Source organism: Haliotis rufescens, unplaced genomic scaffold, assembly GCF_023055435.1.
Source record: "Haliotis rufescens isolate VD_foot unplaced genomic scaffold, xgHalRufe1.0.p SCAF_152, whole genome shotgun sequence".
Lineage (NCBI taxonomy): Eukaryota > Metazoa > Mollusca > Gastropoda > Lepetellida > Haliotidae > Haliotis > Haliotis rufescens.
The window spans coordinates 12,924-73,871 of NW_025963838.1; the positions used below are offsets into that span (position 1 = coordinate 12,924).

At 39.4% G+C, this 60,948-nt stretch overlaps 1 protein-coding gene across 11 annotated transcripts; it reads left to right on the forward strand.

Moving 5' to 3' along the window:
- The first annotated feature begins 14,956 nt into the window (after nucleotides 1-14,956).
- LOC124152120 (organic cation transporter protein-like) lies at nucleotides 14,957-59,194 on the forward strand. Of its 11 annotated transcripts, XR_007221093.1 has the most exons (11): nucleotides 18,953-19,249; nucleotides 46,971-47,109; nucleotides 49,948-50,252; nucleotides 50,864-51,285; nucleotides 52,415-52,654; nucleotides 55,505-55,639; nucleotides 57,139-57,221; nucleotides 57,801-57,921; nucleotides 58,095-58,167; nucleotides 58,404-58,543; nucleotides 58,969-59,097. XR_007221093.1 is itself a non-coding variant. In XM_048396565.1 (10 exons), the coding sequence occupies exons 3-10, from the start codon at nucleotides 49,974-49,976 to the stop codon at nucleotides 59,170-59,172; spliced, it is 1,557 nt and encodes a 518-aa protein (XP_048252522.1). In that variant the 5' UTR covers nucleotides 14,957-15,059; nucleotides 46,971-47,109; nucleotides 49,948-49,973; the 3' UTR covers nucleotides 59,173-59,194. The 11 variants fall into 11 exon arrangements, 10 of the variants coding, with proteins under 10 accessions (XP_048252522.1, XP_046380839.2, XP_048252519.1 ...); XM_048396565.1 differs by lacking the exons at nucleotides 18,953-19,249; nucleotides 58,404-58,543 and adding an exon at nucleotides 14,957-15,059 and having other exon boundaries at nucleotides 58,969-59,194; XM_048396562.1 differs by lacking the exons at nucleotides 18,953-19,249; nucleotides 58,404-58,543 and adding an exon at nucleotides 18,602-18,772 and having other exon boundaries at nucleotides 58,969-59,194.
- Nucleotides 59,195-60,948: the final 1,754 nt, after the last annotated feature.

Sequence of the window (60,948 nt, forward strand, 5' to 3'; positions counted from 1 at the left end):
TGCTACGGTCTGGCATGTAACTGATACACCCCGACGCCCTGCTGTTAACCTCCCGGAACCGCTGCACGCTCGCAACGGATGCGCAGACAATCACGACTGACCATTCTTTTAACCACGTAAACAATATTACATAAAATCCGTGGTAAGAGTTAATTCCCTTAGTAGAGATTTCTCCGACTACGACCAGCGACAATCCAATAAAAGGACGTCTCTTAGCGGATTATAAAGACATTTTTTTATCACATCTCTCTTTAGCACATATCAGTTGGCTGCAAGTTATTCGCTGAACATGTCTGTCTTCCGCGACATTTATTTCAATTTACATTCGCCACAGCCATGGACGACTTCATTTACTGGGACGATTTCGTCCTTGACCAAGAGATACCACTTGAATAATTCCCTCTCTACGACCAGGGATTGGTTTCGGTTGACTCTTGGTCTGAATAGAATGACAGCGACGTTATAATATGGTCTGTGGTTGTTGCATGTCTTCGTATCCGAACTGCGTTATTCGATGCTCATGATATCCATCGCTCGAGTGTCTGGTTCAGACTCGATTATTTACAGACCGCCTTCATTCAGCTGGAATATTGTGGCGTTAACAACACACACACACACACACACACACACACACACACACACACACACACACACACACACACACACACACACACACACACACACACACACACACACACACACACACACACACACACACACACAAACAAAATAAATACTAATTATTTTGTGATACCACGAAAATAAATCAAAGTTTCTTTTGAGCTTGCATGAACATCATAAAATAATTAGCAAGTCCACGCTCATAATTCCTTCCATTGTACCCACATAAAATGTTCTTTATTAAAGCTGTAAATAATGAAATAAACGCAATAATGAGTCACCACATTAATGCGAGTATCGATCCCTGGCCTTAAATGCGTCATGAAATGTATGCGAGCAGCATTGCAAGAAACACCCACACTGTAGACGCAGAATTTCCATTATGTAGTATAGGCTAGAAGACGTTCGCCCGAATAATATCATTTGCTATCTTCCCAAACTTAACTGTTCATCTAATTTTCATTACTGTATGTTAAATAGTTAACACGTTCATTGGCTTCTTCGCGGAATGCAGAGCGTTGATAACTACTTCAGTTAAAGATAAGTAACCTATTTAAAAATAATTATGATATTATTGTCATTTTTATTCCTTCAGATAACAAAAGTTATTATTGTTTCATATCAAACATAGAGAGAGGTATGGAGATTATGCAGATTATTGTAACATTGCCATTTTAAACATAAATATTAATTCTTATGGATATTATGTTTTTTGTGTTTGTTGTTTAATGCCGCATTCAGTAACTTAAGAGTATTACAACATGCACACATTTATTACAGTTTGTATTATTTTGCAGTTGTTACAGAGTTTTGAAAATGTATAGTCTCTATGCTTAAAATTAAGCATACACCAGATGTACGTCGAAGTCAACGATATTTGTGTTTGCTATAGCTCTACGATTGGTTGGACACGGATACGTCATGATAAAGTAATGAGAAATTGACAGATATTTGATGATATAAGGACAAATAACAAGGAAGCGTGGTTTATTTCACGATAAAACATTGTTCTATCATGGCAACATTTCTGGAGATTCGAACATGCGCTTGCAACTTGATGATGTCGTAAATTTGACAACGTTAATTTTGAAAGGGAAGTGTCTAGTGAGTTGTCTCCCTGTAGATGTAGCTGAGCAACGTAGATAAATGCAATGTTCCAAAGATCGCGTCCGAAAGTAACAGCGATTTGACATTTTTTTGACTAACGCCTTCAAAGAGGATGCACGTAATATTGATATCTCATATAATTTAAAGGAAAAAACCTCGTGGTCGTTGTTTATCCTACAATAAACCACTGCAGAGAGAATAAACCACTCTTGGCTGTTTATCAGTCAACAAAACAAAAGTCTTGGCAGAAACATAAGACGTACTTGCTAAAAGTTGAGCCAGGAGCATGTGTCCTGATTCACCATCAAACAAGGATGACATCGTCAGTGGCCCCTGACACAACACAAGCATATACAAGCCAATTGCTCACCCGAAAAGGCATGGGAACACACGTTACATTCCAAAATAGGGAATTGCACACATCATTTTGGTCATTGATACGTCAAACCTGCAAATGCCGTTTACACTTCCAACACAGACAGACAGACAGACAGACAGACAGACTGACAGATAATTTATTTAAGTCTCACCTCACAAGTACAGGGTAAAAATATGCTATACAAAATACAATAAAAAGTGAGCCACCCTTTAAGGGTTACGAGAGACTATGTATGAACTAAAAACACACAAAACATAAAACTATATACACATAAAAGGTTATCACTATAAAACTAAGAACATCGAAAATATACCATTGAAATATCATAAAATATACACAAAATAAAACCATTACCGATTACAGTATAAAACTTGTTTCCGCTTCTGTATTAAAGATGCAGGTTTTGGCGGAATAAAAAACATCATCCGGATGAGCTAAGATGAAACTAACTTTCTGTACATCTGTAAAATCATTAAAAGTACAACATTTATCCACACATATACTTAAGAGGGTAGAACGTATATCATTATAAAGGGGACAGTGTAATAAAACATGGATTTCATCCTCAACTTCATCCTTACAGTAAAAACACGTTAAAAACACAGGCCCCGAATCATTTAAACCCGACCAAACAACCCTCCGAGCACGACGTGTGCCGACATTCAAAGTTTTGATCATTATTTACCATTTCCCCGAAACTAAAGTAATCTATACGAGTTCTCGAGTAAATCGTATTTACCCGTATGACTCGTCTTATGACATTTATTGCCAGTTAAAGGAACCCCCGATACACAGAATGTGCACACTTTACGAAAGAAATTCTAATTTGAAATAATGACACAATTTCTGTGTGATGCCACACCTCTCGTTATAGTGCAAGTATTCGTGATAGAAAACGTATAATGTCCGGAAACTTAAGATCAGACAATAATAGTTTTGTGTTATGAATAATAATAAAGGTATGTTTGGTGCTGAAAGCTCTTATCCAAAACAGGACAATCCGCGAAGGTTTTTCGGAGTACTTTTAAATCTTTGATTATATTTTTACGCGTAGGATGATTTTTCCGAGGACCACTGTTTTTAAAAACGCGATTTTTTACATTATAACAATGTATACCGTACATCATCAGCCTTATCACCATCTCATTTGTAATCTAATATGATCTCTGTTTTTAAGTAGTAGTTAGCACCTCCTCTCCCCCAAAATCACATACAAACGTCGATCAAATGGATAGCGTGTATTTTTGTGCTTGGACATTGTTTAGCTTCATAAACTGTTCATAAGAAACATGTCAGACAGCTTTGACATCATTGATGACTTAGTCTTATGAGATGATGTAAACATAAGGGGAAATGAGCTCAAGCAAATACAGAAACAGAGGGTCTAAAATTGCCAGTGTTAGGCCCGAAAGTCTATTTAGAATTTAAATTGTGATTAAGGAAGTAGAGGTTAGAGAGAGAACAAGATAACAAATCTTAACAAAACCTACCTGCCAAACAAGTGCTAGTTCGTTCGTATCCGTAATCCGTCACAAGCTGTGATGAACGCATAGTGTGTTCGATGAAGGAAATACAGCCCGTCTGATCTTTGTATACTGAATACACCTTGACCTATGTTCAGTGATATAATTTATTAAGATATGGAAGCTACATGGCCGCCCACAGTTTCGAGGAAATGTCCTGGCTACACTTCATGGTTTCGTGCTCAACAAATATATATGAATGTATATGATGTCTCATTTTGATGTACTTTAATAATGCAATTCGACAAAGACGATGTACAGATGCCTCGACAGCATTTTTCACACATGAATGTGTTCAACCTTGGCAGTGAACTAGTACAGGTAAACATGGCTATTAATGCTCATGTGTGTCAGGTTGCCCTAACCTCGCCGTCACATCTGTACACAAAACAAGTGCATAGTCTTAACTAGGCTAGATGTGCATTCCTTCAGCAGTTTCAACAATGCAGTGCGCTGTCACAGCATGCTGCGTAGGTCTGTACATGTTTTTTTTTAGTAATCGGTCGATCATTCATAAATCATATTTTTGCCATTCATTTCACATACGCCTCTGTAGAATTGACGTAGGGGAAGGACTTCTGGCCAGTCAACAAGGTATTCAGATATCCAGAAACTCGTTTATCCGGAAAACATTTTAGAAAAAGCAATTGTCCGGATAAGCGAGGTTCGACTGTATAGCGCGTGATACATGACAAAACAGATGTGTTAGGACCTGATTCGGACTTGCTGAAGGGATACCAATGGACCCTGATCATAATACATTGGTTGCTTATTATTATTAGTAAACATATTGTATTGTCCAAAAAGACAAAGGGTTTGGGCACAAGTGCAGCACTTATTACTTATTCTCCCTATATACAGTTATACATAATATTGCATAATGAAAATGAACAATTTACAGTTGAAGCATCACATTGTGGAAACATAGTGCGCAATATAAATTTATATACAGTGCTCATATGAAGGATATGTACAATGTGCTGGAAAGTGAAGACAGTGTGCATCTCATACATATGCTAATATTATACATGTTAGTGTTGTATATAGATTTAACAATATTAATGATTAACAGTTTGGAAACAATAATATGCTAGCTACTGAATCTGTTAGTCGTTTCTATAAATTTGTCTACAGACAAGAATATTTTTTTATTCAGGACAAAATCTAAGTTTGGATCACCAAAAAGAATACTATGTAGAGTTTTTTGTCCTCCAAGATTATCGATAGCTGTCAGTAATGTCTCCCTAATATCACCATATAAGGTACATTCGAAGAAGAAATGGAATGAATTTTCACAAGGAGCTCCGCATTTACAGGAAATAGTATCAGATAAAATCAACACGAAACAGGCTGGAATTTAGTGTGTTATAATTGTGTCTCAATCTAGTGTGCAATATGTTTGTAGATCTCTCACCGCAATTATAGTGCATAGGTGGTGATGTAGGCTGCTCAGATGCCACAGCTTTAAATTAAGATATTGACGGACTATCCCTGATTCCTGATGATAGATTATTCCATTGGCCTAATGTATCTATAATATAAGACCTTTTAAACGTAGATGTCCGTGCAAATGGAACTACAAAATAATGGCGGTTTCTGAGATAAGATCAGTTACATATGAAGGACATTGCTTATTTATTATTTTATACATAGTTACAAGTTTGTTGACGTTTCTTCTATACGCTTATATATATATATATATATATATATAGGTATCCACGTCACACACACCTAGAACAAGTACACTTTTTTGAATATTACTAATGCTTAATCAGCAACATTAAGCCTTTCACGCATATTACAACTTTGTAAGTTAACTTTCCTTTCCAGAAATACCATAGAATGGTGACAAGAGATGTGTCATTGACTAAAATCTGCCTTGTTAATTTGATTTCAAGTGATAGCCTTCACCTGGTTGGAATTTATATTTGTTTTATTTCAATTTTTCTTTTCATAAATATCACTCTGAATTTTGGGTTTTGAAATAGCATGTCGCAGAAATAACTCCTGTTGGACCCTCAGACTTGCAAGAATACTCTAATCATTGGCCGGAACATGCCCCATTTGTGCTTCTTGCTTTGTCAGACCAAACCCATACTGTTGAATTTCTCAAAAGCTTTAAAAGGGTTAAAGCTATTTTTGGAAGTATAAATGGGTTGATTGGTGAGTACCACAGAAGTAGCAAATGGAGTTACGTCCGACGAAATTCTCTGTTTTGACTTGTGCCAAACGTTACCGTGTTTTTCGGGTTTAACAACTAACTTGCCTTTGCATGTGTTTGTTCCACCGGTGGTGCAGGATACGCTCACCTCTATGCAAACACCTGTTATCCTCACTGTTTGATAGTACTTTATACACGTAAGTATATATAAGTTGTATGTCATCTTAATATATCACTTGTGTAATCCCGCTTTTAGAGGTGTACTACAAACATAAATCAAAGTTTCTTTTGATCTATCAAGAATATCATAAAATACTTAGCAAGTCTACGCTTATCATTCCCTCTACTCCTACCAAAGGCTCTAATTGTGGCTAATTGTTACATATTCTTCACGAATACTGTAAATCATGAAACGTGTAACCAAATTAATGCGAGTTTAGACCGCTGGCTAGACTAACATCTAGTTTCTGAAATGAACATATTTTACAAAAATAAAAACATTTGTTTGATTATATTAATAGAATATATAACTGCAGTAATCTAGTCTTACCAAATATGATTGACTTGCATCGGCTGTATTGATATATTTGTTTCAGGAACTGTATGACAGGCCTAAAATGCGTCACGAAAGTAATGCGATTAACTTTGCTTTTGACCTGTAAAAGCTAACCAGCAAACGAAAACACCAAGACTGTCGACTTAGAATTCTATGATGTAGTTTTGGTGGCAGTTCGATCGAAAACTACCATTTGCTATGCTCAAAAACTTGACTTCAATTGTTGATCTAACTGCTATTAAATCATAGAATTATCATTAAACCTCCCGCACGTTATTAGAAATGAGCGGGCCACTGTAACTTGACAATGCCCTCATATTGCTTGACGACGGGCCATTATCAAGCCCGTTGTTAGGTGACGTCATAGGGTAGAGAAAATGACGTCACATATTATAGTGACGTCATCTAGTTTGTTCTATGACGTTTCCATATTTGTAAAATGTGGTCAGTGACATTCGTGTTGATTGCAGTAAATGTTTCAAAACCGATGTTGTTGTTTCTTTTGATTTGATAACAAATTCCATCCATTTTAGCTATAATAACTGTAACGCTCTTTTTCAGGGCATTATCATTTGCAGAAGCCCTCGGTCTTTTCAGTTAATGGAAAACCTCGGGCTTCTACAAATGATAATGCCCTGAAAAATAGCGTACCCTTATAGTCACCGTCTAGTGGAACCAGAATGTGTCTACAGACTTGAGGCAGAAGTGAACGTTCGCGTTTGGGGCCGTGATACTGTTCCTTCAATTTGAATAGACATTGTCAAACAAAAACTGTTTGAGCATATACACGATTATTAATACCAAGAATGTGCCAGCCTAATTGACATAAATGACGACATGAACATGACATAAAACACCTAACGAGTATCCATGACCATTGGGACATTTGAACACCTGTCTCTAATAACCTATTCAGTTTGTCCTATTTATTGATAATGACGAATTTCACATCAACAATATGTTGAATCGGTTTATAAATCCTTATTATATTATACTCAGATTAGACTATCCTTGCAGATATAAGTCAACCATTACCACAGGGTGGAATCCATCAATTAATCAATACAATCAGCGGGCATATGTACATATGTATGGTGAAATTGCTATTTCAACACATATAGATTGGCGTCTGCATGGGGTTAATCATGGTCTTGGTATCCCATACAGTGGCACACGCTCTGTTCAAGAAGTCAGTAATAGTTTATTGAATGGTGGTTGGCTTCGATAGGACATTGCTCTCTCGAGTAACGAGTGGAGAGATGATCATAGGAACTTTGAGGGTGGAGTATTCGCTGTTCAACAGGTTGAGCAACCACAAGATGCTGAATATGCTTGGAATTCATTTTAAATAAATCAGAAGTTATTACTCACCCCGGTATTGAAAGACTTAATGACTCAGTCAGAACTTATGCATGGGCTGTTGTTGGGGCTCAGTCGCAATCACGTACAAACATCATTGATGGATTCGCAGCATTTGTTGCACAAAAGCAGTTTGTTGAAACGTAGAGGATGCTATTTCGGCACCTGTTGATCCACCTTCGGCCAACAACCAATATCAAGATGGTCTACAGTATGCTGGAGGTAAAGTAGACTATGTTTTTGGGACAGGTCTGTATATGACACCGAGTAACATGGAACTTAAGTTTGTTCAAGTGGTAGGTTATAATAATAAAATTGTAATTACTACTGATAAACAAACACTAGGTATCAATTCAGATATTAACACTGTCTTAATAACTCATCCAAGCACTGGTGAGACAGGAATAGTCAAACCACAGCCATCTGCTGTTGTTCAGCCAAACACAGAAGTAACATCTCAACCACGTTCAGTAATTGAACAAACAACACATATTGTTACTCAAAATCAACAGCCTATCGATCAGAGAACAACACTTAGAGTAGGTGGAATTCGATAAATAGTTTTGACTAAGCTAAGTAGCAGTCTCAGCGAATAAAGTCAAGAGCCAGGATACAATACTTCTTAACATACCATGAAGTGCAGATGCAGCTTTCCCTGCAAGATTTCCTGGAGCTTCTCCTAATGACTTTAAATTCTATAATTATCCACTCTTTTACACCATCCTTATCATTATTAAAGAGTAGCAACAACAAATGAATAATAATTATATGTCCAGAGGGAAGGGAAAAGTGTAAAATCGAGAAATATAGAAATATATTTTCTCATGACATGAAAGAATAGTGTAAATATGTGGCCATGCTGCGTTCAAGACACAATTCTTCTATAAATAATAAACTATTATACCAGATGACAAACTTAGTTATCCTGTCACACTAATCCTTGTTTACAATGAACGCATGTCTAAACAAAAATCCTTTTTTATATACTTAAGTAGAAGTATCACGATGGACAGTGCATACAACTGTTTGGCAAACAATATCAAGCAATATTTTAGATTCAGAATCAACATACCATGACATAACAGAAACATATAGATTAAACTGCATATATTCATATTTGCCGCTATTCATGATAAAATTATTTTACCATCACTGTTTAAAACTGCTCTAAATACACGGTTATATAATATTATATATAAGTGTATAAGTGTAATCAAAAACATTTAAGTACGAATTAAGAGAACGAACTCATGTATACACATGGATATGTATTTGCGTAGTATGACTACGTTATTTAATCAGTATATTTGTGTTTTGCGAAAAAGGATATCGTAGGATCGGTGCTGACATGCTCATATGACCTATTCATCAGTGCTGAAAAACATATTTTAGAAAATTATATGAACTGATATGTTTAGTAAGCCTCAAGAATAACATAGACATGAATTTTATAAACAAAAACTTAATTGTCTTTTGATATATACTAGCCACATAAAGAAACTGTGCACGGAGAAAATATATTCTGGATTGAAATACAACACAGCAAGAACAAAATGATGCAGACGCTGTAGCAGCTGAATGATCGGACCATAAGAAAATGTCAACGGGACCTGAACAACAACTGTTACGATGACGTCAGAAGATCAAAATGGAGTAGGGGGTCAAACGACAAAGTCACAAAGTCAATAACGGGTATGACCACCCTGTGCATCGGCGACGCATGGAGTCCACCAAATGGGCATGGAAGGCCTGGGGAATGGCCTGCCATAACCTCCTCAAATCCTGTGCCAAGTCACGGACGTTATCTGGAGGATGTGGAAGACGACGCAGACGGCACTCCATTTCATCCCACACATGCTCTATTGGGGAGAGATCTGGAGAATTTGCAGGCCATGGCAGTAACATGACATTGTTATGGTGAAGGAAATCCATTGCGACCCTAGCCGTGTGAGGACGAGCGTTGTCCTGTTGAAATGTCAATACCGGGCCATGACGTTGCAGGAAAGGAATGACCACAGGTCTCAGAATCTGATCTCTGTAGCCAACACCGGTGAGATTGCCCTGAACAACCACCAAAGGGGTTCGGTGCCGTGCTGTTATCCCACCCCAAATCATCACAGATCCACCAAAACGATTCCTCTCCACAATACAGTTGCGCGCATAACGTTCTCCCAAACGCCGGTAGACACGTTGGCGCCCGTCACTGTGGGAAATGTTGAACCTCGACATATCTGTAAAGACAACATTTCTCCACCATATTCGAGGTTGGCGAACATGATTTCGACACCATCTTAGACGGTTGACACGATGACGGTGTGTCAGGATGGGACGTATGGCAGGGCGTCGTGGTCGAATTCCGTACTGACGTAAACGATTCCTGACAGTGTTGGGATGGATACGGCGCAGTCCAGGAATTGTCTGGGACGTCGTTACTGCCGTTTGGAACCTGTGTCGGAGATGTGTAACTCGAATCCATCTGTCCTGTCTTGGCGTCGTTACTCGGGGACGTCCTGAACGTGGGTGGTCGGCAACGTCATTTGTATTCTGATAACGCCTCACCAATGCCGATATCGTGTTACGATGGCATTGGAAATGTGTTGCCACCTGTTGTTGCCTCATTCCCGCTCGGATCATTCCAATGGCTTCATGACGCTGTGCAACTGTCAATCTTGGCATGATTTGCTTGTGATATGCTTGTGTCTGCGCCTGAAAAGTTTTGAATTTTTGAATGACCACAGATCATGCTTTCCAAAGTGACAGGGAATTTTGAGTTGCACATGCTGTGTACAGCTGCACAGGATGCACGTGCAGTAACACATTGCACGTCCATAGGCCCCCATCAATGACGTCATATCGCATGGCACGTGCATGAGCGTTTGAATGTCTCCAATAATTGCTGTGTTCAAACCTATATTTCATATATGGACGGTGTGCCCTTATATCTATATTTTCTCCGTGCACAGTTTCTTTATGTGGCTAGTATATATCGAAAGGAACGTCGAGAATATGTCTGAAGAAATCTAGACTTGCATGGTGCCTTTTGCATAGGTGTACTTCACGATTAGACTAAAGCTTAGCGCCTGAAAATAATTTATTTTGATGAAAACGAGCAACTATGTTTGAATTAAAAAGGAGCCCCGATGAGATGGAAATTTCAGCCTCAACCTGTTAGACATCTAGTATCCCTGGAAGTTAAGTTTGGGATATCCGTGGCCAACAACCGGCAATTCTCTAGCGCTAATTAGGCGCCACTGACCCGCACATGACTCCGTGCTGTTGGCAATAGAAATAACAGCCAAGCATATATATACTCCCTGTCAAAACCTATACCCTGCCAAACTGCCTACGATACTAGGCTTACTCCATTTGGGGCTACAGCAATACAGTGGGGCTGGGCTGGGCGGGAGGGGAAATAATATGGTACTTTGAGACAAACTACTGCACGGTCTGTATCGCTACGGTCTTTAGGGCTTTAGGGCTAGGCAATTTGAGCAATCTGAGACAGCAACTCGACACTTGTTGGCAACCATCAGATACCAGTCACTACTTCTCTCTCCCAACGAAACATCATACGAAAAATGTTGGAAGTGTATATTTTTAAACCTGCTAATTTACTATTTAGATACATGTTTTAACTTTAAAGTAATAATATGTATATCGTGTTCAAATTGTATTATTGGTATCTGTGATGCTGATTCAGCATTTGTCGCCATTGTGTAGCTTTTGTGGAATTTTAGGAATACCAAATATATGTATTGAAATATGAAATAAAAGAGCTGGTCTGTCAAAGAGTTGTCTCGCGCTCTGGTTACCTACTCACATGAACAGATTATAATTATTTGTATGTACTATCTTATCTTATGTCAGTTTATTTAATTCATAATAAGAAATTAATAATTCACTTATCACAGTATGGATCACATCCGTTTATATTACTAACTGATGTTCAGCTTTTATTACATAAATTATAATGAATTCAAAATGAGGAAAGATACTCTGTGATAACTTTTGTAATATACATAGTATGATACCATGATTAAGTCCTATTTATAAGATATGCGTTCAGTAGAATTATTGTATATCTCCAGGTAGATGTTTATGTTATAGCTCTCATTTTTGTTGATAATTCAAAGAGCAAAAAACACACAAAAATCATCCACCATGACGAAAGAATACAGAGTATACAATAACTCGAAAATGTTCAATCAGAGGTTTCAAATCACAATAATATATGTCTGATATAACACAGTTGTGTGAGGTGGTAGTGCTTCAATCTCTACATGGTGACCTTGTGTTCTTAACTATCACCGCGAGGCTGGACCGAGAAGACAAGTTATCGTCCCTCTTTCGCAACAGATCCGTCGACAGCGATGCTCTCTCCAACACCTCTGGGATGAACTCGATCGACGTGTACGTCAACGTCAGAACACGCCGCAGTCGCTCCCACAACTGGCCAACGCGTTACAAGCAGAATGGCACAGAATTCCGCAGGACAGAATTCGTACATTTATCCAGTCAGTGCCAAGGAGAAGCAGAACCGTGATTTCTGCCCAGGACGCTCACACGAGGTACTCAGTTCAGCGCAACCTTGTGGCCTTATGAGCAATGACAATGAACAGTTTTCAATGCCTTTGTACAACGACAACACGTGACTATCGAGCTCCAAAATGTCATGTGTGTATCTATGATATTAAATTAAATATATCAACGTTATTAGGTACAATACATTTACTAATAATCTACATGTGCGTTTCTTTTTTTGAAGAGTGTAACCTTAGTCTTCAAATAATATCCCTATTTGACGAGAAAAGTCTGTTAAGAACTACATCAGTAAGTTAATCACAATGACAGAGCGTCGTATTACATTTACATCAAGTACAATATGTCAAAATGGTCGACACAATAAACGTCCCTGGAGAGATTTCCGAAGTGTTTAATGAACCTCGGGTTATTACAAGTGTTTGTCATCACTGATCAACTGGCTGGTCATTGCAGGTAATTGTAAAGATGTGGCAAATAGGTACAAAGGTCAGTTCATAGATTGTTGTAGGCTGTCACTGTAGGCTGTCACTGTAGGCTGTCACTGTAGGCTGTCACTGTAGGCTGTCACTTGACATGGATCGAGTAGACCTTCAGTGTCTACGTCATTCCACGAATACAACTCGTGAAAAATGTATCAACGTCAAAATATGTCGTTCATACACTTATTCTCTTTTAATTTGAAGTTTACACGATATACGGCTTTTCCATTGGACGAGAGGTCGGTCACAAGGCCGCGAAATAGACGTTCATAAGTGTATGAACGACACAATTTGACGTTCATACGTTTTTCACGAGACCGTGTTCTTGAAATGACGTAAACACTGACGGACTACTTCCACATTCCTGGAGGAAACCCCTAAGATTTCCCTAGCACGAAAACATACATAAGCATTATTTCTGATCATTTAGAACCTTTTATCTTGGTCTCAGCATTTCAGTTCACATTGAGAAACGTGAGAGAGCTTGACTGCATGATTGTTCACGAATTTCCTCGCAACGGCCCATCCTAATGAACAAACGAAAAAATCACATCCAAACTATCGTCGATATCGACTCGATCTATGTCTAGGCTGACAGTGACCGTCTCCAGCAATCTACGAATTTACATAGTTTCTGTTTGACGCATCTTTAATCACCTTTCAATAATCGGTCAGTTGATCGATGATGACTAACACATGTAACCGCCACAGGTTCATTAACAACATCGGAAATCCTCCCGTCACGTTTATCGTGTCGGCCATTTTGACGTCTTGTACTTGATGTAAATGTATTACGAAGCGCTGTCTTTGTGACTGACTTACTGAGGTAGTTCTCTACAGACCTTTCTCATCTAATGGTGTTATTATTTGAACACATGTGTTGCGTAAGATATTTCTGACGAGCAAGTTGTGCACCCATACGCCCATGTCACCTTTCTTTTTGAGGAACTATTTTACTCCGCGATATAGCTGGTTGTTGTATGGCTGTCAGTGTAAACATGAAGTCACATGTACTAAATAAAATTGTGTTTAGATCTTGGCCTACATCTTTTGAGGTAAGAAATTGTGATAAAAAATTTATAAGAATTGACTTTCACTTTGTGTGAGTTCAATAAACTCACACAAAGTGAAGGTCAATTCTTAAATGAACTTCAATTTGGCGGTCATGTGACCAACCTCACGTCCAATGGAAAAGCCGTATATCGTAAAAACTTCATATTGACCACATATTTACTGTTATAATCAAACTCATTGTCCGATAAAGGTAACTGTGAATAGCGAATGGATATGTTATCTCAAACAACTTGGTAACATGGTTTAGTTTGACTCCTTGGCGCGTGACATGAATTCCATTAACAGGTTTCATATCCCAAAACGACTTATCAGCAAATCTCGCTGCGCTGCGCGCGACAGATACTAGAGCAAGGCATGCCAGATATACGAAATCTAATGCTGTCTTAAGGAAGCCTTAGGCATCACGTGTGGAAAGGGACCAGTGCCATCTTATTGGCCAATAACAGTTGTACAAGGCGGAGCAAAAAGCATTTTACGCTAGAAAAACTCGAAGCGTTTCGGGACACTTTCTGGACGCTCACCAATTAATCAGTTTTAATGAGGTTTAGTCGTTTTTCCGTCCAATAACCACCCAGCTAACACACAACGTTTATACAACGTTTTCTTGGGGTTTCTCATGGCAATGTTTCATGAAAACATTGTTATAACGTTTTTAAAACGTTTTTTCAACGTTATTCCCAAACGTGATCAAAACGTTTCGTGTAACGTTATAAAAACGTTAACCAGAACAACAACAAACTTTTACACACCAACGTTGTAGAAACTACTCTCTGAAATAAACATATCGTACAGAAAAACAGTTGTTCAGTTATCTTAATAAACATATATTAAACGGGAGCCTAGTGACTCATTTTCAGATACTGCTGTAATCAAGACTTGCCAAACATTATAGACTTGCATGGGCTGTATTTGATATTAATCTGTATCACTCGTCACGATATGGCTCAAATACTGCCGATGTGACCTTAAATCCTAACTCACTCACTCACTCACTTTATCTGTATCAGGGTCTGTAAGACTGACTACTGCGGGACGTATGTTTATCCTTCCACTGCATGGGATCTCTGCCGACTGTTATATCGGTGTCAACTCTGAGGAATTTCCCCAGATGTTTGTTATTAGGTCCGAGCGCGAAACCCGATATGTATATTCAAAGCCGGAGCCGCACACAGCAGGCGCGAAATTCTACAAGCTTCATCACATCGCCATATTCGATTATCTGTCTGCCTCTTCTGACAAATTGACAATTCTATTCAAGGTATGTATATTCAAATTATTGTTTTAAAAGCAGCCAGCTGCACAATCAAAGTGATAAATCATAACTACAGTAAAGTACGGTTATAACGAACTCAAGGGGACTACTCATTTTAGTTCGTTATAACCGTAGTTCGTTATAAGCAAATATACAGCATAACTACAGCAAATAGTCGGGACCAAAAAAGTAAGTTCGTTATAGGCGTGTTCATTATAACCGTAGTTTACTGTAAATCATTTTAATAAAAGTCTATACCGGTGCATTGTGAAAACTCTCATTCCTTGTTTGTGGGAGTACTTATTCCTGATATTGTCACAACACACATCTTATAAATATTATGTGTGCCATAAAATCTATGTGACTATTACGTTTACAAATTTAAATTTATGTGTAGTGTTAGAGTGAGTTTGATAGTACATCTTCACTGTTCACATGATCAAAATTAATTACACAAGCATTATAAGAAGATGTGAGCTAGCACAGCAGTAAACAAACTGATGCACATTCATATTCAAATTATTTCTTAGTATAGTTTAGAATGTAAATATTGCAATGGCTAGTGTATGGTGATATTCATTCAATTTCAAACAAACATCAACATTAAGTTATCTAAAAAGTACCATAATTAAATGATGAAAATATAGAAATGTTTTCAAAGATATATTTTTTCCCCTTTTTCCTCGGCCCGTATCCAATCTGTCTTCACATATTTGGCCACGTTGTAGTCACTCTTGCTTATCAGCAATCTACAGGAAATCAGGGGATGGTATTACATACGAATCCTCGACTCAACTTCGTTATTTTACAACATAAACAATACGTCACTTCCCCAGCAACCAGACCATGATTCCTCATCTCAAATGTCAGCCTCCTCACAATGCGACTTTTACACAAGAAATGAAGATGGGTTGTTACAACGCAATACTGTTTAATAAATGTTTATTTTGCCATTAAATGGCAACTAATGAGTTATAATTCTGACTTAAATGGATTTATCGTGAAGAGTGTATTATTATTTAGTTTTCTCGTATTTTAGAGCGATTATATGTTCACTTCACGTTTCGACGGTAGCGATTTCTATAGTCTGTTTCTGTATGGATTTTCCTCACGGTTTATGTAATACACTCTGCCAGCGGAAAGCACGCCGTTTCGCGCCCTTGCACGTATGAGGGATACATCTAGGTGTGTGGTAAACGCATAACAGGGGAGTAGAGCACAAAACGCATAACAGGTGAGTAGTGCTCATTACCAAGTGCGAGAAACGGCGTGCTTTCCGCTGGCAGAGAGAGTTACATAAATCGTAAAGAATATCCTAACAGAAACAGACTATAGAAATCGCTACCGTGAAACATGAAGTGAACATATAACCGGTTTTTTATTACTTAAAGTTGTGGTTATAAAATTATGAATGCATATTGAAAGGTGAAAACTCGCCATTCCGTGTCCTTTGTGGTGAAAGAATCACCGTCAAGCATGTCCTGTTTGACTATGATGATTTTTTCCGTAACAAGGGATAACTATTTCAAGGTTTCATCCATAAAGGATCTTCTTAATAATAGTAGTTCTCATCTAATTGTTGGGTGTTTAAAAAAATAGAATTGTATAATAACTTTAGATAATATGTTTTGTATAAAATAGAGGACTTTTAAAATTGGTAGAATGAATTAATATCTGAGCTTGTTAATGGCTGTATCCTTGAAGGGGATTGAAGTAGTGTAAAAGTATTGTCCCCCTCATATACTATCCTAGCTCACGTTATTCAAAGAATATTTCTGCCTACTACTCTTTTAAACTTAGTATATTTGTTATTTTTATTGTTGCTAACATTACGTACGATCGCTAGTCACTAAATCCTGCTGGGATCGATTCAGGTAGCAAAGGTAATGTAAATCCCGATGGTCCCTAGCGTGATGTTCTACCTTCAGTGGCTGGCGATCTGTAGCCATTTTTGTATATTGTATTGTTACATATCGTGATATTTTGCATTGTTGCAGGAAAGTTTGAAATATTCATCTGGGATATTCTAGTTCTTTTACTGTCCATCGATGACAGGTTTTCGTTTGGTACATTAATTATTAATGTATAACGTCTTGTCACGAATTGCTGAAATGTTTCCAATGTGACCTTGATTGTTAACTCACCGACTCATTCCCTCAAACAATCTGATGACCCCTCTGCATTAATACAACGTCTACATTAACCCAAACAACCCAACCCATTGTTATCTGGGGCGATCCTGTGATGAAAGGTGAGGTGAGGTGGAATGGGGTTTAACGTCGCGTCCAAGATTATTGCACTTATATAGCGACGTGCATGCATGTTATGTGTGTACTAGTCCGGACTGATGCCGATTTATAGCGCTAGCCAAAGAGATACCATGCCGCAGTTTAACATGAATACCCCACTCAGACACAGTATACTGACTCCGAGCCGACCAGTCAGACAGGGTAACAACAAGTACCATCTTTTAATGTCATTTGGTATGACACGGACTGGGCTCGAACCCCGGACCTTCCGCTCTCCGGGCGGACGCTCTACCACTAGACCACGGAGGCGGTCTCCTGTGATGACAAACCCAAACTGTTATGACAATGTTAACAGGGTTCTTTATGAACTCCTGCATTACACTGGAACAGTTGATAGCTGTTGGATGTTATGGATGTCCATCAGACATTGTCAGAATCATTATAAACAAATGGTACGTTTGTCCTCTGTGTCGGCATGAATGTAGAGGGGGCAAGGAACAGTTGTCAAAACATTTTGAAAATTAAAATTTCAAGAATGACATTAATGTCGACACATGTATGAAATATCCAAATGTGTTGTTAGTGCTTGGATTCGGGCGCACAGGTGGCCCAGTCGTATAAGGCGCCGCGATTCGCTGTGCAGAGTTGCGTCCCTTGGGCACGCCAGAAACCTATGATTGTGGGTTCGAATCCCGGTTCGCCCCAATTATGTTTCTTGGTTTGTCAGCACCATACCCGTGCTCGTGGGTTTCACCGAAGTGGTAAACGTCTGATTCCTGCATCACTTCGGGCTTTCCTCCCACATTAAGCTGACACGCCGTGATATAACTGGAATACTGTTAAAAGCGGCGTTAAACCCAACTCACTCACTCACTAGTGCTTGGATTCGGTCATTTTGAAACGAACATGGTACGTTCGATATACGTTACTATGGCACGTCTTTCTGAAACACATGGCAAGCATGTGACAGGGTTTCTTACACCACCTGTGCTGGCCTATGGGTAAGCAGCACAGAATCATCACAAGTTTTGGCAGTTTGTGTTCATATATCTATATGGGACTATCGACGAATCGATTATTCCTTATGTTCGTCAATGCTTTGTCAACCAACACAAAGTTCAGCATTGAGGGTTGCCTCCACTGGCTGTTAACATCTGACAATCCAAACCATATGTTTGACTGATATGTTTTGCGCACCTTCATCATTCCACTGCTCATGTTCCGTGTTTCTGTTCGAAGAAACAACGTTAACAGCGGTACCATACTGACCTCCTAAAATGCCATAAAATGATATTTCAGTCTGGTAACATTAGTCGAGTGCATATTGGAACGTGAGCCACAGTAATGGTATAGCGAGACACTGGTAGCGCTATAGCGGGTTAACTAAGCCACTGATAGCGGTTCATCCGAGCGCCGCGTATGGGGGTCCTTCCGTCAAAACATTGACCCTACATCACGCCCGAGAACAAGGTTTGATATCGCTAAACTCTCTCATTAATTTACCATATTTTCACGTACTTGTCATAATTTTATAACCACAACTTCAAGTAATAACAGACCGGTTATATGTTCACTCCATGTTTCACGGTAGCGATTTCTATAGTCTGTTTCTGTTAGGATATTCTTTACGCTTTATGTAACTCACTGCAAACGGAAAGCACGCCGTTTCTCGCACTTGATAATAGGCACTATTCACCTGTTATGCGTTTTGTGCTCTACTCCCCTGTTATGCGTTTACCACACACCTAGATGTATCCCTCATACGTGCAAGTGCGCGAAACGGCGTGCTTTCCGCTGGTAGAGTGTATTACATAAACCGTGAGGAAAATCCATACAGAAGCAGACTATAGAAATCGCTACCGTCGAAACGTGAAGTGAACATGTAATCGCTTTAAACTACAAGAGCTTCTCCCTTTGCTGAAAAAGGCTAAACGCAGAGGACTTAAGGTAAGTCCAACTTTTGATAGACTGTTTATTAACAATAGAAGGTGTTTCCCTGGTGAGAATCCGTTCGAAGATTCGAGACATTCTATGTGGTCACTCAGACCTTCGTATGCCAATGTTCTTGAACATTCTCGAGATTGACAACCATGCAGGACGGGACGAATCGAAGAGGATCGTGACAAAACACATCTTTAGGCATACAGTGAACGTAGGCCTAACACTATCAATGCAAATGTCTTAAAATGGTTCCAAAGTTACTTAACTGGTAGAAAGCAACATACAGTTATTCATGGACAGAAATCGAATGTCAAACCTGTACTTGCCGGTGTTCCTCAAGGTTCGGTGTTAGGACCCTTATTATTTTTAGTATTCATCAATGATATCGTCTGTGACATCCGATGTAATGTCAAATTGTTTGCTGCCGATACTTCACTGTATGTCATTATTGATGATCCTTTATCAACAAGTATTTCAATCGATCATGATTTGGAACGTATTTCTCTATGAGCTAAAACTTGGAATGTAAAATTTAATCCCGATAAAAGAGGAGCAAATTAATTTTCAAGAAAACGTAACGTCACTGTTCTGTCTGATCTGTTGATGAATAATGTAAAACTAAAGAAAGTTTATAGCCACAAACACCTCGGGCTCACTTTACAAAGTGATGGGCATTGGTATAGCCAGACTGAAAATCTAACTGCCAAGGTTATCCTATTGATAAATTGCTTTCGTAGTCTGAAATATCGTTTGAACAGACAGTCTACATACGCTCTATTGTTCATTCAGATTATCCTTGTTTGATTACTGTGATCATATATGGAATAATTGCACCAAGGATCAATAATTGTCCCTGGAAATGTTACATCTAGATGCACTCGGGACCATATGTGGTGCCGTGAAGGGCATAAGTCATTTATAATCATATAACGGAACCGGTCTATCCTGCTTGGCTGAAGGACGACACTTTCACAAATTATGTGATTATTTATGTGATAGGGCACCTGTAAAAACCTCGGATCGTCCACATTATGAAACACCTAACACTAACGAATACTATGACCCTAATTGCGGAACTGAATTATTTAAAAAGTCATTTTTACCTTCCACAATCTCCGCCTGGAATGTACTAGATTCTAGATTGAGAAAGGCCGCATCATAATCTCAGTATCAAAAAATGCATGACTGTAGTATATGAGAAGTGCCTGGCATTTTTAAAAAATATTGGTTCACGCGTAAATCAGATAATCCACTGTAAGTTAAGACTAGGATGTAGTGATCTGAACGGTCACAAATTTTAAGGTCTATTAGTGACAATGCTGAATGTTCATGTGTTTTTTCAATGAAAGAGCCTTACTCTACCTACTTACCTGTCACTATTACACTGAGATAAGATCTAAAAGCTATTATTATGTTAATGAACATGACCTTCGAACCGTCCTGTTTGGTAACGTCAGCCTAGACAAAGAAATACTGTTGAATATCATTGACTCTGTAATCATTTCTTCTCTATGAACAAAAGATTTGTCTAAACATTCACTCTTACATAATTCTCACTGACAACTGTTTACCTTTGATGTACCACATACGACCTAATATCAAGTCTATACTTTTCTATAATTATACTATTGCGGCTTGTTCAAACTTTGCAGGGGAGAGATAGTTATATATACTCTGCCTCTGTATTAATCCCCTTATATTATGCCTACCGCAGCTGACAAGCGAGCAGGTTCATTAACAAACATAAATAAGTACACTCGTCAAACTCGTAAACATTCTTTCAAGTCGAATCCACGAATCTGTCAAAACCGCGTCCGTTTTCAGCTGCCTGAAATATACAATTCCAAACTAAAATTGTGACCAAAGCAAACGTGATGTAACAAGTTTTGCAGTTGTTATTCAGAAATGTTTGAAATTATAACCATAATATACTTATCTTGAATTACTCTTCATCTGTGACTGCTTTTTCTTTCGTTTTCCTTGGCTCAGTTTTTTGGATCCCAACTGTAACTTTAGCAGCAACTTCCCATATCACACCAAACACGTCGTAACACTCAAATAAAAGGATCTGCCTAGCGGCTCTACTTTGCCCAACGGCCAAACACTCCAATACTTTGTAACCTCAAATTCTTGAGCCAATATATAGCAAGATGTAAAATCTGCTCGCCTGTGTAATGCGAAGACCTCGAATGGTTCAACAGTCAGTGAACACTACACGTCACCTTCCTCACGTGACTTCGTGACACCACATTCACGTGCAATGTACCTGGCTGCGGCAGGCAAACTCTTACCGTATTTAACCCATAATAAATTAACGACACAAGCCCCCGCCTCAGAAAATGAAACAGGACGCTGCTTCTGAATAGGTCGACTCCATTGACGAAGAGATTAAACAATCCATTGAATCTGACCTACTTTGTGGTGATTATTGTAATCCAATTGATGTTATAACAAAAGTAAATGAGTGATGCGCTTCTTCATACAGCTGGCAAAGTGTTCGGATTTGTTAAAAAGAGTCAGAGAAAATCAACATCCCACATGCGCTCTAAACATTTGGTTTGGTAAACATTGTAAAATCGCCCGTGGAAAATACTTACAGGCCAAGAGATATTTCAAACGTAGTCAAACATTCCAAACTAAACAACGACTAGTTAATGCAAGTAAAAGTTATAAAAACTGCATTCATACATTTTCAAATATGCATTGAAATAACTTATATAAAATTGAAAGAAATGTCCCCCGTTCATTTTGGAAACTTCTTAAGCAAAGGCAGTCTGTCGATGAAAACCTACCAGTTAGTGAAGCATTATTAATCTATTTTAAATCTTTAAATGAAGTCTCTGCCGATGACGACTTTGAAAGTGATAATCTACGTAAAGTAACCATGGAAGAAAGCACAATACTTATTGCAGCTATAACAAGAGGTGAAATAATAAACTGTGTGCAGCACTTTTAAATAACTGTTTGCAAAGATTCAATGAAACGAACTCCATACTGTCAGAAGCCAAGGCAGGTTTCAGAAAGGGTTATCCTACCAGTGATCACATCTTTGCTCTGTATAACCTCATGGAATTGTTAAAAGCTAGGAAAAGGAAATTACTGTGTGCATTTGTAGATTGTCAGAAAGCATTTGACACAGTTTTGCGATCAGGACTTGGCAAAAACTATTACAACGTTATTTATAATATGTACCAGAATATCATGTGTTTCCTGTAATGGTAGTTTAACAGGTTTCTTTTCATGTAAATCTGGAGTAAGACAAGGAGAATACCTGTCACCTGTCTTGTTTGCAATATTTTAAAATTACCTCGAAGGATCTCTTGTACAGGAATCATGTAAAGGTGTCCAATTGAAATTATCACAATATTTGTATTACTGTACGCAGATGATGCAGTGCTATTGGCCACAAAAGCTTAAGATCTGAAACATATGTTAGAGTCATTTCATAATTATAGTATACACTGGATGCTTAAGGTTTGTACTACCAAAACTAAAAATGCAAGCATAGGTGGATTACATATATCGAACGAACTTGTGATGAAGTTGAACTTAGCTACATTTGGTTTTCACAATGTTTCAAAAATCCCACATACCTATATCAATTAGTTCATGACAAAAATAAATGACATTAACCTACAGTGTTGGACCAGTGCAAGGGATAAGTCTTCAAAAGGCACAATGTATAGTATCATAAAAAAATGATTGCCTAAATCTTGAATATCATCGTACTGCAGGAAAACGCTTGGCGAGTCTGACTGAAGTTTAGAACTTGTAATCATAATCTACCTATTGAAACTTGGAGATGGAGAAAAATACCTTTAACCGAACGGAAATGCCAACATTGCAAATTATCTGACATAGGTGATGAATTCCATTATTTGTTTATCTTTAAAAAACGAAAGAAAACTTTTTTTACACAGATTCTACAACAAACCCAATATGGATAAAATGAATTTACTTTTCAATACTTCAGGACTTGGAACATTGAGAAAACTGTCAAAATTCTGTAAAATGATAATGTCATTGTTTAGACCTATCAAGCAACTCTCCCTCTTTTTGAATTGCAAATATATTGCTACCCTAGTAAATCTATATAAATATGCGTGCATGCTCGGCCAAGATGTTTTTGTATATATTCTATATGTATATTATTATGTTGTTAAAATAATTTTGTACCTCTGTTAATAAAGTTCAGTTCAGTTCAGATCGTAAGACCGAAAAGGGGTAATAGGTCACAGGAGCGTGTGTCACAGTAACGGTATAGCGATACAGCGGTAACTGAGCAGATGGCAGAGCTCGTGCTGCGTCCGGTAAACTGCATTGTTTCCCGTACTTTTGTTATTGGTGCATGTGGAAGTTGAAGTTAGACGAGTTCTATGAATGAACAACTTCTTAATTACAATTAGTGCGACGTTTCGGTGTAGATCCTAACACCTTTATCAAGCAAGTGATTATGCCCCGTTTTCTCCCATTGTAAAGTGGTAGGTTTAGCGGAGCTATTGAACGCCCAGAATAATAACCAGAACAAAACCAAACACTCTTGATCCTTAATAATAATATTTAATGATAGGATCTGTCATTGGTTCTCATTTGGATTTAATTCACATGAAAAGTCATTTATTTGGCATTTGTTTTATTACACAATGACATTTATCATAAATTGGTCTAATAATTTTGGAAAAAAATATTGATTAAATCCAATATAGTGTTTTTAAACTATGTGTGTGCTTGTAAAAATGTCGCATAATAATATAGAATATATTAATGATTTTGAATAAATTTGGTACAGTGGCATACACATCCATGTGTGTTTTCTTTTTCACAGGATGATTAAAAAAAATAAGAATGTAACAGTAGTGATGGTGTGGCATGTTGTAGTTATACATATTATTTATTATGGACATTCCAAAAATGCATTCTAAGGAACAGTCATGCAAATAACAAATAGTGTTAGTGTAGCGCCAGCGCAGCATACCCAGGGAACCAGCTCAGGCTGCTGTCTGAAGGGTGCTATTCTAGGTGGCGATGCAGGGTTGAGCACTGATGATCTGGCCCCATGGACATATAAACTTTAAAAACATTGTGTATAAACACCAAAACACTGCTTCAACCGGTACTGACAAGGGGTATTTCATGGTAAAGACCTGTCAGTCACTGCAACGGTATAGCGAGACAGCGGTAGCGCTATATCGCGGTAATTGATACCAGGCGAAACGCTCAGTTTACTACATTGTTTCCCGCGTCGTGTTTGTCCCCATCGCTGTTCTCGCTTAATAGAAACTGTGAACACATAGTACATAAGCACCTAAATACTAATTGCTTCAACGGCCACTGAGGACAGAGTTATGTATGTGAGTTCTCCCACGCCAGTGCGCTAAGGTGACTGTCTCGGGCGCGATAGATGTGGTGTCATATACATATGCTTTTCAGGCTCGCTGACTTGGTTTATACATGCATATGTCATCGATCCCAATTGCGCAGGTCGATGCTTAGAAAAAAGCTAAGTTCAATCCAATATAAGGCACTAAAGATAGCCCTGGGAACCAGAGCCGGTACCTCACTCAACACTCTACAAATACTAACAGGCACAACATCTATACAACTAAGACCAATCAAACAACACGCAGTTATTGGGCTGGGACCCAACACAACCCAATCTTCCAACAATTTACCCAGAAATTCCAAAATGCTCGCCCTGCAACACTAAATTAAAAAAAAAAATAACAACCATAAGGCACCTCTCCTAACCCACCCTTCGTAAAGTCATTAAAACTATAAACTGGAACACATCAACCATAAACCTTCTTCCAATACCTACATACATGACATATATTTCTTTGGAAGAAATAGAAGGTATATAGTGTAAATTTACAGTGGAGAATATCTGCCCTTAGTTGAGCTAAGCGTACTTATGGAAATAAAGAAAAAGGGGTTAACATTAAGACCGAATATTCTGGGGAAAAAATAATATACTTACATAAAATGGGGGGGGGGGGGGTGTGTGTGTGTGTGGCCGTGTGTTGTTGCATCCGTAGGAGGTGGTAAGCTGTTAAGCGGAAATTGTTACCTAAAGTACTGTCGGAAATGCAAGAAATCTTCTAGACTAAAATCTAGTCTCTGAAATGAACATATCGTACATAAAAAAACAGTTGTTCAGTTATCTTAATAAAAATATAATAAAAAGGAGCCCAGTGACTCTCTTCAGATACTGCAGTGATCTAGACTTGCCAAACATTATAGACTTGCATGGGCTGTATTTGATATATATTTGTATCAGGGTCTGTAAGACACACTAGAAATCTGCTTTTCAGGCTTAATTTAATAAATACGACTCACAGGATTGTAAACAGATCATATATCAAAATAACGCAAATTACCCTGATCTAGCCTGTCCTAACTGACACTGTGATCATCCTTAAAATGTACTTTTCAAGACTCGATTGTTTACAGACCGCCGTCGTTAAACAACAAACCAAACTCAAAACCCGGTAAAATGATGATCAACTCAGAAAATATTCGTGTGTTGTCATGCATGTATAAAATGGCCTATAACCTGAGGTAAATACCTACATGTAACACCTGCCCCGAGGTGATGACCTCACACAGCCCCGTGTATTATCACAGCTGCAAATGTTACCGAGTTGGGGGTGGTCTCAAAATATTGCTGTTATTGAACTAAATTGACATGTGCGTTGATGGGGTAGCAATTAAGGATATGTACTGCATTATATTTGCTTGGAAACCTGATGGACTAGTCAAGAGCTATGAAACGGGATGAGTATTGGAGGGTTCCGGTTTTGGAATCCAGAAGTATTTGCTGCTCTACAGATAATATCTTGACGTAGCTTTTATATCAGCTGATGACGGATACGAATCTGTACTTTTGAATGCAGTGTTATGTCTCGCCACGAACCCTTTACACTTAGCCAAGATGGGCAAACAGGGTTGAGCTCACAATGTCTGACTGGTGTACGTAAGACAACGTGACCGTGTTGTGCCGCCAGCACATATGTCCTGTACTTTACAGGGTTCTTATTCAGCCGAATTTGCTCCATGCGTTGAAATTTCGTTTCATTTGGTCTGAAGTCGAAATATCATATATTTCTGTATGGTGGCCTTCTCGCAGGTAACGGAAAGGGACGAGTGGTGACGAATTAGCCGACTGTGGGTCCTTGGTGGTTTGCGTGGTTTAGTAGACGGGGGGGGGGGGGGGGGGGGGGGCGGTCGGGTAGCCTAGTGGTTAAAGCGTTCGCTCGTCACGCCGAAGACCCGGGTTCGATTCCCGACATGGGTACATTGTGTGAAGCCCATTTCTGGTGTCCCCCGCCGTGATATTGCTGGAATATTGCTAAAAGCGGCGTAAAACCATACTCACTCACTAGTAGACGGGGGGCCTTCAATAGATGTTGTCTGAGAGGAACTAGACAGACTCTCAGGTGTTGATGTGACAAGGCCTGTGTTGTTTGAGTGGTTGTATCAGGATGTATCGGAGTTGAAGAGGGCGTCTGAGTACTATCGTTGAGTTGAGAGGGCGAGGGGATATTTCTTCTCTTTTTATTCCTCTTGTGATGTACGGAATGCCCTGTAGGTTTAGGCTGATACGTTTCCTCTTCCATTGACACGGGTGTGGAAGTAGCGCCGGAAGGTGGGTGCTGGGGAGCTCCTTGTGGGAGTCCCTTGCTCCTTGACCGCTGGTTCGGTAGCGGTAGGAAGTTAAGTATCAGTTTTGAGTCCATCTGGTAATTGTGCCTTTAGTTGGTAGCTGTCCACCCTATATATAACTCAGGGGAAGGGGGGGGGGGGGGGGGGGGGGGGGGGGAGGAGCAAGTGTGGACTAAGGGAGGTGTGGGTTTTATTAGGTCTTTTGTTATGTAAGTGTATTTGGAGTTTAGATGCGGCTAATTAGTCATGTTTTAGTTAGATATATGCCCCGGGCTTTGAATTTTTCTAAGTTATTTTGTGGGTTAAGGATTGATTCTAGAGTATTGTACTGCTGTATTAGGGTTTAGATAGGTTTGTGGTGTTGCTCGGTGTGTTTGGTAGTGGGTGCAGTGGATGAGTACGTGTTCTGGGGTTTCTTGGTGGGTGCAGTTTGGGCATGTTCCTGTAGCGTGTATTTTAGATATCTTACGGTGGTTGTTTAATTTGGTATGGCCTGTGTTTAGTTTAGTTATAATTCTGTCTATTTTTGGGGGATGGGTGTAGTATTTTTGGTTTAGTTAGGTTTCTTTTGAGAAATTTTCCTAATTTGACATTTTGTATTTTGGTAGATAGTGTGCCATTTTGTAAAGTTTTTTGTTTAGCGACACTTTTGATTTCTGATTTGGAGATTGGCAAGTTTAGGGTGATGTCTGGTAGTTATAGGGATAATTTTGCTGCTTTATCTGCGTTTTCATTGCCGAAGATTCCAACGTGTGCGGGTATCCAATTAAATTCTATGTCTTTGCCTGCCTTTGTTAGATCGTTGGAGCTTTTTAATATTTGGTTTATTAGTTTCGGGCGGTTCTTAGTGTTAATATTTTTGAGGGCCTGGAGTCCACTGAGGGCGTCTGTGAGGATAAGGATTTTTTAGTCGTTTTTAGATTATTGCTTGTGTAGGGCTGAGGCCATGCCCACGAGTTCGGCCGTAAAAATGGATTGGTTGTTTGGGAGTCGGGAGGATTTGGTATGTTTCTGAGGATCCGTCTGTGTATATGTGACACCAGTTAGGCCATTTCTCGTGTATGTATGCTACTGTACGTGATGGTTTTAGCAGAACAGAACAGACCTATATAACGCCCAAGGCTACAAAATGTAGCATTTTGAGGTCGGTTTGTTTATTGAGTGTGTCGGATATAGTGTTGTGTCTATTTTTGGTATGTGAAGTTTTGGGGTGAAGATACTTGAAGGTTTTGTGTTTTGTCTAAGGTTATTTATTTTCATTTAGGGAGTTGGTTATTCTTAGGGATATTGGAGTGAGTAGAGGGTTTTTCCGGTCGAACGCTTGGTTTTGGGGGCTTATGTTGTTTTTAAGATGTTTTGGATTTGAGAGTTTGATTGGGACGCGGCCGAAAAGTTGAGGGTTAGTTGTTCTCTTGGATGTAGTGCATTATTTGACCTTTGAGTCCTATTTTTGTCGTTTTTGCATTAGCCCGTTGTGCCAAACCATGTCGAATGCTTTGGAGAAGTCTAGAAAGATGTCTGTTGTGTATTGTTTGTTGACTTGGCCTGTGGTAATGTCCTGCTCCAATCGGGTGAGATTGTCTAAGATTGAGCGACCAGGGGTGAAACAGCTTTGGTCTGGGTTAATTATATTGTTTTTTCTAAGTAGTGTTGTAGTCTATTTTCAGCCATTGATTCCATTACTTTGCATAGGTTAGAGGTTAGGGAAATTTGTCTGTATGAGTTTGCCTGATCAGCTGGTTTCGGAGGTGTCGGGACCTGACCGTTTCGATAGATGAGGTTATATAGTTTTAGTAGAGCTTGGAGTAGTTTTGGGGGGAGTTGTTTAATTATCTGGTATGAGGTTAGGTCTAAGCCTGGGGCTGTGCCCTTTTTCCTATTTTTGATGACGTGGAGTAGTTCCTCCATTGTGTATGGGAGATTTATTTCTAGTTTATTGTCTTTTGGTTCTTTGGTAAATTTGGTTTCTTTTTTTAGTTGTTCCTGGAATTTTTGGTTGAAATTGCTGTTGCTGCTGCTGCTGACGGAAGAAAAGTGGAGGAGTTTGTTGAGTTGTTCATGTTGGGAGTTTTTTTTATGGCGTTTAATGCCACTAATGGCGTGGATTTTGTGCTAGACCGTTCTGGCGTCTGTGTGGTGATTAATTTCGTCGCAGAGTTGTTTTCCAATTTCTTGTTTTAGCTGTTTTGACTAATCTTTGTACTTGGTGGTTAAGTTCGTGTGCAATTTTAAGATGTTTGAAGTCACGTTTGACTTTTTTAGATGCGGATTTGCGTTTACGTCTAGTTTGTTCTATCTCCTCGTTCCACCAGGGAACCAAATGTTTGCCTATTTTGGTTATTTTGAAAGGGATGGAGCTTTTGGCTGCGTTAATTATATAGTCTGTTAGGTTTTGCAGCAGGGGTCGTTACTTTCTAGATCAGCTGGGTTTGCCTGGTTGCAGATTTCCTGAAATTTGTTCCAGTTGGCTTTGTTATAATGAAATCTTGGTTCCTGGTTTTGAGTTGGTGTTGGGATGTTTACGTCTCCTATAGTTAATGGGGAAGTGATCACTACCTAGTGGTACTCCGTGTACTTCCCATTGAATACTTTGGGCTAAATCTGTGGTGCATATAGTTAGGTCGATAGCCAACATGTTATGGTGTATTTTGTCGTATCCAGTAGGTTGGTTGTTATTTAGTAGTATTAGATCATTATTTTCTATCCATTCTGAGATGTGTTTGCCGTGTATATCTCATACTCCAGGTAGGGCATTGAAGTCTCCTAGGAAGATAGTAGATTTATTGCCTATTTGGAGGAGCGTGTCTAAATCCTCAGGTTTGACTTGTTTTTCTATCCAGAGGCATATATTTACGATATTATGTTTTTGGTTGTTGTTTGTAATTAATTTTTGAATACCGTTTGCTTCTAAGTTTGGCGTGTTTATTTTAAGTTCTTCGTAGTTTGTCTTCCCTGACGTATATGATTAGGCCGCCTCTGGCTCTACCTGGTTTAGTTTTGGCTCGGTCAGACGTCAGTTCTTACCGAGTTAAAGTTTGGAAGGGTAAATTCAGATCTAGCAGATAATTTTGTTTCTTGTATGCAGACAATATGTGGACCTTTGTCTAGTTTAAATTTAGCTTTTAATTCCTGGCCGTGGGAGTCTAGTCCATTGGCATTCCACTGGAATATGTTTAGTCCTTCCATTTTGGAGGGATGAGTGGTTGATGGTTTATTTGAGTTTTGTTTGTTTTAATTAGATGTTTCCCTTATTAGTTTTAGTTTAGGGAAGGTTATTAATTTTAGTTTATGTGCTACTGCATGGCATGATTTCACACTAGTGTTTGGACATTTTTGCTTGTGCATGTAAGCTAGGAGGATTATTTAAATATTTAGTGTTTGAGATTTGTGGGGCAGTGCTAAAAATGTAACTTCATTAATTTCTTTTTTTTTCATTAGTTTCCTCCATGATTGAGTATTCGTCCTCTGCGTTTAGGTGGTTTGATTTAGTTGGATCACTCTCCATAGGGGTGGGTTGCGTGCGTGGTTGTTGTGGTTTGGTTGGTGGTTGTGTTTGTGTGTTAGATGTTGTTGTAGTTTGCTTACTGTCTGGATTTACGGGTTGTGCTTGCTGGTGTTGAGATGTTGTTGCCCTGGAGGCTGTGGTGTGTTTGGTGCTGGGTTGTGGATAGGTGGTCGTTTTGCGTTTTGTTTTTCATGGGGGTGTGGATGTTGAGGCTGTGTGTGGTATGGGGGAGAATGTGTATAGTGGAGGGTGTGAGGGATGGGTGTTTTGGGTGCAGTGGGGGCGTTTATGGCCCAGACAGAGTCTGGGAGTTTTGTAGCGTCTGTGGTGTGGGGATGAGAGGTTTGAATGTATGCGGCGCATGTTTTCTGGTTTGGACTTTGGCCGTATCGGTGTTGATATATTTGTTGGCCTGTTGTGTGAGAGTTTGTCCATGTTGGGATTGGTTGGAGAGTGAGGAGTGTTTTATAGATTTACAATGTATGCATCAAGGTGGTCATGTGCCTGGGCACTCCGTTTGTGCGCATTTCTTGCGTTTAGATTTTTGGAATTTGCATTGGTTTGTGTGGAGTTGTGATAGGGATGAAAGGATGGAAGGTGAGTTTACATTTACCGTGAAGTTCTAATAAGGCTGGCTTGGGAGGTTTGGAAGTCTGGAGAGGTTTTGCAAGCTTGGGGTGCAAACTGCGACTGATGGAGGATAAGAGATAGATAGATATTTCAGTGATTTTACGACCGCTTAATAATCGGCTGGTCCAAAAAAACCCTGTAAATTCGGGGGGATAAAAGAAGAAAGGAAAATGGGCGTCACACATTGTACCCATGTCGGGAATCGAACCCGGGTCTTCGGCGTGACGAGCGAACGCTTTAACCACTAGGCTACCCGACCGCCCCTAGTAAATAAGAGCATAGTGTTGCTGGTAAAAATAAAACATCAGTTAGGCTGATGTATTTATGAGATATAGGATATGAGTTTAAGTAATAAAGAAAATAAAAGGGTATAAGCTGGGTAACCTACTCTAATAAACGTTGGGTCTGATGCGGGAGGGGGTAGGGCGCGTCGTGTCGGTGAGTGGGAGCTGCAGTTGTGGCCTTGGACTTGAGTGAGTGGCTGGATAAATGGCTATTACTGTTTAGTAGCATGGATATGGGTGAATTTGTCGCGCGGACGTCGGAGAAGACAATTTTGTAGTATGGGTTTACCTCGTTATATTTATTAATCATTTCTTTTCTTAAGGAGTTTTACAAGCTCTGGATAGACAACTTCTCGTCTCTCTAAAACCCTCCACCGTTCTTATTTCCCTCCCCCCCCCCCCCCCCCTCCCTCTCTCTCTCTCTCTCTCTCTCTCTCTCTCTCTCTCTCATGTTTTTTTGGGCCAGACGTTTATTATTATTATTATTATTATCATTATTATTATTTCCCACTATTGATTACTACTTGAAACTTGGCTGGCTACGACTGCGACATAGCCAGGGGCTGAAGCGGCCGTTAAACTCCACATTATTGTACATAGGAGATTACAGAACATGTTATAAGTTGACATGGAAAAGGAGAGATTTTACATGGATTAAGAGTCGCTTTAGGAGTTGCCATATCATATAGTCTGGTCCTCATCGGACAGGGAAACAGGAGGATGACAGGACAGGAGACTGCAGACAAGATCAGTGTCGGATCAATCTTGGAGATGGACACTGAGCTCCACAGGACCAATGTTGATGATGTCACCCCACAGCATGTCTCGAGACAGGCATAAAGTTTCACAATGACACAGGGCGTGTGTTAGAGGGTGGTCTTAGTGTAGACCACAGAGAAAGCAGCTTCCTTGAACATTGCCAGGTCTCCAGAGGGCACACAAATGAACAATGAACTGTTTCTTAATGTTTGGGTGGGCTCTTGCTATGAATCAGGCTTGGTGGGGCTTTCTGGTGGAATGGATTTTCCTGAAATGTTTAAGGTCGTGACCTTAATTCGGGTATTCGGGTATTACATTCCTTCTCTTCGTGGTCATGCATGGATTTCTTTACACTTTTCTTCTAGGAACTTTGCGCGGGAAATGTACCACTAACCATGCAAGCATGTGTCACAGAGTGACTTAACTGCACTCTGGACAACGCAATGTTAAAGAATTGTAGCTTCTGAACAACATCCCTTTTGTACAGTATTGAGAAAATACTGGATTAGGAAATCTGGACTATTTAACATGATGTAATCCATGCGTAACAGCGGTCAGTTGAACCATTGTCTAACACAGCATTTCACATTATGACATTTATAGCCTTAATCCATTTTCCCCCGGCCGTGTCTGTATTCACATCCATAAGCCCCATGACCAGGGCAACGCCATTGTCTCTTTGTCTGTCTATTGTTGTCCAATAGTGTATATATATGTTTACATCTTTACTGTTAGTCAGTCTGGTATTCCGACAGCACCTGTATGTACAGCCGCGAGTAGGATACGCCTGCTTGCTGGACTTCACTTGTACTTGTTGAGTTGGAATCTCCGCTCGACATATTTCTATTAGTAATTGTATTTGTTTGTATTACTGCCGACTAAAGAAGTTTGGACTCAACGTATTCTTCGTCTTCAATCTGAGCTTATTTCCCCGTCAACATACGCGTTGACACATGTAAGAAGGGTAAAAACAGATACTTCTATAGAATGGTCCATAAATCCGGGATGAAGCCATGTGCCTTCGTAGAACAGTTGTTCTTAAAAGCGAAAAGACGAGTTAAGAAGAGCTGTCTGGCGAGAAAATGGTTCGGGTTGTTGCACAGGTTTCCAAGAAAGAACAGTTTGTTGATATGGCATTCCTAAGAAGGGGGCATTCACTTCACATTAAAGCCGTCATTCACTTGATGCTCAGTTAATGAATTTATAACAGATAACCAATCAGATTACCTGATAAAGGTTCCCATTCGGCATTTCTTGTGTCTGGGGTAATTATTCAGATTTGAAGTGAAGTGAAATGTGTGTTATGTAACATGCACTTGGCAGCCTAGCAAGACATGAGTTATCACTTAATTTACATTTTTACGGACCATTGTGATTTAAACCATATTTATTTTAAAAAAAAGAATGGGATTGGTGAACAGGTTCAACCTATTTAAACACCTCTCCCTACAAAGGACATTTAACAATTAATGAAAGTAAACTGTACATAAAATAATGAACTTAGATTAATTCTAAAAGTCACACACAAATACACACATACATATATCGATACATAAACAAACAGCATACTAACGTATCACGCATACAAACAACTATTTGATGGATGTAATCGTAAAGAAGACATATTTAGATTTTAAATCTTTTAGATTTTGCAGGGAATAAATGGACAGATTGTACAATAGCAGTCAGTAGATGCAGCCAATGATATACCAACAGAGCAACCTGTGTATGAGCCCTCGCCAACAAACGCTTTCATATCACGTAACAGTGATGGTTCTCATTTTCAACCGATTTATTTAAATGCGTGTGGTTTGAAACCTAGATTACTTATTTCTGAATTTACGAATTTTAATACAAACTAGGAAGTGTTATGTTTTGTTGAAACAAACATGATGGATTTGATTGTATTGACATTCCTGGATATGCAATGTTTTATAAACATAGAATTACAAGTACTGGTAGAAAATCAGGCGGTATAGCCGTTGCTATTAAGCATGAATACGTACAGCATTTCCATAAAATAGCCGAATCCTTGGAGTATCTGTATGGTTTCTCGCTCCCCATGAAATATTAAATGTATCATGTAATGTATATATTGGCATCTCATATATCCCACGAGAGGGTTCGCCAAATTACCCTGACGAAACATTTCCAAAACTACATAATGAAATCTCGTATGAGTTATCAGTAGATTGCGACAATAGTATTTTTATCATTGGTGATTTTAATGCAAGGCCACGTACTTTGTCAGATTTTATGACAATAAACTCAAGCTCTATTAACGAAGATATATTCTCCATTCCCCATATTTGTTTTTAACTATATGAACGATGTTAAAAGACTAAATTATGCTTATGTATTGTTAGAAAGGTCACGTTAGGATGTAGGAAATTCAACCTCACATGGTTATAGTGAGTGAGTGAGTTGGGTTTAGCGCCGCTTTTAACACTATTCCAGTTATATCACGGCGTGTCAGCTTAATGTGGGAGCAAAGACCGAAGTGATGCGAGTCTCAGACGTTTACCACTTCGGTGAAACCCACGAGCACGGGTATGGTGCTGACAAACCTAGAAACATAATCGGGGCGAACCGGGATTCGAACCCACAATCATAGGTTTCTGGCGTGCCCAAGGGACGCAACTCTGCACAGCGAATCGCGGCGCCTTAGACGACTGGGCCACCCGTGCCCCCTCACATGGTTATAAGCTAGTTGATTTATGTAAAAACAATAATTTATTATTTGTCAGTGGCCGAGTTAGACTTGACAAAGGAGTGGGGTATGCTGCGCTGGCGCTACGCTCGCTCACTCACTCACAATGGCCGCCTCCACCAGACAAACAAACATGGCGGACACCACATGTATTTACTATAGAAAAACGCTAGAGCGGGTGGTTATATTTTTTCTTAGCATTTTCATGAAGGCCCTTGCAATGTTGTATACGTCACGAGATTTACGTCCATTGTTACTTTTAGTAAAGGAAAACATTATTTAAACTGTTTCGAGACTCGGAAGTGGTCGTCACATCGGTGAAATGTAAACAATGACACAAACCCCATTTTCGACAGTGATATTTTCGTTAATATTTGATTTAAACAGTATTTTATTTCGATTAATGTTCAGAATTTACATTAAATAGCATTACAAAATGGAAAAGGGATTAGCAAACAGGCCAAAAATATTTCGTGTCAGCTCACTGTTGTCACGAAAATGTATACATAATACATGGAATTAAACGACCACCTTAATGAAATACCATTAGCATTTTTATTTCAGCAAATCTGATGACGCAAATGTGGCCGATTATGCCCCGTTATTCTCCCATTGTAAAGTGGTGTGTTTAGCGGAGTTATTATACGCCCAGTGTAATAACTAGAAAAAATCCAAACACTCTTGATCCGTAATAATGATATTTAATGATAGTGTCTGTCATTGGTTCTGACATTTGGATTTGATTCACATGAAAAGCCATTTATTTGGCATTTGTTTTCTTATTACACAATGAAATTAATCATAAATAAATGTAATAATTTGGTAAAAAGTATTGATCAAATCCAATATAGTGTTTTTAAACTATGTGTGTGCTTGTAAAAATGTCGAATCTGAAGATATAGTAATAGAGAATATGTTAAAAAAGATGTAATTAATTTTGTACAGTGGCATACACATCCATGTTTGTTCTCTTTTTCTCAGGATGATAAAAATGAAGATGTAACAGTAGTGATGCTGTGGCATGTTGTAATTATACATATAATTTATTATGAACATTCAAATAATGCATTCTAAGGAACACTCATGCAAGTAACAAATAGTGTTAGTGTAGCGCCAGCGCAGCATACCCAGGGAACCAGATCAGGCTGCTGTCTGAAGGTGCTATTCTCGGTAGTGATGCAGGGTCGTGCACTGATGATCTGGCCCCATGGACCAATAAGCTTTAAAAACATTGTGTATAAACACCAAACACTGCTTCAACCGGTACTGACAAGGGGTATTTCATGTTAAGGGCCTATCAGTCACTGCAGCGGTATAGCGAGACAGCGGTAGCGCTATATCGCGGCAATTGATACCAGGCGATACGCTCAGTTTACTGTATTGTGTCCCACGTCGTGTTTTGGTTGTGTTTGGCCCCATCGCTTTTCTAGGTTACTAGAAACTGTGACGTCGTAGTGCATAAGCACCTAAATACTAATTGCTTCAACGCACACTGAGGACAGAGTTATGTATGTGAGTTCTCCCACGCCAGTGCGTTAAGGTGACTGTCTCGGGCGCGATAGATGTGGTGTCATATCAGCCTTGCGGGCATTGGCGGGAATTAATAAAATATAATGCAGCGTTCCCGACTGCAGCTACTTTAACCAGGCAAACCTTTTTTCAGATTCAGTTATCTCTACTGGGGCGTGAATTAGATTGTTTGCTGCCTTTGTTGATTAAAGGGGCACTGGCTTCGTCTCGGCTGTCTGACACTGGCCGCTAAGGCTCGCTAACTGCCGTGAGTCGATTTGCTCGCTAACGCAACTGAGTGATACAAGAGACTTGGCTACCGTCTACACGGACAGCTAAATAAACGTGGAGGCAATATTTGTTTTACGCATTTTTGAACACTGATTGGTTACCCGTAATCTATGAAGATTTCGGCCAGGGCGAGTGTTAGCCTTGTGGTTAAAGCGTTCGCTCGTCACGCCGAAGACCCGGGTTCGATTCCCGACATAGGTACAATGTGTGAAGCCCATTTCTGGTGTCCCCCGCCGTGATATTGCTGGAATATTGCTAAAAGCGGCGTAAAACCATACTCACTCACTCACTCATTCACTTGATGCTCAGTTAATGAATTTATTACAGATATAACTGGTGGTAGCACCACTCAGATCACCTGATAAAGGGACCCATTCGGCATTTCCTGTGTCTAGGGTAATTATTCAATCTAAATCCAGGTTTGAAGTAAGGTGAAATGTGTGTTATGTAATATGCACGTGGCAGAACAGCAAGAGATAAATGATCAGTTGATTTACTTTTTTGTAAAGCAACGGACCATTGTGATGTGTATGTTACTAATAACAATAATGTGTCATCCAACAACATTTAAGCATGTGAATCTAATTGTGATGATATTCATTTACATTAAGATAATAATATTCCAACAGAGCAACCTGTGTATGAGCCCTCGCCAGCAATCGCTTTCATATCACGTAACAGTGATGGTTCTCATTTTAAACCGATTTATTTAAATGTGTGTGGTTTAAAATCTAGATTACTTATTTCTGAATTTACGAATTTTAATACAAACTATGAAGTGTTATGTTTTTTTGAAACAAAACTAGATGGATTTGATTGTATTGACATTCCTGGATGTGCAATGTTTCATAAACATAGAATTACAAGTACTGGTAGAAAATCAGGCGCCATAGCAGTTGCTATGAAAGGAAGGTGAAGGTCGTTGGGACAACATGGTGTTCGTTGGAGCTCCCGACGAAAATGACAAAATGATGTAAAATCTATCTTAATTTGGAACAGGGAACGGAAATACTAATCAACTGTGACATTTGAATATTTACTATGCAAGTTTGAGGTGAAATACGATGGATGTCAACTTTCGAGTGACTAAAAGTTTGGATTGTGATTCAGCCATATTGGATATTAACTGACAAAGGTTGATTATCTGATGCATAACTTTGAAGCTTCCATCAACACCATATTGTAATATAGAGAGGGCTAGTAGTTTTTCGATGTTTCCGAATCGGGTACTAGGTTATGTTATAAACAAGTTATTGAAGTCAATGAATTATTGAAGGGTTCCGTAAAAAACTGTTTCCCTGTTCTTTCAGATTTATTTTCTCATGTGAGGTAATGGTAATTATCTCATTCTCAATTTTGCTTTTTATTTGTTTGTTCATTTTGGTTATTTACTGTTCATTTAAACAAAAAAAATTGCCATTTGACTTTATTATGTTCACATGCCAAGCTAGCGCTCGTGTGTATTGTATGATATTTGTAGACTTGCATTTGTTGGAGCCCACTGCTTTCCTGTGTTACGTACTTAGTTTATTCGATGGCAGTTGATATAGCACAATACAGGCAAGCGGCGGGCTCCTTTGCAGTTTATCTTCATACTAAAAACGAATCAAAATGTAAAATCTTCGTGCATTTTATTAAGTCTCTCTGCTTATATAATTCATCAGTTTCAATCTTCATTTCAATACTGCTCCTATGCTGTGGAAATGTTCATTTTAATCCAGGATCCTTAATAGGCACAGATTTAAAGATTATTCATCGAAACGTTCGTAGTATTAATTACAAACTTGATATCCTTGAAGTTGAACATAGACATTATGATGTAATTTGCATATTTGAAACATGGTTACACACGGGTATACACGACAGCGACATAATTATTCCTGGTTTCCAGGTTCCATTTAGGAAAGACAGGTCAACTCGAGGGGGTGGCGTAGCTATTTGCGTCAGAGGTAATATGTATGTCAAATATGTGGATCAGCTTCTCATAGTTGGTCTAGAGGCGATAGGGTACATGTTAAATGATTATTTAATTGGTATTGTTTATCGTGCAGATAAGAGTGAATCGTATTGGGAACTAATTGATTAATCAATAGGAAACGCAGTCGATATGAATGTGTACACTGTAATTGCAGGAGATTTTAATATAGATATACTTCGAGATAATAATCCAAAAATCTAATATTTGCAAATGGTTCATGGACTTACACAAATTATTTGAGAGCCTACGAGGATCACCCAACATTCCAGTACGTTGATAGATTTACTTTTTGTGACAGATGTTGATAGTGTACGGGACTCGGGAGTACTTGATCCAGTTTGTAGTGACTACTGTCTAATATTTGTAACCATTAAAGAAATAATGAGAGAGAGAGAGAGAGAGAGAGAGAGAGAGAGAGAGAGAGAGAGAGAGAGAGAGAGAGAGAGAGAGAGAGAGAGAATATTGTTTATTAAAGTGTCACATGTTATATACACTTCGTGGTAAGATATATACAAAACAGTAAAATATAACATCCGGCCAAATATGACCTACGAGACACTATAAAACGTATCAATCATAAAACTATTCAGTTGAAACAGAATACAAAATGTAGCACACGGACACATACCTACGTGAAGCTACTTTTCAGCCACACGGAGGCGCGTACTCATACTAAACATACACCGCACATATACATACATCCATAGACACATATACAAAAATACATACCTCGTGATGCAGGCGCGGAGCACGGCCGTGGGCGGTTTCAATGAGGAGCGCACCAGTATGCCAGGGTACAGGGCAATTGACTTCGAAAGTCCTAAGTAAAAAAGTGCGCTCCCCCTTGACTCCCCCCACCGCGTTGCGCCGACCCCGTTCCCCGAGTGCGTGCGTGCGTGCGTCCCTAAATGTCATTCTTTCCAACGTAAAGTGTACTATTATTCTATAGCAGACCGAGATAGCTTAAATACTGACATGCTGAATATTGATAGTGATTTATTATTCACATCGGGGGATGTGAACACAATTACTGACGAACTTACATCTCGAATTATAAAAGTTTGTGATAAACATATTCCTAATAAAATTGTTACCGTACGATCAAAGGATCCACAGTGGATCAATAATGCAATACGTTCCTTAATAAGAAAACAAAATCGCCAACATAAGAAAGGTTGGATCGCCCACATTATGAAACACGTAACACTAACGAATATTTTGAACCTAACTGTCGAACTGAATTATTTAAAAGATAATTTTTACCTTCCACAGTCTCCGCCTGGAATGTACTAGATTCCACTTTGAGAGAAGCCACTTCATTATCTCAGTTTAAAAAACTGTATAACAGTAGTAAATCAGAAGTGCCTGACATATTTAAATATATTGGTTCACGCGTTAATCAGATAATCCACTGCAAGTTAAGACTGGGATGTTGTGATCTAAACGGTCACAAATTTGAAAGATTTATTAGCGATAATCCTGAATGTTCATGTGTTTTTTTCAATGAAAGCGCTTTACATTACCTATATACTTGCCCAAATTATACTGAGATTAGATCTGAAAGCTATTATTATGTTAATGGATATGACCTTCGAACCGTCCTGTTTGGTAACGTCAGCCTTGACAAAGAAATACTGTTGAATATCGTTGACTCTGTAATCATTTCTTCTCTATGAGCAAAATATTTGTCTAAACATGCACTCTTACATAATTCAAACTAACAACTGTTTACTTTTGATGTACCGCATACGACTTAATATCAAGTCTATACTACCTGTGTAATTATACTACTGCTGCTTGTTGTTAAAGCGTTCGCTCGTCACGCTGAAGACCCGGGTTCGATTCCTGACAAGGGTACAATGTGTGAAGCCCATTTCTGGTGTCCCCCGCCGTGATATTGCTGGAATATTGCTAAAAGCGGCGTAAAAACCATACTCACTCACTCACTGCTGCTTCTTTGAAATTTGTTGGGGAGAGAAAGTTATATATACTCTGCCTGTTAATCAATCCCCTTTCACTGTACCAAGTGGAAATAAATATTGTTCAAAAAAAGATTTTATTACAACAAACTCAAGCTCTATCAACGAAGATATAATCCCCAACGACTTTGTTGACAAAATGAATGATGTTGAAAGACTAAAATATGCTAATGTATTGTTAGAAAGGTCACGTTAGGGTGTGATGAATCCAACCTCACATGGTTATATAAGCTAGTTGATTTATGTAAAAGCAATAATATATACATTGTCAATGGCCGAGTTGGGTTTGGTAAACATTGTAAAATCGCCCGTGGGAAGTACTTAAAGGCCAAGAGATATTTCAAACGTAGTCAAACATTCCGAACTAAACAACGACTAGTTAATGCAAGTAAAAGTTATAAAAACTGCATTCATAAATTTTCAAATGTGCATTTTAAAAAACTTGAAGACAAATTACATAATGTTGAAAGAAAACTTCTTAAGCAAAGAAAGTCTGTCGACGAAAAGCTACCAGTTAGTGAAGCATTATTCAGCTTTTTGAAATCTTTAAATGAAGTTTCAGCAGATGACGACTTGATATTGATAATCTACGTAAACATCTTTGATAGGCATTTAGAAGTTGGAGTACCAAGTAAGGATAAGAATTAATGGACGAACAACTTCTTTTTTACAAGAGCGACGTTCCCGTTCTCAAGCAAGTGATGTACTGAGTGTGGTTTAGACACCAATCAGCCATAATCCTATTGTTATTGTTACATCACCATAGCTACCCTTGTGTGCACATAAGAAGCTTCTCCACTCCAGTATAACAATATCTACTCTACTGTATAAAGATTAAGTAAGCATCAACCTACCAAACGAAATTAAAAGTATCACAATGGAAAAAATATTCCAAAAGTGGCAAAATAACTATCAGAAATCTGATTGCAAACTATACCACCTGCTACAAAAGCCACTCAAAAAAACAAAAATACATCATAAAACCAAAAATAATGACTGAGTAATAACTAAACTACAAACATGCCACACTAAGTTAAACTCCCACCTACACAAAATTAAAAAAAACACCAAACCGGTAAATTCACACACTGCAACTTAAAAGAAACACTCGAACACGTAATACTATGCAACTGTGTGCTAAATACGTCCTCAGTCGGAAAGCGCACGTAAAACCTCCAATGTAAGTAAGTAAGCGTAACTAAACTACAAACATGCCACACTAAGTTAAACTCCCACCTACACAAAAATTAAAAAAAACACCAAACCGGTAAATGCACACACTGCAACTTAAAAGAAACACTCGAACACGTAATACTATGCAACTGTGTGCTAAATACGTTCTCAGTCGGAAAGCGCACGTAAAACCTCCAATGTAAGTAAGTAAGCGTAATACTATATTGCACACATTACCAGCAACACAGAACAAACTCCAATCCACACTAAATTGCAACAATCAAATGACACTAGCAACTGTACTGAACCCCCTAAAGGACTTAAAAAACCTTTAAAGCACTAGGCATATATCTAATCAAAACAGGCCTACTTGTACGCATTTAAAACTAAAAGTACAACAAACAAGCTGCCAATAATCCCAAAATTCTATAGCTATAAAAACACACCAACTCCTAACATATCTGGAAACTGTTTTAACGTTATTTATAATATGTTCCAGAATATCAAATCATGTGTTTCCTGTAATTGTAGTTTAACAGGTTTCTTTTCATGTAAATCTGGAGTAAGACAAGGAGAGAACCTGTCACCTGTCTTGTTTGCAATATTTTAAAATTACCTCGAAGCATCTCTTGTACAGGATTTATGTAAAGGTGTCCAATTGAAACCAGATGATTTCTATGATCAAATAGAACATATTTTCACAATACTATCTGCGTTTTTAATGTACGCAGATGATGCATTGCTATTGGCCAGACTTGAAACTTGACTCCTGTGTGAAACAACTGAAACTAAGTGATCAGTTGAGAAACGAACACGGGTCATAATACGAAACGATATGTATATTTGACAAATTTTGATTGTTACAGAGACACATTGCATCGAATAAGTTTCTTTGTACAGTTGCAGACGTGTGGGATATTGTTACTTTATGTGGATATTCACGGATACATTCCTCGAACAAGGAAACTGCCTAAAATTATGATATAACTTTGGTAGGTTGTAATTATGATATTTGCATTTTGTTTTCATTCATTTGCTGCAGCATTGAACAGAATCATTGTTGTTACTCTAAGTCTTGGTTGGGAAGTTCTTGGATGCGCGATGGACGTTGTTCACAAGTAAGCGTCTATATGTTACAGTAATTCCCTCAGGCCATTTATAAAATGTCTAAATATCAGACCATGTATTTAACAGATTGACTAAAATTATTAAGACGTTCAAAAACATCACAATAGGGTAATTATACTAGGAGTAGAAGCCAACCAATATACAAATTTACTTTTAATTCTAACATTTTTAGTCACTTGGTGATGATATTGAACATTAAAATGTTTGGAAGTCGTTTTCATAATAATACAGATGGACAAAAATAAGCAATGCTTAAGCGAAATATTTACTTTGTGTTGCAAGTCAGAATAGTGTAAACGAAAATCGCACAATTATCAAGCAAGTGACTTACTAAAACTTCGTCACAATTACCGATGCTACCCACAAAAATACCTACATTTCCTTAATATTTCCAAAACTGTATTTCATTTTGTTGATAAATGTGACTATACGCCCTTATTCTATCGATAAAAGTGATAAATGCTCTTACACTTGCGCAGCACAGGTCACGAACTAGTCTAAATTTCTGCTGTATCATACGTATACTCACGGCGGAAAAAACAATAACAAAGGCAACAACAAGTCCCGGGGAATTGCTTTAGACCAGTGCCCCTGCATTCAGCAATATTCCAGCTATATGATGGCGGTCTGTCAATAATCGAGTCAAGACCAAACACTCCTGTGATCAACGCAACTGGGATACGATGACATGTATCAACCAAGTCAGCGAGCCTGACCCACCGATCACGTTAGTCGCCTCTTACGACAAGCATAGTCGCCTTTATTAGCCAGCTCTCTACCATTGGTCCACGAACGCCATTACACGTAATCCGTGCTCATTTAACAGGCCATTACCACCCCAGACCCATACGCAATTCGGTAAATAGCGAATGAGGTCGTCCCACGAAGCCGGTTTCTTTGATATGTCGACAGATATTCCGCATGTTGTGATCAACATTTGCTTCCTTGATGTACAAACTCTAGTCTGTGTGACATAACCCCGATATGATATACAAACGTACATGTATACAGCAATACAAATTCTTGACATGATATACATGCATACATTTATACGTCAATACGAACTATTATGATTATTTCTTTCAAATCAGTACCAAGTAAGATGTGAGACGGCATCAAGGTATTCAACAGCACATTACTACACAGCAAGAAATTGTCTTCTGTAACAGCCAATATATTTTTCCAGTTGTCGGTGTTTCTTTTGTTTCACAAGCTGAAGAACGGCAACTTCAGCTAGCGAAAGACTGTTCTATCTTTATAAGTGTAGAATCTTGAATAGGTTTGGTTTGGAGGCTGACTTTTCTGCGCGACCCCTCGACATGAATGGTTCTGCGTGGCCTGACTGTCCCGGAGGGGTTCCAAGTCTTGCGACCGTGGTTGCCTTCTTCCTCCCAATTCATTTTGTCTACGGAAGCCACACCCGCCATTGTTGTCCATCAAAGTGTAAAGCTTATGGTGAGACGAAACATGCTTAAACCGATCACTCTAAACGTACAAGTATTGAATAATTGGAAACCCAAAAGCAGTTTCAAAGGGAAGGGCGTGTCCGCTTCCCTAAGTCCCATGGGGATTGTTAAGTCGGATGTATTAGAGCGTTAGTCACAGTAACAGTATAGTGGTGTGATGGTGAAAGCGGGTTTAACGTCGCGTCCAATATTATTGCACTTATATAGCGACGTGCATGTACGTGTGTGTGTGTTTGTGTGGCTGCTTGTACTAGTCCGGACTGATGCCGATTTATAGTGCTAGCTCACTGAGATACCATGCCGCAGTTTAACATGAATACCCCACTCAGACACAGTATACTGACTCTGAGCCGACCAGTCCTTGTTAATGCAGAGTAACAACAAGTACCATCTTTTAACGTATTTTGGTACGACTCCGGACGCTCTACCAGTAGACCACGGAGGCGGTCACCAGTATGGTGTGACAGCGGTAGCGCTATATAGCTTGGTATTTGAGCTCCTGGTATCCCGGCAGATTGCCTTGTTTACCATACAGTGCATTACCAAACGAGTACTTAATGCTTAGTAAAAGTTACAGCGTTCTCGGCTACAGCTGTTGATCCTGACGGTCATAGTGACAGGTTATGGTTTAGCGAATAAGACTACCTTTGTTAATGATGCAAAACTGGGACAGTGTCAAACCGGCCATTTTATCTCAGTCAAAAAGAACCAGTGAAATATCTCATTTTTCATCAAGGCCATATTATGACCATGTACAGTAGTCCATATATCCATATATATCGGAAGTGACTTATGAGTCAACAGGGCCATTAAAAACTCAGTTTATTTGAATTAGTTGTCTGTATAACCGAAGTGAGATATTGGGGAATGGACTTCCATGAATGTAAACCAGGATCCGCTACTATATTACAGTAGCACTTGGAGCCCGCATCGCTGCAATTATATTATTATTCCGCCGATTTTTGCTGTTATGGCCCTGTCACACTACAACGTTTTAGAGTAACTTGCACCTAGGGTGTAAAAGAGAGTTAGTACGCTGTCATACGTCGAGCTTTCACCGAAAAACCTTGATTTGGGCGTATCCATAGTATAGTATGGGTAGTATCACTAGTCGCGGTTGGTTGGTTGGTTTGTTGTTTAACGCCGCACTCAGCAATATTCCAGCTATATGACGGCGGTCTGTAAAATAATCGAGTCTGGACCAGACAATCCAGTCATTGATATCATGAGCATCGATCCACGCAATTGGGATCGATGGCATGCATCAACCAAGTCAGCGAGCCTGACCACCCGATCCCATTAGTCGCCTTTTACGACAAGCATTGTCGCCTTTTACGGCAAGCATGGGTTGCTGAAGACCTATTCTACCCCGGAATCTTCACGGGTAGGATTATTTGATTATTTGAGACTTTTTGCAAGGCAAAAGAATTAAGACCCTACGATTGCGTCACAACAATCCCTAGCGGAATACCTCCTACATTTGCGTAGCCAAAGACACTTGGAAGGTAGCACCATGATTTCGTAATTGGGTGCACTTAACTCAGTGTTGACGGTTCCGGAAAATCACAAGGTGATTAAGGTCACGGAACTACAGGCCCTATTACGCTCATTCATCCGCTTTGAGCATGGGACGCACGGAGTGGTACATCTCGGGTTTTGCTGGGATTTTTTGCTAAAATCAACTACCAGGCTAACCCGAGCGTTCCTTCACCATCATTCCAATATTGACTATTGTGGGAGCCGTACATGAAGGTGAATTTCTCCTGGGCTCGGGGCGAGCAGTTCGAGTTTTTATTCGCCGCTCCAAGACTAGGCGTTATTCGAAGTGGTTATTTATACCCGTGTTTACTACGTCCACGACCGAAGTTAGTCGCAAACACCATACCCCTATGATTACGCGCAGTCATCCTTCAGGCTTACGAGATAGCCAAACGGAATCCGCTGAGAGCGAATTACCCTCACGATCTCAGGGTGTTAGCCTTTACAATGGCTTTTCACTGCAATTGTTCTATGAGAACAATCACGGAAGTTCGACACAGTTTTCAGTTGTGGCTCTCGAGGCGTCGAAGGCGTGCGAAGTTTTGGCCCTCTGGTTGTAACCCAGCAGGTTACCAACCCGACGCAAATAATGAACTCGCCCTATACAGAGCCAGCCTACTTCCATGTGCAGTCACTCAGTTTCCGCCAGTGGAAGAATATTAGACAATCTTGTTTGTCAACGACGGCTGTATGACGTAGTAAGTAAAGACTTAGCTGATTAGCTATTATTTTCTTTATTACTAAATGTGTATAGGGAATTTCTCTTTAATTTCTATGTTCAATCCTTTTGATATTTGAACAACCCTACCGTAATGGCGTTTATCTGAACTTTTCCGCTTTACGGTTTATCGACCAACTGGTGTCGTATTTCAGGGTGTGAATTATTGAAGTTTCTGTATTCTGAAGGTTTACCTTCCTCCAAATCGTCCGATACAGATGCATTGAGGAGTAATGCAGGATAAATAAAGAAATAGTAAAATCTAGATATTTTTTACATTTGAAAACTTATCTTGCATTACTACGTTTAAGGCCCAAGGCCCACCCGTCGCAGACTTGACCCCCCCCCCCCCCCAATTAGGCTTCAGAAACCTCAAAAGTATGTTGTATTCCTAAGAGCTCGGGCGACAGGCGGTGAAGAAGGTGACCTCCTCAGGACTGCGGCGGCGAGGGTCAGTGAAAGAGACTTCAGAACAACAACATTATTTCTTCACCAAGGACCATCGCTGTTGCGCTGTCCTTCTAGTTGTCGTAAGGTAAGCAGTGAATGCAATAACGAGTAATGCAGGATAAGTATACAAATGTAAAAAAATATTTAGCTTTTACTGAGATTGTCTCGTCCCGACGCGATTATTTACAGACCGCAGCGATATAGCAATATACTATTGCCGAGTGCGGCGTTAAACAACAAACAAACAAAACATGCTTACACCCGGCAGTGACCTCCAGATGACGCCACGCTGACTCCCGACCAGAGCCTTTTTGTAATAGATAAATATTGAACTCTTGACTATCAATGTACACATTCTTATCTACCTGTACCCTTTGTTTGTATTTACTTTGAATGCTTAAAACATATACATATTGAAGCTGATCAGGTTCGGTGACCGGTCAACTGGAGGAGCCCTCTCATTATGCCAGCAGAGGTCTGGCAAGAGGGGCCTTTCATAAGGTTGGCGACCCTTGAAGTTCCGGGGTAGAATAGGTCTTCAGCAACCCATGTTTGCTGTAAAAGGCGACTATGCTTGTCGTGAGAGGCGACTAACGGGATCGGGTGGTCAGGCTCGCTGACTTGGTTGATGCATGTCATCGTATCCCAATTGCGATGCTAATGACATCAATTACTGGCTCGATTATTTACTGACCGCCGTCATATAGCTGGAATATTGCTGTGTGCGGCGTAAAACAATAAACCAACCAACCAATCATAAGGTCGGCAGTGGTCAAACATGAATAGGGATGACAAAACCCGGGACGAGCCTACGATAGAATATTTTGTCAAAACAGATGAAGAGACATTTCGAAGTCGTTACTACGAAGATATGGTGGTACATACGTCGTCATGAGTTTTACCAGTTCATAACATATTGTGTGACTTAAAAATACTTGTATATTTTGTTAAAAAAAAGTAGTACGTTATTCTCGTGGTGTGTGTGTGTGTGTGTGCGTGCGTGCGTGCGTGCGTGCGTGCGTGCGTGCGTGCGTGCGTGCGTGCGTGTGTGTGTGTGTGTGTGTGTTCATCCTGGTACTAACCAATGCTGGCATACACTGATATCCCAATTGTACACAGGTTCTGTTCATGACCCTCGGTGAGTGGACTGTAGGTCGGTTATAAATAAAATAACGACGGCCGGTTTGTAACACTATTGACCAACGATAGCTGAGAAGGCGTGTGAAGGGTCGTGTTTGTTGAGAGGCCATTATACCCTGACCAAACGTACAACTCATAATAGAGGGGGTGGGGTGGGGAGGGGGGCGGGGTCATTGGTCCCTAGCTGCAGCATCCTATGTTTGTCGCTTATGGGTTCTATACCTAGCTTGATTGTACTTGTCATCGTACGTCAAGGGGTAGTGTCGTTTTTGCAATATTAAATATCCGTTTTTTCATAATTCGCATCGGTGATATGTTAGCCAGGTACTATTGTGGTGCTGTCGCCGTGGTATCAGTTGATGAACAACTACAAGAAACATGAATAACTACATGTTAACCAGATACTGTAAACATGAGATAAACATTTGCATCTTAAGGACCGACCATTTGATATTCGGGGATTGGGCCTCGAATTTCAGCGATAAATTACATTGTCCCAGATAATTCTTAAATAAAATATTTATGCTTCAGACTGTTGAGATAAAATTAGATAATCTGCCACAAAAAGACCATTGTTGCAAAGTGTTTATATTTAGGATCATAGTTTTAATTAGAAACACAGTATCTGGTTATGCAACCGTAGCTGAAAAGATAATACCTACATGTAATCTCCATTCAAATCAGATAAGGGTTCTCGATAATGATTATACCAGTATATAATAAGTATGAGCCACATAACACCCATAACATCAGCTGAACGATCATAAGATAGAACCGTTTTGACACACACTGTTGTGTTACATTCAAAGCCATCTGAGCCAGGGGAGAGCGCGACAGAGAAGAACGCTGTTGACAAGGCACGCTGACCTTCTCACACACCACATCAGGTCTGACAACAGGGAGTTGGTCGTTAAGAGGAGAACTGTAAGCTGATATTACGGCGTATGTTTTACGATTTGTGTCCAAATCCGATTTTGTCATGAAATTACGATTCATTCTTCTGTGATAGGGATTGTCCAACACAAAACCGGGAATTTAGATTCAGGTGTTGTTCTGATCGCTTGATCCAAGGCTTATCTTAGGATGGTTCTTATTGGGGACTCGGCCTTGGTATAGCATAAGCTGTGTTTGAACCGGCCCCTATGTTATAAAAGTCCTGTCGCTTCATTGTTGCAAAACTTCTACCACTCGACCCTACTCTTAATAAAGGACATACGGTTTACCCAAAGGCTAATTAAATGCGATCATTATCTTTGTGTTTCATATTGGTGTTATTTAGACGCACATATTACCATGCATGTAAACTGTACCGTATTTAGTTAGACTTAATATCAATTCTAATTTTATAGGCTGCTGGTAGGAGTTCTGTTGTGTTGCCTCTTACAAATAAACATACAAATACTTCTTAACGCACATTGAGTGAATGGCGGGTGCTACCGCTAGGACAGAACATGCTTACCCTTTTCGCGCACACCTGGTGTCATAAAGTTTTCTCAGCTATTTTTCTTTTACGACCGAATATGTTTCGGTGGTTATTCGAGACTGGTTGATCTCTGGCGTAGCGTAGACGTTTATATTTACACAAATTATTGTCCACACATATCAATGCCGTCAAGACCCTTAAGATCACATTAACGTTTGCCATGGAGAATATTACAAGTGAGAATTCTGAATTCCAAAAACGTATTTGTCCTAATAATGAACATCAAGGTCTTACAACACTATTAACTTCATGCTGTACTTTTTTTTATCAATACATGACTACCTCGTTGTTCCTTTACAGACAGTGAAGACGCTACGGCGAGAAGGATGTACACGGATGACATCATCGAGGCCGTCGGGGGCATGTCCCGCTTCCAGATCCTCATGGTTGTCTTCATATTCGGTCCAAAGATGCTGATGGCCTGGGGGATGTTGATAATGTCGTTTGCAGGGACTACTCCGGATTGGTGGTGTCTCCCAGCTACAGCGCCCTCTGTTGATGAGACCTACTACATGAACAACGTCACATTCAAAATGTGTCCCACCTCGGAAAACATCACCTGTCAGGTTGTGTACAGCCAGGATAAAAACACTATCGTCAGTGAGGTAGGTAACCTTAATTCAGCCTCCTTTCAAACTTGTGTTAGAAAATAAGGAGTGTTCAATTTGATTGAAGATTAATATAACATTAAGCAATTTTACAGCTATATGACGGTGTCATGCATTGAAAAGAATCTGGAGAAAGACAAACCAATGATTGATATTATGAACAACGCCCAATACCGCCCTGGTACGATGACATGACAAATCAACTGAGTCACCGAGCATGACGACCAAATGATTGTGACCTCTTTTCTGATAAGCTTGTGGATTAAATCAAATTGGTAAACGTCTGACACCTGCATCACTTCGGACTTTCTTCCCACTTTTAGCTGACACGCCATGGTATAACAAAGATACTGCTGAAGCGGTGTTACGTCAAGCGTGGGTTGACTGGGAACCTTCGCTAATAGGGAATCCGGGAATCGCTGTCGCTCGTTCAGATTGCATAGAATGGTATTGTAAAATGATGCCTCTATATGAAAACGCATATAGTATGCTCTGTTGCTGTCACTGATTTGTCTCGTCCATACCCGATTATTTAAAGACTGGCGCGTTTAAAGCTGGTGTGGAGTGCGACGTTAAACTAACAGATATGCATTGATTTCTTCTTTCAGTGGGGTTTGATTTGTGACCGCAAAGAGATCAATCCTCTCGTCACATCAGTACAAATGGCTGGAGTCTTTGTTGGGGCATTGCTTGGCGGACAATCTGCTGACGTCCTCGGTCGGAAGTGGACTTACTTCGTCTGTCTGGTCCTTCAAGGTGGGTTCAACCTGATGGCAGCGTTCTCCGTCAACTGGCAGATGTTTACAGTGTTGCGTTTTCTCATCGGGATGATGACAGGCTCTCTTCTGGTGGTGTGCTACCCGTATTTCATTGAGTTCGTTGGAAAGAAATGGCGATCACTTGCATCGGCAATTCCAGTCTGGGTAACTGGTTTATGTGCATTTGCCTTGTCGAGCTGGTTGAGGCCCGACTGGTCTCATCAACACATCATATTGGCTGCCCTTCATCTGCCCTTCTTTGCGGGATGGTTGTAAGTATCTCAAGTCGAGAGTGATAAATTGTCAGAGCCTCCATCCAACCCACGAATGGTTGACCACTAAGCCTTTGATTAAATGCTGCATCATTAGCATCCAAAAAATGTCAATATGATAATCATACACTACTAAAAAAATGAAGTTTTGCATGAACCTGCACTTTTTTAACTAACTATACTACCTCCAAAACATACCAATATAGTCTGATTATTTAAAGCCACATTCAGCAATATACCAGCTATATGACAGTGGTCAGTAAATAATTACATCTGGAGTGGACTAAGCAGATATTGGGCAAAGATATGACCCGCTCTGTGGTGTGGTGGTAGAGCGTCCGCCCGGAGAGCAAAAAGATGGTACTTGTTGTTACCCTGTCTGGCGCTCGGCATTAAGGGGCTAAAACAAGGACTGGTCGGCTCAGTCGCAGCCAAACACACACACACACACACACACACACACACACACACACACACACACACACACACACACACGTGCATGCTCGTCGCTATATAAGTGCAATAATGCTGGACGCGATCTTAAACCCCATTTCACCTAACCACATTGCGCAAAGATAGCAGTCAATCAACAAGTCGCCAAACCTGACCACCTGATCCGTTCAGATCGCCTCCGTGGTCTACTGGATAGGGCGTCTGCACAGAGAGCGGAAGGTCAGTGGCCCGATCCACTGCAGCGTCATAGCATACGAAATCAAACGACGGTACTTGTTGTTTCCTTGCCTAGGGCTCAGCATTTAGTGGATTAAAAACAAGGACTATTCGGCTCTGAGATGGTATATTTTGCCGGAGTGGGGTAACTCTGTCAAACTTTGGCATGGTATCTCTTTAGGCCTAGGACGATAATACCAGCATTACTCGGACTAGTACAAGCAGCCACACGTACGCACATACATGTGCACAACACACACACACACACACACACACACACACACACACACACACACACACACACACACACACACACACACACACACAGATTTGCAGATTCATTTAATATGCATGACTGGTATCCCAAGTTCATCAAAATTTGCGAATTTGGAAATAGAATTCAAAGCCATTGTTAACGCTTTCCACCTGACTCTTACCTATCTATTCCGGACGCTGCCAGCTTTGTCCCAGAGAGTCTGCACTGGTTGGCTGTCAAAGGGCGGACTGATGAGGCTGAGAAGGTCGTGGATCAGATGAGTCGATACAACAAGAGAGAGAAGCCCCAAAACACACTGCAGCTGCTGAAACAAGTTGCAGAAGAGGAGAAGAGTCTGAGATCGTCTGGCAGCAAGTACACCTACCTGGACATCTACCGGGGCTGGAGCATCTGCTGGAAATCTCTCATCATACAGTTCGTATGGTAAGTACAGTGAGTGGGTTTTAAAAAGAGTTAATCTGGGAATCGAAGCTCCGATCAACGGATCCTGTCACAACAAGGTACATAACACAGAGAATTTGGACAACTCAGACTTCAGGGCCTAGATTTTTGAAACGATCTCAGGTGAGATAAATCTTAACAACTTACGTTCAAAGATTAGATATCTTAAGTTTAAGATACGATAGTGTTTGAAAACTATCGTAAATCTGACAGAGAACTCATTTGTGTTGGAGATTAAAAAAACGGGATGTTTCCCAAATACGTCACGGGGATTTCCAAGCCGCTAGCAATAACAACACGGAGAAGTGAGACGGAATTCATGATGACATTGTTAGGTCACACTGTTTAACACGCAACTGTTTCAGTGACATTCCGTACAATCCTAACTATGTCCTACATGTAGACGTTTTGTTCTTATGATAAAAAAAGATGCCATGACCACCCGAACATAAATAGCTTTCGTGTTCAATGCAAAGACAATTTTCAAGCCCAATAAATGTTATAATCAATAAGTATTGTGTTACTACAAATGCCTCTAAAAGAAGTTAATCGCTTTTAGAATTGAAATAATGTGCCAAAAGATACTTCACTATTTTCCCTTCCAATGCTACTCTCGCGAGCGCGCAGAACTTTATATAAACACATCGCGTCAAGTGAAGGACGAAAGTAAGGGACGTTATTCTAAATGACAATGACGAGACCTTTGATCGAACAGCAGGCGTTCAGCATTTAAGATGCGTGTTCAAGTCTGACGATACGTGATGTATACTGGGTCAGTTTGACAATACTGCATGTTTTTGTGTGTTTAGGTCAAAAGTCAAATTTATAGAAAAACACCAACATTATACCTGGAAACACTCAAAAACAAAAATTGTTCAGGAAGCAGCGCACCCACGAGCGAGCTATAATGACAATGAAACCTAAGTTTGTTTGTTATTTATGTTTCTAACATATTTCACGAATAAACCAAGGTCTCCAATACAATATCAAGCTATTTGTATTTAGATGATGTAATTTTTTTTATCTTTCTGGATCCATAATTCTTTTTTCCAAATTTGAAAGTGACACAAATTTTCGTTCACAAAGAGAGATCATTTAGGAATGGTCAAGTTATGTTGTCTTATGGAACACGCCACAAATTATCATGAACATACATGTAACGTGGTCCTTTTCTATCCTTTTAAATTAAGCAGAGCTAATAAATGATTTGTCTGATTTCATTTAAATCTGGCTGAGGAGCGAAATATCTACATTGTAAATGTGTAAAATCTATTCCCTAACGAAGTTCGATGACGTTTGGCTTGTTTGACAGCATTCCTGAGGGTCATTTAATTGTATTTGTCCGATGACCCTATCCTTCACAATGATTTTTCTCAAGTATTTATATTTTTGTTAACAACATCGGGTAAATGTACACATAAACTTAAAATTGACCAACATCAAATATTATTTTAAAATCGGTCCATTGAATTCAGAGATATATTAATCAGTAAATTTCATTTAATAAACATTTTCTGCGAAATATATTGGAAATTGAATTTTTGACAATGGTCAAATGTTTCATTTTGACAACAGCATGGGAACCCATTTTTTATTTGATTTTTCAAATCGCAATTCTAGAAAATAAGATACAAAAATATGTGCTTAACTTACTAACTTACTTACTGTCAAAATATCAACAAATTGCTAAATTTAATGGAATATATCTATGCTGTTAATCACTTGTTTTTAAGGAATGCAGTTGTTCAATAGACGATATTTAATCACATTTTATCAAATATGTTTCTTTCAATAGATAACCTACATGTAGGTGTTGTTTTTAAAACGAAACAAAATACAATTACATTTGCTAGAAAAAACATTGAATATTCTCTTTATACAAATATATTATACATATATTTGATCACATGTATTTCCTTGCTAAATCAAAAAATATTACACTGTATAGTTATATTAAATCATTGAAACCGCTCGTCCCACACTATTTTAGATGTAAAACTTGATGAAAAACGCTTATGGTTTTGCACTTCTCACATACGTAGATTGATATAATTTTATAAAATGTGAAAATAAAGACTATAACATTGTCACAACTGAGATCCAGAAAATATAACAGCGGAACTCTGCGCTTTATGAAAACTGTATTATTGAGTAAGGTCTCGCGAATACAAAGGGAAACCAACTAAGATTAGCTGCCCCTTGGTTATCAATAAGGTCACGGTCATTACTATAGTCTGCCGACGCCTTCCATTTTTATCCTTCCCAAATTTTCGAAAAGGTATGTTATTTCACACTTCTTCAGCATGGACTCGGATAGAAATATATTGTAAGCTATCGACTCCATAGTTATGTGGATTGCTGTGACGATCAACAACATTTCTGGAATCTTTGATGCGTTCCTCGTTTTTTCTAAGTGTCAATTTGAATCACACAGTTTTCACAAAATGAAATGTCAAGGTTTGAACGGAAAGCAGATTATTTGTTTGAAAAATATCTTAGGCAAAGTATGCCGCCATCTTGGATGAAGGTAGAAAAAGCCAACGACAGGAACTGGGCTATCTTAGATTTTCGACAAACTTAAGATATCTTTGGGCTACGGTAGTTTCGAAAATATTCTACGATAACCTACGATTTCCTTACGATAACTTCACGTTAATTTTAGGGCTACGATTGTTCTCAAGATGGAGCGAGAAGAAGCATTCGATTTTTTGTTTATTTCTCAACAAAGGAATTACAGTTCTCCGACCATATTAAAAGCATATTTTGGTCGTCTTGATTAACGAAAACAATATTTATTAAACTTCAGCGATATGAAAAAATAATGTTTTTCAGGGCGTGTCTGTCGTTGGTGTACTATGGGATATCGTTCGGTGCAGGAAGACTCGCAGGCAACCTGTATCTGAACATCTTCCTTCTGGGAGTGGTGGAAGTGCCAACTACAGTGCTGACTTTCTTCACAAACAACAAGTAATCTCATCTCTAGGTGTATTTGTTTGCATGTTATTTAACGGCATATTCAGTATTATTCCAGCTATATGGCCTGTACATCGATCCTTGCCCAGATGATTCAGTGACTGATATTATGGGCAATGGTCCACACTGTCGGGTGCGAAGACACCCTCTTAACCAAGTCAAGGATACTGACCAGTCATTCCATGAGTCGCTTTGTCAGACAAACACAAGTTGTTGACAATGTGTTCTAAATCTGACTCGAGGCCATGGGTTGCCCAGTCTTCTAAGGCACTGCAAATCGCTTTGCAGAGTTGCGTCACCTGGGCACGCCAGAAACCTATGATTGTGGGTTCGAATCCCGGTTCGCCCTGGATACGTTTCTGGGTTTGTCAGCACCATCTCCGTGCTGGTGGGTTTCACCGAAGTGATAAACGTCTGAGACCTGCATCATTGCAGGCTTTCCTTCTACATCAAGCTGACACGCCGTGATATAACTTGAATACTGTTCAAAGAAGTGTCTTCCAACGGGTATCTTCACAAGATAAAACTGTTTCTCCCAACGTTGTGTGAATAGGAGATCAGCGGCTACTTTTTATTTTTTTTATAAATCGTTGGACTGGTCTCAAGACAATAGTATTGACACATGTTGTGGAATTAGAATTAAATTCAGCTCGTGGACAAGGCCGCTTGAAATCACAGGTTAATTTTCTTAAGCCAATACGTAGGGTAGAAGGTCAAAATGTGTTACTGAGTTCCTACTTGTATGTCTGAAAAAACATCGTCAACACCCTGGTAAAACACTGTTGAATTCATAAAGTAAAAAATAAAATTTTTGTTTTCTCATATTGCTCAAACTCCAGGTGCAAATACCTTTGTTATCAATCGACTGCCTGTATCATCCTCTGAAGTTTTCAGATGTTGACATCTTCATAACTGAAGATGACCGCATCTATCATATTTAAAGAAGGTTTCAATGTCGAGTTTAGAAAGAAACAACAACGGCATCTATCTGAAGTAGTGAGTTGTCCCTTAGTGTACATGCACGCCAGGGAATAACTGGTCTAGATTACATACCGAAAGAGATACCTTTGGTAGTAAAAGGCAATGCAATGGCGAAATTATATGAATAGATAACTGAAAATCAGTTATGACATCAGGTTCCGCGAAAAGGGTAAGCATGTCCTGCTCTACACATCCACAATTTCAAAGAAGAATGTGGGTTTCTTTTCAGCCTTCTCCCATTCTAGCAGCTACTACTCCAAATTGTGTACGACAAAAGTTGTGTTTCACATTGCTGCCGGTGGTTTTGTGTTTCACATTACTTCCATACAGTATGGCTATTCTTATATTTTTTGTAATGAATCCAGCTCATATATTCATATACATGTACACGTACAAAACTAACATGATGTCCGTTTGTTAGGTTAACCCTATTTCTCATGCTTGAAATATTGTTGATAAGACGTTACGTTTGAACTCGTTCACTCATCAACCTCATTGCTTATGTTTCGTAGATTTGGTAGAAAATGGACAGCGGTTGGTTTCTTTGCTGTTGCCACTTCCGCTGCTTTTGGTGTTGCAATCATTGCGAAAACAGGTGTGGATTTGTAATGGCAAAGTTCATTTGTCCGTCCTACTGTCATGAATTGAACTGCATGACAAATTGATATGTGCCAGTGAAATATGTTTTAGGAAATGATCTGCAGTTCACCTTTTGAGTCCTACACATCAGTGCATTGTTGACTTCAGTAGACGTCATACTGGAACTATTAACTGTCGCCTTATTTGTAACATCATTCATGACGTACTTTCTCTACAATTCAGTAAGAAGTGGTAATCGATTTATCTTTGTTATCAACAGTCGTGCTTGATTTAGCTGTGCTCTCAACATGATTAATACTGTGAATTTGAAGTGATGTACGATTGAGCTGTGCTCGAACATTAACCAGTACCGTGAATATGAAGTGGTGCGCCAGTTAGCTGTGCTGTCACATTTATCAGTACTGTGATTATGAGGTAATTTTCGATTTAGCTGTGCTGTCAAATTAATCAATACCGTGAATACGAAGGGGTGCTCGAAGTAGCTGTGCTATCACATGAATCAGTACTGTGAATATGAGGTAATTTTCGATGTAGCTATGCTGTCAAATCAATCAATACCGTACGTATGTTTCAGTCTCAAAAGACGAACAGGGAGTCATCATTAACGTCTTGGCTCTGGTGACCAAACTCGGTGTTGGTGGAGCTTGGGCTGCCTACGCGTTGTGGTCAAATGAGACGTACCCTACTGTCATAAGGTACCGTACACGTAATAATTCAGGACATGACGTCTCTATCTTATGTGGCTGATAAATAGCGACATTCACGAAGTACATAATTGGACTTTGACGTGACAACCAATAACGTTCAGCTATCATACAGCCCTTAATATTTGCCAAAATGCTCAATGTTTTGTTTGCATTTTTTACAGAAATTTGGGTTACGGAGCAGCTAATACAGCAGCCCGAGTTGGTGGCATGATCGCTCCATACGTCTTTGCAGGGGTATGTTCATTGTTCAGTGAAGTCCATTGAGTCACTTCCGTGAGGCTATTTGCTGACTGTAAGATGTCGGACATTTTTTTCAACTATGTAGAAATATCTTCCTTCGTGCAAAAGTGGCATGGGTGGAAAATAACCCTAAGGCGCCGCAATTCGCTGTGCAGAGTTGTGTCCCTTGGGCACGCCAGGAACCTAAGATCCTGGGTTTTAATCTCGGTTTGCCCTGATTGTGTTTTTAGGTTTGTCCACATGTGGTAAACGGCTAAGATCTGCACCTCCTCGGGCTTTCCTCCCACATTAAGCTGACGTTGTGACACAACTGGAATACTGTTAAAAGCAGAAGTCACTCCCCTAATTATGAAGTGACATTTTGTTTTATGTAAGATCTTATTGTTCTATTTATATACTGAAATAACTATTGGTATTCAGGCTTTTTAAAATTTTGAATGATATCAATGATACTCAGCTCCGTCATCAGGTGACTGTGATTCAACTTTGCAATAGGATATAGTTATAATCACTTAGAGCAGTGCGGACAAACAAGTAACAACAAAAAGAAAAACAAGGAATTCGGCATTGACTTGTAATACATACCACTTGAGCATTTAATACGCTTTCAATTATGTGCTCACTCACCGTCCATCAGACCTAAAACAACTAAATTTGAGACATTTATGTAATGTAAAAAAAACCACTATTGCCAGGCACATTATGAAAAAAATCATTGACGAGTAGTGTGTTAGATTTTGACATAAAATAACAAAACACCACTGCAGATGAAAACATTCAATATCATTTTGACAGGGCGATGGTAACCTCGTGGAGCCTTTCGTCATCGTTGGTTCGACCATGGCCGTCTGTGGAGTGTTATCTGTCGTAATGAAGGACACGAAGGACCAGCCTCTGGCAGACACCATGGGGAATCAGAAGAACACACGCGGGGATGTGACGATGGTGGCGAACCATAAGGACATAGAAACCCAGGAAGCTTTAGCCAGTTTGTCTTGAATAAATAATTCCAGGAGTTGAAGGCTGTGGAGACTTATTCGTGTGTGTGTGTATCTGTTGATGGCACAAGACATCTTGTTGAGGCGTAAAACCAACACTGGAACGTTGCATGATTAATTCAAGGATGACAAAAATAGGCGAAACCTACTTGATCGAAAGCATCTCTTTGTGTGTCATCGTTCTGTGTCAGCAATGTTCCTGGACACACTGACTAATATTTAGTACACTCTATTCAGCCCTGACACACCCCTGTCGCCACGTGCTCCTACAGCCACTGCAAACACGAAAACGTCGTTTTTTTCCGTATATGGTCATTGGACGGAAAAACGACGTTATTTGGACGTTTTCAAACCATCGTTTTTCCGTCCAAATAACGTCGTTATTTGACATCGGAATTTACTGGGAGAGAACGATAGCGTTAAGCTCCTCCCTTTCTTGATTGACATTGTCAATCAAGCAACAGCGTCTACCGGTATTTCTACTTCTCAGTTTTCATTGGTCAGTCCCCACGTGTTAGATTACAGGCCCGCGTTTGACGCTGCACTCGAAGCGCTTAGCGGAAGTACTGAAATCAATCGTTCTGCGCATGCGGATTACTTAATGCCTTGACCAAATTTTCCGTTCTGTGCATGCGCGATTTCGCGTATTGTTTCCTAGATTTAATGTCACCACTATTTGACAATGGTTCATAAACACAGTCACGTGAAGGTTCGGAATCGTAACGAGTAACTCCATTTAAATTGAAGAGTATCCCCAGTGATATGGGAGATTCCAAAATGAAACTATTCTATGGCTATCTAGGCTGCCACCCAAACCGATCTAAACGGGACCCGATAGCTTATTGTATGCTATATAGTCATATGGAAGTGGACAAGAACTATACATTGTATTCCGGCTGATTGTTCTTGCATTTACTTATAAGTCAGGAAAATGGACTTAAAAGGGGAGTTGTTGAATGTAATTATTTTAATTATTAAATGTTGCCTATACACTAATCTGGACGAACTTCTCATTGTTCTGTTTATGTCATCCTATATACTATTAGTATGTTACCGTTCTAAAGTCAACCTCTCACATACATGTAACATTATATTGTTCATAGTATCAAAGTTTAATCAACAATATCAAGAGCAGCGATTTAAACCACTGAAACACCCAAACACAAGGCTGTTATCAAGCGCTAGTGTAGACGTGATGCATCGTAAAAACTGTATCGTGATGTCTTCAGAAATAAAATTATACTTCGAGATAGTACGGCTAACGCTGACTCACCGGTGGAACAAAGACAATATCGCTAATACAGATATAACGTATTTGAATGTTAATACTAAAGACAAACAATCATTATTTTTGCAGTGACGATATAACACGTATACACGTTTATTGTTAACTTTCATCAGTTTTGCTCTTCATTTTAATAACTTTGTTTTCACATATATATGTAGCAATACCCGACAAGCATGTTATACATAATTATGGGGCAGTTTTCAATCTTGTACTGACTTACTCTGGTGTTAATGAGCGAAGTTTATTGGCTTGTGTGTAAAACCCCGTTTTTCTGGTAATCCTATTATTACTTAGTTTATTTCTATCTAATGACACCCTGTACTCTGGATCATGGCACCGTGACTATCCATAACAATTAAGATGAACATTCAGTTCAAGTAAATAAATGAGTTTGTTTTGACGCTACAGTCAGTCAAAAAACCAATGCTGTGAGGTTTGATAACACACTTCTACCAGGTCGAACATCGTGGATCCTCATTTTCTGCCTAA

Bases quoted from the DNA above. Each gene is read 5' to 3' on its own strand.
- LOC124152120 (XM_048396565.1), top strand. From the start codon at position 49,974: ATGTACACGGATGACATCATCGAGGCCGTCGGGGGCATGTCCCGCTTC. The intron at 57,922-58,094 runs GTACCGTACACG...CATTTTTTACAG, and splicing joins ACGTACCCTACTGTCATAAG to AAATTTGGGTTACGGAGCAG. The intron at 58,168-58,968 runs GTATGTTCATTG...TCATTTTGACAG, and splicing joins CTCCATACGTCTTTGCAGGG to GGCGATGGTAACCTCGTGGA.